The following is a 72,089-nucleotide window of genomic DNA, read 5'->3' on the forward strand; positions in this document are numbered from 1 at the left end:
ATATTTCCCTTTCATGTGACCTCTGCCTGGAATTAGGTTGTGACGGCTGGAGAGGCAGCAGGATTTTTGCAACCATGAGAAATAAGTCAGTAAAATTGCAAAGACATCTGCCTTGACTCACGGAGCTCCCAAATTAATATCACTGACTAGGTTTTTCTATAAGAGAGATGTAACCTCACTTTATTGAATCACGGCAGTGAATCCCTATTACTTAGACCAAATGCCGTCTCGATAAACAGGAGATCATACAATTAATCACGGTTTGCTGTGGATTACAGCTCCTGACACACATGCCTGTTTCTTCTGCTGGGCTCGAAGTGCGTGGCGATGAGGGGTCATGTTTAATTCACCTCTATATTCTGATCGTCTCTTGACTAAAGTACACTATTTTATATTGTTAATTTATGCTAATCAGCTGTTTTTTCTTAAATCAGCTTTCTTGAGGTACAATTTACATTTAGTACAATTCAAGTTATAAGTGTGTAATTCTCTAAGTTTTGACAAATGTAATCAGCCAGGTCCCAGCCACCACATGGAACGTGTCGCCACCCCCAAATGTCCCCTCCTGTGCCTCTGAGGTCACTGTCCACCCCACCCCCCAGCACAACCACTAATTTTCTATCCCCAGATGTGAGTTCTTACTAGAGTTCCACATACATGAACCCATCCATTATGTTGTCTTTGGTGTTTGCCCTCTTTCCCTTGGCACATGGCTTCGAGATCCACGCAGACATTTCTGGGTATGGGCGATTTGCTCTTTTCAATTACTACGTGGCATTCCATTGTCTGGATACATCACAGTTTGTTTATCCTTGTACCACAGATGGGTGTTTGGGTTCTTTTCAGGCTGGGGCTATTTTAAACAAAGCAGTTTTGTACATTAGAATCTCGGTGCAAACTCAAGTTTTCATTTCTTTTTGCGTAAACGCCCGGCGTGGAATCACTGGGACATATGGTAAGTGTTTGCGTAACATTCCTAGGGAACTGTCACACATTTCCAAAGTGGCCGTAACACTTTGTGTTCCCGCCAGAAATAGACCAACTCCCCAGCTTTTGGTAATTTCAGTCTTCAGTTTTAGGCATTTTGGTGAATGTGGAGTCATGTCGAATTTGCATCTACCGAATTGCTAATGCTGTGAAGTATCGTTTCTTGAGCTCATTATTCACCATTTATATATCTTTCTCGAAGTGTCTGTTAAGATCATTTGCACTTTTTTTAAATTGGGATGTCAATATGCTTAGCATTGAGCTGTAGGCGACCTTTCTGCATGCTGGGTAAAAGTCTTTTTATTACGTAGGTATATTTCAAAGATTTTCTCCCCCCACCTGGGTGGCTCAGTGGGATGGGCACCTGCCTTCAGCTCAGGTCATGATCCCAGGGCCCTGGGATCGAGTCCTGCATCAGGCTCTCTGCTCATCGTGGGGTCTGCTTCTCCCTCTCTCTGCTGCTCCCCCTGCTTGTGCTCTCTCGCTCTCTCTCTCTGTCAAATGGATAAATAAAATCTTTAAAACAAAAAACAATAAAAAGTGTTCTCCCAATGCATCAATTGCGTCCATAGTTTCTTAAAAGGTCTTCTGAAAAGAAGTTTTTAATTTTGAGTTTATCAAAATGAACATTTTTAATAGTTTATGCTCTTTTTTATCCTACTTGAAAACTCCTTGCGCAGTTGAAGGTCACTTACTCTTTTCTCCTCTGTTTTCCTCTAGAAGATACATATTTCTAACTCTTTTTTTTTTTTTTTTTTTCATATTTCTAACTCTTAAATTTAATCTATGATTCAGTGTGAATTAATTTTTGGAAAGGCAGTGACCTAAGGATCCAGGTTCTTTTTTTTTTATGTGTAAAGCCATCTAATTGTTTTCAACACTCTGTTGAAATTTTGCCATTGAATTGTCAGAGCATCACTGTCAACAATCAATGGAGTATGTGTAGGCATCACTCTGTTTTGAGACTCTAATCTGTTCCACAGATCTGCATGTCAATCTATGTGCCAATGCTAGACTGTTGTGAAGGTAGTTAGCTCTATATTAGATTGTGAAAAGAAATAATGGAAGTTCTCCAACTATGTTCCTCTTTATTTAAGTTGTTTTGTTTGAGTAGCAAAATGTGCCACTTTAGCAAGTGGATTATTTCAAATTGAAGATAATCGGGGACCAGTAGACCCAGGAAAGCTTTCAACCGCCTCCTGAATTGCCTAAATTTAGTTAGGAAACCTGTACCAAGTAGAGAGCTATTAGCAGAAATGACTTTTTTTTTTAAAGATTTTATTTATTTATTCATGAAAGACAGAGGCACAGGCAGAGGGAGAAGCAGGCTCCTCATAGGGTGCCTGATTCGGGACTCGATCCTGGAACCCGGATCACAACCTAAGCTGAAGGCAGACACTCAACCTCTGAGCCATCAAGGTGTCCCAACTTTTTTTTTTTTTTTTAGCTAATCTCCTACACCCAATGTGGGGCTCAATCTCACAACCCTGACATCAAGAGTTGTATGCTCTACAGACTGAGCCAGCCAGGTAACTTTTTATAACAAAGACTTCTCTGCATGGCATAGCAACACGTGGTTTACAAAACATCCACTCTTCCCATCTTCCTGTGAATTGTCTTCCTTCCCACCCAAACCCCAGGCACCTGGTCCCTTCTTAGCTCATGATGGTCTATAAATCTCAATTTCCTGATGTCAGGGAGTGTCATATTTTTAAGGGACTCCTGTACATAGGAAATATTTTTTCTCCTATTAATATATTATGTTAATTTAATTATTAGACCAGCCAAAGAAGGTTTTCTGGCCCTATATAGTCATTCTATGCCCTTTGCATTTGTATACGAATTTTAGACTCAGTGCATTACTTATTCATAGTTATAATATTCTCTTATCAGAAGCATGCAGCTTCAAACATTACATTTATTGTTTGGTTGTCAGGAATCTGGGCACAGCTTTACCGGATCCTCTGCTTAGGGTCTCATGGGAGCACAATTCAGGGGGCTGCCAGGGCTGGGTCCTCATCTGGAAGGCTGGCCAGGAAAGAATCCACCTCCAAAATCACTTGGGTTGTTGGTAGAATTCATTTCCTTGAAGCTGTAGGGATTCACAGAAACTTCCTACTAAACGCCAGCAAATGAGAGAGAGACAGAGACACAGAAAGATTTTTAGAGCAAACCCAACAGCAAGACAGTCATATATAATTCCAAGAGTGGCATCCCGTTACTTCACCATCCTCTGTATGTTAGAATCAAGTCACAGATTCTTCTCCACTCATTGGGAGGAGACTACACAGAGGTACAAATATCTGGGGACATGCCTTCCAATCTGCCCCACATTCAGCTTGTCAAAGAGCCTGGCAGGGCTGTGACGGATTTCATTGAATCTATAGATCAATGTGGGGGAAATTGGCGTCTCAAGAATATTGGGTGTTCTGCTCCCTGCTCATAGTATATTTCTATATCACTATGTTTATAGCTTCTCTAAGCAATATATTGAAGTTTTCCTTTGAGATTGTAAGCTATGAAGATGGCAGTAATGATGGTCTGTAACCAACAGCGCAGGACTTTTTTAGTTTAAGATTATAAGGTTTTTAATGCTCTTTTTTCCTTTTGGATCATAAACTATAAAGATGAAGTTTAGAATTCCCTGCAGATATCTCTGCTACCAATTTGAGGGAACTTCATAAATTTGAAGCCACCGTAGAGAAGAAGGCAGAACCAATGATAACATTTTGAATGCCCCCTACTCCACCCCCTGAATCTAACTTTGCCTGAAGCCTATGTTATACCTGGATTTTTTAAGTTGCGTAAAACAATGTACCTTTTGGGCTCTAAACCATAATAATATTATTTCAGCACCAAACAGAACCATCGATACCTCTCAGTTCATGTAAAAAGAAATGGATGTGCAAGTAGGTGAATCCACTTAGCTAGAAATTCCCTCAGGCCGTCCCTACCTTGCCGTCCAGTGTGATGCCCAGTACGTCAGGATATTCCTGAACTATTCTGACCAGAAATGGAGACATTCAGAGGTTAATTTAGCACTCCTTGCTTTGTGGTATTTGGCACTCCACTCAAAATGAATTTGAAATTCAGGGTCCTGACCATGACTGCTTCCCATAGCACCTGAGCCGTGCCCAGGAGGAGAGAAGAAATTTTACAAGGAGCTTCTGAAGCAAATTGCATTATTAACATCGTCACATTCTGACTCCACTTCCTAATGTGGAATTTCGACAGGCTCAGATTTCACTCTGTTTTAACCTAGAGTCTTTCTGGAACACAGGCACCTTATAATGCATGAGAATTTTCACAGAGTTTGAGGAAGGGGATAATGAGGCAAAAAGAACAGACTTACTTTGCTCAAGCTAAGAGTGAAAATATATTATTTTAGGCATTGAATCTCTAGGCTCTTCCCTGATGTCCAGAGTCCATGTTTTCATAGTGAGAGGATAGAAAGGAAGAAAGAAAAAAAGAAAGAAAGAAAGAAACAAAGAAAGAAACAAAGAAAGAAACAAAGAAAGAAAATGAAAGAGAGCAAGAAAAAAGAAAGAAAATAGTCCATTTATATCAAGACTTTGCAGAGAAGACATCAACCAGGGAAATGTTATGGTTGTCTCAATTTATTTTGCTAAAATGCACATGCAGATTTCACTTGCTTGTGTCCTGGGACCTGAAGAGGTTGCCATATTGCTGCCAGAGCTTGGACATGCTGGTTGGAAAATTAATCATCTCAGATTTAAACATGGCTAGTTCAAGAGCACTTTCTCCACCAACCTAAATCATCACCCTGTCCAATAGTCCTCCTGCTTCTGTCTAGCATTCCTTTTGATGCCATTCAAATGTACTTTGATCTCTACTATAACTATGTGTTTAATGCAAAGTCTCCAAAACTGAAGTGTTCTCTTTCCTTTTAAACTCATGATTGCAGGGCAGCCCCGGTGGCTCAGCGGTTTAGTGCCACCTGCAGCCCGGGGTATGATTCTGGGGACCCAGGATTGAGTCCTGTGTTGGCTCCCTGCATGGAGCCTACTTCTCCCTCTGCCTCTCTCTCTCTCTCTGTCTCTCTCTGTGTCTCTATGAATAAATAAATAAATAAATAAATCTTAAAAAAATTAAAAAATTAAAAAAAATAAACTCACGATTGCATCCTGAGTTCTGCCTTGGAATATGCAGTGAAAATTATCCTTCTGTCACTACCCATTTAATTTGTGTCTCCATGGATCTTGAGTTTTTCTACATTTCAAGTGACAATATCTGTGTGTGTACCTAGATGTGCACACATGTGTGCGCACACATATATGTAGATGTACACACATGCACGGACACATATAGAAAAAACTTGGAGAGGCAGGAGCTCAGAGTAGAAGGGTTTCAGCATGCTTGTACTGTTCTTTTCCTTCATTATCTAGCCGTGAATGGTGTTGGTTGCATGTATATTAGACAACATTCTCTATCACTCACTTCCCCATCTCCTTTACTTTCCCCTAACAACCTGGAGGCAAAATGAAAGCCTTATCTATTGCTTAATTTTTCAAAAGAATTTCTATGGTCACATGAAAAAATTGAAAAAAACATAGTCTTTTCATAAATATGTTGCTATTAAACACATAGTTTAAAGATTTAAAAATATTTTATATCTGCCCAAAGTGAAACTCTATAGTCCATTGCTTTCACAGTTTAAAAAATTAGAATTGATGTGTTTTTAAAAGTGTTTCAAAGGTTTCCAACTTGCATAGCAATAGCCAAGCAGTATCTGGTGTCCCACTTTCCCTAATTTTAAGCATAATGGACATAAAACAGAACAGTGATTAAAAGTGTTGAATGTTTATTTTGTGCCAAAATATTCACATGAATCATTTTATTAAATCTTGAAAATAATCTTAAGAGATGGATCTTTTATCTCTAATTTTAATTTTTAAAAAATGTTTAAAGACTTTATTTATTTACTCACGAGAGACACACAGAGAGAGAGGGAGAGGCAGAGACACAGGCAGAGGGAGAAGCAAGTGCCATGCAGGGAGCCCAATGTGGGACTCAATCCTGGGACCCCAGGATCATGCCCTGAGCCAAAGGCAGATGGTCAACCACTGAGCCACCCAGGTACCCCTAAAATCTGCTTTCAATAAATATTTCTTATATGCCTGTTTTTCATAGTTGTTAAGAAAATTAAATGACAAAAAATGTGGAGAATTTCTGACACAGACAATGTAATCAGATTTTTTTATTCTGTCCCTCAACTTCAAGATGTAGGAAACTAAAAAACTTTGATCTACCCAGTTGAAAAAGAAGTGCATGGAAAACATGGGTAAGTCTAGAACTTTGTGTGTAAATTTAATCTGCTATCCTATTGGCTATGAACACACACTTCATTAGTTCTTATGATATTTACATCATACACTCTTTGAAAACATGCTACATAAAATCTTTGTCAACATAATAGGAAGTTTCCAAGTGAAGGTGCTGATGGGACAATTAGACTTGCCAATTTTAGATCATCTGAATCAGTGTCAGAATTTTATCATATATAATGGTATTTACTGCCCTGGATAGTTCATTATAATAATTTTTAATTAGGATTTTAGGGTGCCTGGGTGGCTTAGTCAGTTGGGATTTGATTTTGGCTTAGGTCATGATCTCAGGGTCACAAGATCCAGCCCCATGTTGTGCTCCACACTCAGCGCAGAGCATGGTTGGGATTTTCTTTCTCTCCCTCTCCCTCTGGCCCTCTCTCTGCCCACACTATCTCTCTCTTACATATAAATAAATAAGCAAACAAACAAACAAAATAAAATTAGACTTTTAAAACTCTAAAAATTAGGGATAGGGTTGCCTGGGTCTACTTTACCTACAGGAAATACACACGTAAAATTAGTACACAGATAAGTTTAATGTCAAAGGATGAGAAAAGATATACCACACAATTAAATCTATAGCTATACTAACATCTGATCCAGTAGAATTTAAATTAAGAAATATTATAGTTAGAAAACGACTGCCCACAATCAGAAAAAGTTAATCCTCCAGGTAAGTAGAACTATTCTATATTTGTATGTATTAGTACTGTAGACTTTAACATAACAAAAGATAATGGAACTGAATAAGAAAAAGAGAAAAAAGAATCCTCCAGACACTTACAACCATTCTAAAATTGTATGAACCCAATAACATAGCCTTAAAATATATAAGGCAAAATTTAGCAGAACTAAAAGAAAATATGAAAAGTTGCACACTTGATGAAGATTTTAGCACTACTTTCTCTGCGATTAACTGAAGTCCCAACCCTCAAAGGTAAATGGTTTGGGATTTGAGATGAGTTTGACCAGAACCCAGACAAGTGTCCTAGCCACCTTTTGCCCCTGTATGCCCAGATCCACCATCCCTGACTTTTTAACCTATGCCTTACTCTAACTTATATTTAGTTTTCCCAGTGTTCAATATACGGTTTTGAGGGCAGAATCATCAGTGCTTTATCTTTATAATTCCTGGTGCATCACAGGTATTCAATAAATATTTGAACAAAGGAAACTAGTGCTCCATAATAATCAACTTTTTTTTTTTTAAATGTTTATTTATTTATGATAGTCACAGAGAGAGAGAGAGAGAGAGAGGCAGAGACACAGGCAGAGGGAGAAGCAGGCTCCATGCACCGGGAGCCCGACATGGGATTCGATCCCGGGTCTCCAGGATCACGCCCTGGGCCAAAGGCAGGCGCCAAACCGCTGCGCCACCCAGGGATCCCAATAATCAACTTTTATAGCAGAGGAGTCATAGCATTATAGTGGGAAGGATTTGGATATGTTCTTTAGGTGGGAATCTTCATCCTTTTACAATAGAGTATATAATATACCACCCTTGGGGAGAAGTGTTTAGTCATTCTGGACTATAGTCAGTACAAAGATTTGAACAGTTGGCTATTCCTGTTCACTCATTATTTTTCCAAATAAATACTCCTTTGACTTCAATGTCCCCTCGTCCTTCTTTTCCTGTAGCTCATTATTAAGAGAACCTTGAATGATTTTTAATGTATGTATAGCAAAAAGGAAAATTTCTGCTTTTAGAATCAGATCATGGTCCCAATTTCTTCTTCAATGAAGCACGTGTGTTTGTGTAAGAAATATATCTAGTTTCATAGACAAAATGTCAGTCTGAGTGTTGGTGTTTTTATCTATTCAGATGGTTGATAAATTCATAAATTATCAAGTAACTTTGCACCAGTTAAGTCAATCCTGATAATCAAGAGTTTCTTATAAGGAAACAACAAATCACAAACTACTTGGGCTGATCAACAGATTCTCTTATGTATCTTATTTGAATGACCGTGTTATGCAAATATATGTACTTATGTGGTCAGGCTATAGCATTTTGCAGTACCGAGGAGCCTACAGTAATCATTCGTGCTGAGATCATTTTCAATTGTTGCATGGAACTGAATGATACATTGAGGGGAGGGCATAATTGCCTTGAAAGTTGCTTGCCATTAACACATTCTGAAATCCTTCAAAAGAGCATAATAGATATTCGATCCTACACAAGGCAATCCATACATACAACAAAGCTATTTTCACACAGGTTGAAAGGACTTGCATTTGTATCAACAGAGAAAGACATAAAACAGAATGAGGGCTCATGGAAGGATTATTTGGTCCTGACAAAATGCAGGAGAATATAAGAAGAAACATGATGCCATTCCTTTAATGTATTTCAGATTTAAGTAAATTTTTGTAAAGAAGAGGGTCTTCAGATGATATAAATAAGTAGCTATAAATATGTTTTCACTTTTTTCCATATGGACTTCCAGAATGTGCCAGCAGGACATTTACAATAGTTATATTCAGATTTCATCCAAATGTGAAATTCTGGAAACAAACAAAATACATAAATATAGCAATGAAATGATTTGTCACAATATATGATATCATACAAGATGGCACTCTTGGGGAATAATTATAGACTTGAGCGCAATTCTTTTTTAAAAATGTTTTTTTAAAAAAATGTTTTTACGTTTGTTTAAGTAGTCTCTATGCCCACCATGGGACTTGAATTTATGACCCTGAGGTCAAGAACCACATGATCTTCTAACTGAGCCAGCCTGGCACCCTGAATTGAATACAATTCTATTATATGCAAAAGGGAAAGATTTGTAGTTTCTGAACATTCTTAAGAATCACAGTGCTCATTTATTGAGTAAATGTGGTGTACTAACATTATTTAGATATTTTACATGTAAGGTATTATTCAGTCTTGGTAGTAGCTTTATAAGAGACAGATATATTTTTTAAGATTTTATTTATTTATTTGGCAGAGAGAGAGAGGGAGAGCACGCACACGCAAGCAGGGGGAGCAGCAGAGGGATGGGGAGAAGCAGACTCCCTACTGAGCAGGGACCCTGGTAAGAGGCTCCATCCCAGGACCCTGAGATCATTACCTGAGCTGAAGTCAGACACTTCACCGACTGATCCACTCTGGTGCCCCAAGAGAGGTATATTTTTAATCCCTGATTGACTAATGTGAAAATTGAGTTTCAGAGAGACTGTCGCTTAGCCAAAGTTATGCAGGTAAAACTTTGAAAGGTCCTCATATTGACTAGAGTCTGCCCTGATCTGAAACAATTTCCCTCTCGAAATGCCCATCCTTACAGCTTCCTTCAGTTCCCTACTGAACTATCACTTAATGTGTGAAGACACTTTAAACACCCTGGAGAAATTTGCAACTATTTCTCAACCCCGTGGCACCCACGCCATGTGATGGAGGGGTGAGAACTTGGTGGATCTCCGTGTTTATTGTCTGTGTTCTGAACCTAATAGCTCTGTGGGGGACGGGGCTTTGTTTTATTCCCTACTGTGTCCCCAGCATGCAGAAGAGAACTAGACCATCATATAATCTCAGCCATAATCCTGTCTGCACCTGACTAAGGAGTTGGTGCACATCACAATTTCCCTGATTACCTACTGCTGTATGACGTAAGGTCCCTTTGAGGCTCCTGACTGACACATCCAATGTATAATGATGATTACAGCTAACACTTACGGATTACTTGCTTTATGCCATGCTGTTGTAAATACTTGGGGACTGTTGGTGTCATACCCATTTTATAGTGGAGGAAACTATGACATATAAACAGCAATCTGCCTAAAATCACACAGCAAGTAAGTAGTGTATCTGGGATTCAATCTGAGAAAACGTGGCTTCAGAAAAATAACAATTTTCTGTTTCCAAAATCTGAAATGAGCACTTCTCAGGATCATGATTTTTCTAATTACAATGTCAGTGCTGGAATTTATTACACAATTTACTTTTCATTAATCACCACTCACTCGGAGAACTCTGTTCAAAGTCATTTGCTGAGTCCTCCAATCACCCAGTGATACTTACAATGAATCCATTAGAAAAGCCTTCTCTGTGCCTCACCTAATCTGTGCTTATTAATGAATAATTAGTGTGCAGTGTCTAACTTTCTTTTATCCGGACAATGCCAAACCATGCAGAAGCAGGGATGATGCACACAAGATAGAAGAGGATAATGTAAAGCCCTTTACAAATTAATGGAGATAATAAAGAGATTTCATGGCCATTTTTATACCTAAGCCTTCCCAGTCCTCAACATAAAGGCAGCAGGATAAGCGTGGTGAGAGCAGTGTGCTGAGAGCAGATCCCGGCCAGCTCTCAAGAGCTGATTTCTAAGGATTTTGTGAGCTTGTTGTAAATACAACCACTTTTATCCACTTTAAAAACAAACCGTGTTCCAACCCCTGTAACTATTCCAAAAGTGAGAGAGGCCATCACCACTACCACAGCGAGCCATGCTGAGGCTGAAAGAGAGTTCAATCAAATAAATATAAATCAACGGGGAGGGTGAAAAATAATTTAAAAGTAGATCACGTATCAGATACAATGACAATAAACTCAGTGGGAAGAACAGACAGAGATGCAGTACTATGGGCAAGACTGCGGTTAAGCTATAGCCATGTTTTGTCTGCAGCCCCGTCGCCACCAAGATCCCTAATGTTGCCTTTCATACCTACATTGCTTCTGCTCCCACTACCCCTGGGATCCTCTAATCAGTTTCCAATCTCTGTAATTTTGTCATTTCAAGAGTGTTGAATAAATGGAAACGTAGAGCATAGCATCTTCTTTTAACAGACCAAAAAAAAAAAAAAAAAGAGAGAGATTTAGAAAACTTCATCATATCTAGAATTTTCAGTGGCAGTCAGCATATCACAGAGGCTTTTCCCTCGACAAGCCTTCACAATTAACCCTACAATACATAGGCTAAGACTTGTCTTGAAATGTGTTTTTATTTTATTTTTTTTAAGATTTTATTTATTTATTCACAAGAGACACAGAAAGAGAGGCAGGGATGTAGACAGAGGCAAAAGGAGCCTGATGTGAGACTCGATCCCAAGACCCTGGGATCATGCCCTGAGCTGAAGGCAGATGCTCAACCACTGAGCCACCCAGGTGCTACTCTGTTTTTATTTTAATCATGGTCACAAGATCACCTGCAATTCTATGGACAAGAGAAGCTTCAACCGTCAACATTATTTCTCTCAACTTAAAATATTCTGATTCAATTAGAAGGAAAAGCTGAATAAAGTAGCCCTTGTTCCTTCAGACCGTGTCACAAACTAGTGTTCACTCCACCAAGTGCAGTCTGCAAACATGTGCTGGTTTGACATGAATAATGTTTCAATAAAGCCCTTTATTTGTTTCTAACATGTCCAGTTTTGAAGATATAACATAAGCACCCACCTTTCTGAATTCTATTGGAACATTGGACATTTTGGAAATACTGGCGCTGTGTTCTCTTTGATATAAGCACTTCTGCACATAGTGTGACCGCACACCTTCGTTGGGGAGGCAGGGCTCCCACTGGCTGTGGCCCTCAGCCGGCCGATCTCACAACTCCTTTTCTCTTATCTGACACAGAGGAGGGCGGCAGTTTCAGCAGCCTTTGCTTTAGGAGCTGCTGCTTCTTACTATGGTGTGAAAGCTTCTCCAGTTAGCTGTCCAATACAGAGACTGCCCATCCTAGGAGTAGTGAGAAATACGTCTAGAAAAGATGTGTCAGAGCCATGCGAACTTTGATCCAGGTCAACCCCCATTCATAGACCAGCATTTGGAAAGCTTCATTACAAGATGGTGTTTCCTGAAGTGACCGATGGCATTAATTGACAATTACTACGTGCAAAGCGCTGTGCTAAGTGCTACTTTAACATTATTTTGTGTATTCCTCTCAATATAACACTTGGAAGAAGGTGCTATTATGATATATTTAAACACAAGAGTGTAAGGGTCACCCAGAGTACAGAAAAAAAATCAAGCTGAGACACAATTTTTCTCAATATATTATTTCTTGAATTTAGTCCATAGAAGAACCCAATGTCAAATGTGCCTGATTTAGCAGAGAACACTAACTTGGCTATTTTTTGTTAATACCATGGATCTTTATTTCATTTTTTGCAAAGAGTGCTGTGGTTCTTTGTCACTTGAATAGGTTTTATGATGAAGAGAGTGGGGTCACATTTTTAAAAAATGAACATTCGGAGAAATGAACATTCGTGAACAGAGGCCAAGCCTCTGACAAGATGACAGGAGGAAAACAAATTCCCTCCAGGTCATAAAAATCCAGCACTTACTGTTACTTAAAGAATGGCTTCTGAGTGTTGAATTTAAAACGATGTTGGGGATCCCTGGGTGGCTCAGCGGTTTGGTGCCTGCCTTTGGCCCACGACACGATCCTGGAGTCCCGGGATCGAGTCCCACATTAGGCTCCCTGCATGGAGCCTGCTTCTCCTTCTGCCTGTGTCTCTGCCTCTCTCTCCCTGTCTTTCATGAATAAATAAGTAAATTCTTTAAACAAAATAAAACTATGCTCATCTTTGATGGTTTCTGCCCTGAACAGGGTGGCATGAGGTGCATGTAATGAACTATGAGGAGCATCAACCACCCAGGCTGGTGGACATCAGGGGGAGAAGGCCAGGGCAGCCCAGCTTGCAGGCAGGTATGCTGAGGGAAGGTGGGGTATGTGGATGGGAAGATGACACAATGGCCTTCGTTTTTCCCTCTACTTAACCCCAGATCCCACGACCTATCAGATTGATTCTTTGATGGGGAAGACGTTTCCCTGCTTCCCATTGTTCTCCCAAGGGGGAGTTTAATGTGGCAGTAAAACAGTCTAGTTTCATCTTAAACACTGATTCTTTGCCCGAGGGTCTTGCTTCATGTGTGTCCCTTTGTTAAATTCCCACAGTGCGTCCATGAAGACAGGTCTACTGTTACAGCAGGAAATAAAACACATACCCTTCCACATTTGAAAGCGTGTGATGTACTTTCCACATGTTATCTCATGGGACCTTATAACAGTCCTTGCATTTAGACAAACGGGAAAATCCTTCTGTATATACAGCCCCACAGTTTCCAGAGACAAGGAATCAGGCTCAGGGCAGGGAATCAGGCTCAAGCCCCCACAATGCCTACTCCTAGTCAAGTGCTCTTCTCACCCTCCACCCCAGCACATGGTACCTCATGTCCCTGGGATGGGAGGAGTTTCCCATCATGCACCAGCACTGCTCTGGGTGTGACAGGGCCATGTGATGTGGTGACCTGGAGCTGGGGACTGGGTCTTCCTCTCTTGCAGGGAACAGCGCTTCCTCTGGGACTCCTAGCCGACATTGGCTGTGCCCCAGGAACAGAACTTCTGATTTTAGCTCTGACAACTATAGATTCATTATATTGACATAAAAAGTGCATCACCCACCCAGCCTCCCTTACAACCACCTCCAGCCAGGGTACCTGGTAACAGATACGTGGTATGTGGAAGTGTCCTGTGGCATTCCTTGGACAAAGCTGGCCCTGGACATTTACCTGCATACTTTCCTGTCCCTTCTTGTACCCTACACCTCAGAGGTGATTCCTGGAACTGACACTGCCACCAATGAGGTGACCTTGGCCAGAGAGGCTGCATACACAGCTGAGCAACCAGTTTTAAGAAGCCTGGATTCCCAAGCCCTGCATGAAGCAGAAGCTACCAGAACAGCTCCAGGCTGCTCCCTGTTGGATTTTGATATGACAGATCATTAAAATTCTCTATTTGAGCAACAGTTTGAGTCTTGTACTTGCAGCTAAACGCGTTGCAAATGAATGCATTGGCTGTAGCCAAACTGGAGACCTCACCATGCAGTACTAGGTGCTCTGAACAGAAGGATATGGAAGACATAATCCCTGTCCCGCAGCAAGACACAGCACCTGAATGAAAGCATACGCCTAAAAGCATGCTTTTAACCCCTTTTTCCAACCTTTATTCTAATACTGCTATTTATCAATGATTTATTGAAGCCTGAAACTAATTGAACATTTTTTAAAGTCAGATTCACATCAAAAACATCATCTCTGTGGGTGCTAATGCTGTGTTGATAAACTTGGTTGTATCGGAAGTAAAAGTGGCTTCCTAATGCTTTACCCTGCAAGTCCGGATCTTTGAGTTCATGGTCATGGAGGCGACGTGTGGTCAAGTCCACAGAGCCCCGGAACCTGCAGTGTGAGTTGCCACACACGGCAGCCTCTCACATATTAACACTGGTCCGTCGACAAAAGGAGACAGAGGATATGAGCATCCAGGCATCTCCCCAGTGGGACACATCCTTCGCCCTCCCACAGGATGGGCAAGTGCGTGCGTGAGTGGCGTGGAGGGAGGGCTGCATCCCTGCACTCCAGAGCGGTGGGGAGACAAGTCCTCCCTGCGCTTCTGGAGATGTCGCTCAGAACAAATGAGGAGCCAGAGGCCATTGAAGGAAAGATAAGCAGGAGCACGTACCTGGCTCAGTCAGAAGAGCAAGGGACTCTTGATCTCGGGGTCATGAATTCAAGCCCCACGTTAGGTGCAGAGATCACTTAAATAAATAAAAACTTAAAAAAGAAAGATAAGCAACACCAAGGATGGAATGCTTTAATTTGGTAGAAAAGAGTATGAAATCCCACGATTCTGAGGATGGTAAAGGCAAAACCAATTCATGGACAGGGCCCTCCTCCTGCCATTTGCACAGAGGATAGGAGAGTTGATGGTCTACTTCTTACACTTTTACATTTTTTTGTTCTTGTTGCTATTTCTACTGGGGACGATTTTACTTTGCCTATTTGGAGGAGCTATCTCAGCACTGAATCAAATACAGGTTTTACCATCACAATCTCTGTTTGCCACCCCTCGGATACAGTGTGACAATACCCTCCGTGCATACATCCGCTGCCTCAGGTCTATTTGGTGAAGCCCTGTTCTTATCACTAGTCTATGCTCCCAAGCATCTTTCTCTTTATAGGGTTGCCGATGACTCAGAGAAACTTCTATCAGAGACCCAGAGGAGCTGGGCTAATGATGGGGATGAAAAGCAGATGGTAATAGTGACTCCACCATAAATGCATGTCCATCGCATTGTCTGTGCCATTTAATGTGTCATGTGACACATCACCTTGCCATGTCGTCTATTCTCTTAGTCCTGGCAGAAAATGCTTCTTTAAGGAAGTCCTACTAGGGCCAGAGGAGCCCATTCCTGAGGCTTGTTGTACCTGGAATTTTGACCAAGCTGTGAGGTGATCCCCATTGCACGTGCAAACACAGAGCTCTGAACTGAATGTTGTCTGGTTCCTGTGGAAGGAAGAGTTAAAGGTTTAAAGACTATCAAAGTCGCTCTATAATTCCCGTTTGAGCTCCAGTATCCGAATAGTTAAGTCATCATTCTAATATGAAGAAGGAAGAACCTTGAAAGGAAAATATAACCAGAAGGCTTTTGCAAGCTTTGAAAATCCATCTCTGGGGGATCCCTGGGTGGCGCAGCGGTTTATCGCCTGCCTTTGGCCCAGGGCGCGATCCTGGAGACCCGGGATCGAATCCCACGACGGGCTCCCTGCATGGAGCCTGCTTCTCCCTCTGCCTATGTCTCTGCCTCTCTCTCTCTCTCTCTCTCTCTCTCTCTGTGTGTGACTATCATGAATAAATAAATAAAATCTTTAAAAAAAAAAAGAAAATCCATCTCTGATTTATTGTTGTCCATAGCACCCATGAATATGTAGTATTGCCAAATAAGTATTTTTAAGTAATCAAAATATGACTGTTCCACCTCAAGGTAATTAACAATTCTTTAGTATCATCAACTCTCCAGTAAACATTCAAATCCTCCCCATTATCGAAGGTTGTTTTAAAACCATGGCTGTGCTGTGGCTGGATTTAATTTTTGTTGCCGAGAAGCGTGTCAGCCTTTCGTCTCACTTTGTCCCCACTGTAAAATAAATCCTATTACTAGGTGTATCTTCAACTTAGTTTCCACGGCTGCCTTCTCTGACAGAGCTTGTTTTGTTGCAAAACACAGGCTATGAAGCTCAATTGCCCAGACAAACCAGGCTTAATGTGGCTTAACAGCTGAATATGTTAGCAGCTTCGAAAAAAAATGAAGGCTTTTCAGTGCAAGAACTAAAAGCAACATTTGCAAGGATGAAAATTATCCCAAACACCAACAAAGGTGAGAAAGACAAGCACTGAGGAGGGAACACAGTCGTTAGTAGCGTCTTAATTGTATAGACCATCCTGAGTGATGCCGGGCTTCGTTTTCATCTGATTACCCCGGATGCTAATAGAACAATTTCATATAAAATCATCAGTGGCTCCTGCCTCTTATAAAATAATCCCAGTTCTCTTGTGACTATCACAGAATGATTGGTTTGCATTCTGGTCGTTCTTGGTAGAAAAACGATTTGAGACAGAGTCTAGGCCGCTTCTGAGATGTATTTTAAGCCACCCAAGAAGCTCAGGAGGACATTCATATATTTCCGCAGTAATCCAGATAAAGTTTACTGGTGAAGAACTGTGAGCAGACCACATGCATCTCCATAGTCGGAGCACATGCTTTGGCTGCTTGGGAATTAAGCTGTCTCCGAGATTGCTTTGCGCTCATTCTCTGTGATATTTAGTGAGGCAGTAAAGAATCACTGTGGTCTACCCACCCAAGCTGTCCTCTGTTTAGTAGACAGTCCACGCCTGCTCCTGCCTCAGGACCTTGGATCTGGCTGCTTCTCTGCCAGGACTCTCTGCATGCAGTTTGGCTCGTTGTTAATCTTCCCTTCAGGTGCTGGGCTCCTCATGCCACCTCCTAGAGAACTTTCTCTTTTTGCCACTGTACGATGGGCTAACCTTTCTCCAACCAATCCACCGGGTCATTAATTACCTCCGCCGTATTTACAGTCGAGAACTACGGGGTTATTTGTTTCCTTGTTTCATTCTCTGAATTTCTGCACTGAAATGCGCAGGCTCCTCATAACTGCCACATCCATCCCCATAGCCCCAGGAACAAGTATGAAGCCAGGTTCATAATAGGTACCACGTTGGATGAATGAATGAATGAATGAATGAATGAATGAATGAATGAATGAATGAGTGAATGACCTGCAGATGGGGTCCAAGCCTGACTCACCTTATGCCAAATGCCTCTCTGGCAGAACCAATAGCACAGGGAGGTTCTGGTATAGCTGCCTTCGTGGATTTTTCCTAGAAGCGGGCATTAAAAATAGGGAAACATTTGTTTTTTGATTTCCAAATAAGGACACTTAAAACATAGCAGCAACTTTAAAAATTAGCCAGAGAGAGTTAAAATTGTTGTTGGGGGATAGCAAGGCAGCTGAAGGACCAAGTTCTGGGAAAACCACAAAGATACAGAGTCCGCATTTTGCCCTCAAGGTGCAAGAAGTCATGTCCATGTGGGTCCTGACACTGCTTTGGGAGGAAGGATGCACGTTCACCACGAAAAGCCACAGTCCATTTTTGGAAGTAAAACATTGCATTTAAACTTTCATATCTGGTCTCCTCTCCCCACTCCAAGTCAGGAACTACTCTTTCATAGAAGGGAAGTGGATTGAGTCCTCCAGAATCTAGATATTCATAATCTAGGTTTACCCAAGCCTGCTCTGCCCCCCAGAACAACCGCCCTCCTTCCAGGAACGTTTCCCTGCCCCTCCTCCAGATGCATGCACGCTGACTTCCTGCAGGGGCCTGGCTGGCACTGAGCGCTGGCTCCCACTCAGGACCCGAGTTAAAAACAGTGGGCAAAAATGAGCTACTATAGTTAGAAATGCTGCCTAACTACAAAAGGGGCATTTCCTTTGGAACGGTTCTCTATCTAATTCAATCCGATACCTTTGGGATCACCAAGGTCTCAGATAGTAACATAGTCACCAATATGTCCAGTATTTTTATAAGATTTTACAAGATGCGGGACTCCTGGGTGGCTCAGTGGTTGAGCATCTGCCTTCGGCTTAGGGCGTGATCCCAGGTCCTGGGATCGAGTCCCGCATCGGGCTCCCTGCATGGAGCCTGCTTCTCCCTCTGCCTGTGTCTCTGCCTCTCTCTGTGTGTCTCATGCATAAATAAGTAAAATCTTTTTTAAAAAAAGATTTTAAAAGACACTTGGAGGTCAACAGCTTTATGGAGCCTTTTGAAACATTTTGGTTTGAGGACAAAACTTGCTTACTGGAGGGAAAGCGCCTGCAAGCCGCCTTGCACACCCTTCCAGTGGCAGCAGGTGGCTGGCAGCCTCCATTCTCCCCATCGTGTGCATGGGGGTTTATCTTCCAGGTTCCTGACTTTCCTATTGTTAATGTGCAAACATCCTGAGCAAACAGAACTCTAGAATCTCTCCTTCCTGCTTGCCCCTGGTAAGGGGGATCTTAGACCTCAGTTCCCAGCATTAGTGTCACATCCTACAGGACCACAATTTTGAGAACCCAGGCTGTGAAGCTGGCACACACCCGGATGCCAGCACTGTGGTTTTGCTTTCCGGGCTGGCCTTGGATGCTGAAGTGTGACATGCCCCCTGTCCAGTGCGGACGCCCCCTCTGCCCAGAAGACAGTCTCCTCTGGCAGTTCCCGGGGTGGTGAATAACCACATGGGAGACGCCAGGAAACCAGAGGCTCCACTTCTTGTAAAGAGCTATAACTTACTCCAAATTGAGGAGGCAGTGGATTTCATGCTACATGAACATGACAATAGTGGCACAATCCCAGAGGATAGTGAAGGGCTCGATTTCAGCTGGGAGAGGCCGGGTGATAACCAGCTGCTGCACTTCTCTGGCCGAACTTCTGCAGCCCAGACATTTTTACACTAATTAACAATCCGGGGGCTGATCAGCCTCACGAAGCATGGGATATGCTGTATTACAGCAGGTGAGTATGCTAAAACTCCACCTGGATCCTAATTAAAATCTTTTGAATTTTATTTTTATTGGTTTGCTGCCAGCATGCTTTCTCTATAGCAGCAAGGCCTTTGCTCCTGGCTCTGAGTGGATAGTAGCCACTTCCAACTCTGCATTTAAGTCCTCAGCTCTGTCCTCAGGAGGAAAACAGAAAATGGGTCCTGATTGTGTATCACTCTGATTTAAATATGAATCATGACTGAAAAAAAAGACACCCAAATTAAGTATTATTTAAATCGCTTGCGATAGAATGTGGCGTGTGTGCATGTGTATATTTGGTGGAGTGGAGAGTTAGGAAGAAGAATGTGGTTAGAAGCATCTTCTTTATTGAAAGAATAGCCCAGGGGTGCCTGGGTGTGGCTCAGTGAGTTAAGCATCTGACTCTTGACTAAGCTCAGGTTTGTTTTTTTTTTTAAGATTTTTATTTATTTATTCATGAGAAACACACACAGAAAGAGAGAGAGAGAGAGAAAGAGAGAGGCAGAGACACAGGCAGAGGGAGAAGCAGGCTCCATGCAGGGAGCCTGACGTGGGACTCGATCCAGGGTCTCCAGGATCACACCCTGGGCTGAAGGCAGTGCTAAACCGCTGAGCCACCCAGGCTGCCCAGGTCTTTTTTTTTTTTTTTTTAAGATTTTATTTATTTATTCATGAGACACATGCAGAGAGAGAAGCAGGCTCCCTGTGGGGAGCCCGATGTGGGACTCTATCCTGGGACTCCAGAATCACGACCTAAGCCAAAGGCAGATGCTCAACCACTGAGCCCCCCAGGCACCCCTTAGCTTAGGTCTTGATCTTAGAGTTGAGAGTTCAAGCCCCCACAATGGGGTCCACATTGGGCATGGCATCTACTTTAAAAATAAAATAATAATAAAATAAATAAAAAAACAGTCCACTAGCTCAACCTACCTCTATAAACATACTTTATCGGCAGGTTGTATATCCATGAGACTTGGGAAAAACTTGTCCTTCACATCTGGAGGGTTTCTACTTTGTGATGTATACTTCTGTAAAAGAAGAGCTGCCTGCTAGAACATTCATTTTAGTCAGAAAAATCAATCACAGTAAGGTAGGGGAGGCCGACTAACGGTCTGTCCCCACCAAAGGTGTCTCTGGAAACTGCAGGTATGTTAGGTCATATGACAAAAAGGAATTAAACTGGATAATTAGCTGACCTTAAAGCAGAAAGGGCATTCTGGATTATCTGGATGGGCCCGTTGTACTAACTATAAAGACCCTTCAAATAAAAGAGGGCACAGAAGAGGGGTCACGTCACAGAGAGATGTGATGACACTATGGTTTTGGTTTTGTAACTGGAGGAAGGGCTGCCCACGAGGAATGTGGATGGCCTGGACCACCTGGAAAGATGAAACAGCAGATTCTCCCTTGGAGCCTCACCAACGTGTTGATTTTAGCCACAATAAGTCTCCTTCGTGTGAAAGTTTGTTGCAACAGTGCCACGAGACCAATACCCTGGGCACACAGGGACACTGGCAGGGAACTGGATTGGTCCAGTTTGCTCTGATTAGCTGTGGGCAGCCTTGGGCAAATCACTCACGTTCCCAGACTCACAGGCCCTAAACGCCAGAGGCTGACCTGGGGCTGCCACTGCTTCTGTGAAGCACATGTCAAAATTCCCTTTCCATTTTATTTTATTATGTTTTTAAAAGATTTATTCATTCATTTCATAGAGAGAGAGAGAGAGAGAGAGAGAGCACGTGTGCACAGGATGGGGGGAAGAGCAGAGAGAGAAGGAGAGGGAGAATCCCAAGCAGACTCTACACTGAGGCGGGAGACTGATGTGGGGCTCAACATTATGACCTGAGCCGAAACCAAGAGTTTGAGGACACTCAACAGACCGAGCCACCCAGGCACCCCTTGCTCTTTCTATTTTTAATAAATGTATTAAGGCTTACATAATATTCTGATTCTGCTTTTTGGCCCAGAAGGCCTAAGATGTTACCTTTTTGTCCATTGACAGGAAAAGCCTGCTGACCCTTAATCTAAAACAAACAAAACAACGACAACAAAACAAAAATAACTCATCCTTATAACCTCTTTGTATTTTTAACTGGTGGCAAAGCTGCACTAGAAAATAGGTCTTATAAAATTCCAACTTTTTCTTCATTATTCCTCCTAAAAACACTTATGGGTAGGAAAGATGACATGCTGTTTTCTAAAAACAATTTTTTTTTAATTTTTTAAGTTGGTTTATTTTTTTTTTTTACTAAGTTTGCACCCAACATGGGGCTTGAAGTCACCACCTTGAGACCAAGAGCCCATGCTCTTCCAACAGAGCCAGCCAGGTGCCCCATCCTGTAATTTAAATAATTGAATTTTTAAAAAATAAGAATAACAACTGAGAAAACACAGACACAGCATCATCTTGAAACTGTGTCACAATGTATCTCGAAACTGGCTGATGCAGTTAAAAATCCCTCAGCAGGCAGTGCAGCCATGAAGTTAGGGACATATTTTGCTCTCAAAATTTGCTTTCTGCTTCTCTAATACTTATAATTCGATTTTCACAGCCGATATGAATAATGACCCACCCCTGCCCATTTACTTTGGATGGAAAAGAATGATGATAACGTGAATTGATTTTCCTTCCTCTTTCTCCTTGCTCCAAGAGACTTAAGGAAAGATAGTCTTGTTTTTCTCTGACCCTGATGTGCTTGAGATGAAGTAACTAATGTGCATCTCCAAGGAAAAAGATATTCAGTCATTGAGTTCCAAATTTATTAAATACATTTGGGCAACAGATTACTGCTCTAGGTTTTTGTTTTTAAAGATTTATTCATTTATTTTTAGAGGGGAGGAGGGGCAGAGGGAGAGAGAATCTCAAGCAGACTCCCTGCTGAGTCCAGAGCCTGATACAGGGTTCTATCTCATGACTCGGAGATCATGACCTGAGCCAAAATCAAGAGACAGTTGCTCGACCAACTAAGCCACCCAGGTGCCCCACAGCTCTAGTTTTTTGGGAAACTTGGGAGTTTCCAGCTAACAACATGATGCTCAGACAATGGAAAGAATGTGACCCAGCATAGAAGCTTTGTATAACCCGGAGCTTGTTTAATTTAACTACTTGCCAAGAGAAGTATCTTTACATGTTTTCTCCATTACCTGTTTTCTAGTCAACTTTAGGGAGTATAATTTACATACAGTAAAATGGACCCATTTTAAGTACAGTTGGATGGGTTTTGATCCACCCGTGCCTGGGACTTGGGTTGTCAGTGCCCTGTCTGGATCACTGAAATTCCCTTCTGGTCTCACCTTCTCTCCTTCCCTCCCACTGTAGACAGTCCCTCTTCTGAGAGCATAGTCCCCAAGGACAGCAGAAACAACCAAAGTAACAGGTGATACTTGGTTTCTCTACTTGGCAGGCAGTCCTCGATTTAAACAGCTTGACTGCGAATCAGATAAAGCCTCATCCAGCTACAACAAACAGTACAAGATTTCTGAAGGAGGATATTGATAAATCCATTGCACTAACTAATCTTACCCTATCACTAATGAGTTTCAAACATCTTCCACTGGAGAGTATCACACAATGGACAGCCTAATTTATTTTTTCCATTGGTGAAGACTAAATTCAAATGTAGATTTTTGTTTGGTCTGGGGGCGAACGTTCATTGTGACTCATTGGGAAAAAATGGCCTGGAGAAGGCACAATGCATTCAGTTTTGATACTTGATTTCAATGAAAACAAACACTAAATATTTAGAGAGTTCTTCAATCCATCACCTAATTTCTGTTTTTGTCCTGGTAGTCAGAAAATTTTATTTTCAAAGCATTTCAGCTTTGACATAAACCAATCTAATGGCCCTTTATATTTTTAGTCAAATATTGATTAAATGAAATTATTTTTATCCATTACAATAATAAATTAAGAATATTATCAATGAATCATGATGATTTATCTCAAGCAAATTGGCTTGGGAAGGAGGCTTTGGTTCAGAAATTGGAGAAACATAAACTTCTCAAATTGCAAAGATGCTTGACTAATGATACTGATCTAGATAATTTAGGCATTGTACTTACAGTTTTCCAATACTTTCTTTAAAAAAAGTCATGTAATTTTTCTGAATACAAACAGCATCATATCCATTGTAGAAAATATAAAATAAGATAAAATAAAACTAAAATCCTACCAATCCCTTCTCCATCACATTATATTTTTACATACAGATCTGCTGAATTTATAAAAATATATACTTCTAAGTGAAACTATCCGTGACCTCTGGAGGTTTACAGGAGATCAAAAGTATCTCATGTAATTAAATAGTATTCCTACAACATAAATTTAATGCTTTCAATTATGTTCTCCCATATAGATAGATGCCAATTCATTCATCACTGAGATGAACATCCACTGGCATCTTTGAATATTTGCCCAATTATTTTTTTAAAAAATTGCTTAAAACAGAATGGCAAAACCAAAGTTTTTGCAAACACTAAGAGTTTCAAGCCAGCGGCACCTGAGTGGCGCAGTCAGTTAAGCGTTTGACTTCAGCTCAGGTCATGATTTCAGGGTCCTGGGATTGAGCCTCACATCGGGCTCCCTGCTCAACTGGGGAGTCTGATTCTCCCTCTTCCTCTGCCTCTCCCTGCTCTCCCCCACTCTCTCGCTCTCTCTCTCTTTCAAGTAAGTAAATAAAATCTTAAAAAAAAAAAAAAAAAAGAGTTTCAAGCTATAGTTAACATTTGTCCTGGGGAGGAATACAGACCTCATGCTCCCAGGCATGGTTTATAAGAGCCCATATTTCTTTATACCTCACCAATGTTGACCTGAGAAGCTCTCCTTACTTTTATGCTTCTTTGGTTGCTGGTGAATGCCACATGAAAATCCAAGGTCTTATAGTCCAAAGCCCAGATAGATTCTAGGCTCTGCAAGTGAAAAAGAGTCCTGTATTTTTTTAAGGAGTCCTGTATTATTAGGGCTCTCCAGAGTAACAAAATCAATAGGATAAAGAATTAACTAATGTTTCAGTGAGAGTCTTAAGACAGAAAAAAAGCTGACATCTCAGTTTTAAAAGCAAGAATAATTCTGTCTTACTTAGGGAAGGGGCAACCTTCAACTGAGTGGGTGAGGCCCACCAATCCTGGGAAAGCAATCTGCTTTGGTTACAAATTCATAGGTTAATCCCATCCAGAAGCACCACCACAGATATGCCCAGAATAGAGTTCAACCAAATATTGGGCTGAGCATCCTGTAACACATTTGAGTCAATACATAAAATTAACTATCAAGCATGAAGGGAGTGGGGCACATTGGTTCAATGATGGCTCAGTCCTCTGCTGCATACAAGGACCTGGGCTTTCTGCTATAGTGGAGGAGAATCAATTAGACATTTCATTCACTTAGATACCTGGGGTGGGGGGGGGGGCGGGGAGGGGGGGCTTTCACCCTTTCTTCCAACCAGCACTGTTTGATTTATTTTTTCTGGCCAACCTGAGTTCCTTTTACTAAAAGACCAAGAATAATTCCAATTAGATAATTGCTTTACCACCATAAGAACAAATTCCATTTTGAGGATTACCATAAGAAATAAATGAATCACAGCAAAGTTGCAGGATACAAAGTTAATGCAAAAAGTCAATCACTTTCTTATCTATTGGAAATGCACAAGCAGAACCTGAAATTAAAAACAAAATATCATTTGCACTGGCACACACAAAAATGAAATACTTAGGTCTAAATATAACAATATATGAACAAGATCTATATGAGGAAAATTATAAAACTCTGACAAATTAAATAAAAGAAGCACCAAATAAACAGAAGGATATTTCCGGTTCATGGAAAGAGAAAGACGTAATATTGTCAATTTGTCAATTATTCCCAACTTGATCTAGATTCAATGCAATCCTGATCAAAATCCCAGCAAGTTAATTCTGTGCATATTCACACATTAATTCTAAAGTTGATATAAAGAAAAAGACCCAGAAGAGCCCAAGCAATATTGGAGTTGAAGAACAAAGTTGGAAGACTAGTACTAGTAGAGTTTAAGACTTACTATAAAGCTACAGTAATCAAGACCATGCAGTATTGGCAAAACCAAAGATAAATAGATAATGAAACAGGATAGGGAGCCCAGAAAGAAACCCACATGAATATAGTCAACTGATCTTTGAGAAGAAAGGTAAAGGCAATACAAGGGAATAAAGATATCCTCTTCAAATAATGCTGGAACAACTAGACAACCACATACAAAACAACAAATCTAGACACAGATCTTACAGCCTTCAGGATGATGAACTCAAATGCATCATAGACCTACATGTAAAACACAAAACTGTAAAATTTCTGGAAGATATCATAGGAGAAAATCTAGATGACCTGGGGCACAATGATGACTTTTTAGATACAACCCCCAAGGCACGACCCATGAAACAAATAACTGGTAAATTCGACTCCATCAAAATTAAAAACTCCCACTCTGTGCAAGACAATGCCAAGAGAATGAGAAAACAAGCCACAAATTGGGAGAAAATGTTTGCAAAAGACTCACCTGACAAAGCACTGTTATCCAAGATATACAAAGGACTCTTAAATTCAGCAATAACAAACAAGCTGATTAAAAAAATGGGTCAAGATCTCAATGTGTCAAGACACCTCACTAAAGAAGAGATTCAGGTGGGAAATTAGCATTTGAGAACATGCTCCATCCACATCATATGTCATCAGGGAAATGCAAGTGAAAATGACCATGAGAGGCAACCACTACATACCCACTAGAGCAGCCAAAATCCAAAACACTGACAACACCCAATGCTGGCCAGGATGTGGAGCAACAGGAGCACTCATTCGGTGCTGGTAGAATGGTACTTTGGAAGACAGAAGACATTTTGGTGTTTTCTCCCAAAACTGAATATACTCTTACCAAACAATCCAGCAATTGTGTTCCTTGTTATTTACCCAGAGGTACTGAGAACTCATATCCGCACAAAACCTTGCACATATTGATGGTTACAGTGGCTTTATTCATAATTGCCAAAATTTGGAAATAAACCAGATTTCCTTTAGTAGGTGAATGAGGTATATCCAGACAATGGAATATTATTCAGCACTAAAAAGACATTGCGCAGCAAAGGATACAGTCAACAAAACTCAAAGACAACCTACAGAATGGGAGAGGATATTTGCAAATGACGTATCAGATAAAGGGCTAGTTTCCAAGATCTATAAAGAACTTATTAAACTCAACACCAAAGAAACAAACAATCCAATCATGAAATGGGCAAAAGACATGAAGAGAAATCTCACAGAGGAAGACATAGACATGGCCAATAAGCACATGAGAAAATGCTCCGCATCACTTGCCATCAGGGAAATACAAATCAAAACCACAATGAGATCCCACCTCACACCAGTGAGAATGGGGAAAATTAACAAGGCAGGAAACCACAAATGTTGGAGAGGATGTGGAGAAACGGGGACCCTCCTGCACTGTTGGTGGGAATGTGAACTGGTGCAGCCACTCTGGGAAACTGTGTGGAGGTTCCTCAAAGAGTTAAAAATAGACCTGCCCTACGACCCAGCAATTGCACTGTTGGGGATTTACCCCAAAGATTCAGACGCAGTGAAACACCGGGACACCTGCACCCCGATGTTTCTAGCAGCAATGTCCACAATAGCCAAACTGTGGGAGGAGCCTCGGTGTCCATCGAAAGATGAATGGATGAAGAAGATGTGGCTTATGTACACAGTGGAATATTAGCCATTAGAAAGGACGAATACCCACCATTTGTTTCAACGTAGGTGGAACTGGAGGGTATTATGCTGAGTGAAGTAAGTCAATCAGAGGACAATCATTATATGGTTTCACTCATACAGGGAATATAAAAATATAGTGAAAGGGATTAAAGGGGAAAGGAGAGAAAATGAGTGGGAAATATCAGTGATGGTGACAGGACATGAGAGACTCTTAACTCTGGGAAACGAACAAGGGGTAGAACAAGGGGGAAGGGGAGGTGGGTGGGGGGATGGGGTGACTGCGTGACAGGCACTGAGGAGGGCACTTGACGGGATGAGCACTGGGTGTTATGCTATATGTCGGCAAATCAAACTCCAATAAAAAAAATATACAAAAAAAAAAAAGACATGAAGGAACCTTAAATGTATTTTACTAAATGCAAGAAGCCCATCTGAAGAGGTTACATACTGTGTGATTCCAACTCTATGATATTCTGAAAAAGGCAGAACTGTGGAGACCGTGCAAAAATTAGTGGTTGCCAGGGTCAGGGAGGAGGGGATAGGCATGGTTTTGGGGACAGTAAGACCACTCGGAATGATGCTACAGTGATGGATCCCTGTCATTAGACATTTGCCCAAACCCATAGAATGTGTAACCCCAGGCGTGAACCCTAACGCAAACTACAGTCTCTGGGTTGATGATGTGTTGGTGTAGGTTAATCAATTGTAGCAAATGTGCCACCTTTCAGGGTGGGTGGGGGGCGTTGACAACAGGGGAGGCCATACGTGTGTGGGGACAGGGACCACAGGGGAAATCTCTGCTCCTCCCTCCGGGTTTGCTGTCAACCTAAAATCGCCATGAAAAAATAAAGCTTTGAAGAAATAAAGTAAATGAAAGGTAAACATTGAGGGCATTACAAAATTGCCAATAGGCAAAGAAAAATAAAGCACCAAAGAGAATTTCGGTTAATTTTCTAAGCCCTGGCAATGAAGACGTTCTGGAATCTCACTTAGCATTGTCTGACACACGCTGTCCGGGATCAGGTGAGATTCCTTCTCTGCTGCTCACTCTGGGTGTCTCACCTCTCCCAGCCTCCGTGCCCACATTAGCCACGAGGATGTAAAAATAGAAAGATGATCTCCCCAATTCAACCAGAGTCATAGGAGAAAGAGATAAATAGAAATAATCATAGAAATTTTGTCTAAAACATTTGTTTTACGGTGAGTATTTACTCATCATATCTCAGTTAGACTTTCTCCAAATGATTTTGTTTTCAGTTATCCCTTCTCTCCAGAGTCTGGGGTTCGCTTTGGAAGAAATGACCCATGTGTGCCTCCTCCACACCACGTCCAAAGGTGCTCGCTTCTTATTTGAAACTACCGAGCCCTTGCCTGTCCCCAGGCTCCCCGTCGAATTGCATTCCCTAATTTCTGCAATTGAGAACCTTGTGAAGTCACCCAGAGGCTATCCCCACGAGGTAAACTCTGAGGACTGATTAGTTATGAAATTGTTTCTCCAGCAAGCCACAGATCTACACTGAATAAGCATGATCATGCATCAGGAGGACACGATTCTGTAGCTCTATTACATGCAGCCTCAGGGCTTGACATTTGAGCGCCTGCTAGAAATACATATGTTTTCTGCTAGTACCTTTTAAGCGCTTCAAGCAAATGACAGCCCACCCTTACAGGAACACATATAGGAAAATGTTCACAAGAGAATTAGCTGTGAAATACCAGCCACACTTAAATAAATAGTCTCTCTCCTGGAAGTGCTGCAGGTTCCTCTCCCTGCGGGGCAGAGTCTGAGGGGCTTGCGTGCCAAGGTGAAGATTTCCCTGAAGGCTGCAGCATGAGTAAAGTGGCACAGCCCTTCTGGCAGAGAAATCAATTCCCGAGATTATGAAGGTGACCCCAGAAAAGCACTTGAGGCCAGCAGCCACAGAAGATCTTTCCCAGACTGGCTGATGGGGTTTCTGAATCTTTCAAGTTCATTTGCAAAGTGGATTTAATGCCAAACACACCTTTCTATTTTGAGAACATTTTTGCTTCCAAGGAGAATCTTTTGGTAATTAGGGACATCACAGACACTTGACCATTTTTCTAGTTTTGTCTAGTTTATTTCTGGATCCGTTGCTCTGATGCTGCTCTGATGGCGCATGTAAGTGGCAGAAGAATGACTGAAGTAATAAGCAGGGAGGTCACGTCTATTCCATGTCTACATTTATGCCCCTTTCATATGTGTATGTGCACCGGGTCTCCTCTACCACATTCACTCCTCTCTCTATGTGCTGCTCCACATACCTTTATTCTATATCTACACTCACACATATATTCTGTACTTATTCTATATTTTCATATATTCCATATCTATAACTACATAGATATCTGCCTTATATCTTTTCCACATCTGTCTCTAAGTCTCTTTCTGGCCATCTATATAAGTTTCTTTGGATTTCCACCTTACAAATCCTACTGTGGCCTCAAATGGGGAGCAAAACCAGAACAATCTTTTGGAGATACCCTGAGCATCTTTCCCAATGAGATTTGGCCGTGAAACTAGTAACAGTGGAAGTTCACCACTTTAAAAAATGGCCTCTGGAGTGCCTGGGTGGCTTCGTCGGTGAAGCATCTGCCTTTGGCTCAGGTCATAACCCCGGGACCCTAGGACTGAGCCCCACATCGGGGCCCCTGCTCAGCGGGAGCCTGCTTCTCCCTCTCCTCCTCTCCCTGCTTGTGCTCTCTCTCTCTCTCTCTCTCAAAGAAATAAAATCTTTAAAAAAAATAAAAGTAAAAATCACCCTCTGAACATTTCTTGCACCTCTGAGGAAGCAGGCTGGCAGCAAAATTGATTATGGTTGAAGAATTAAAAACATGCCCCAGAATTCTTCTGTTCAGAGATCCGAACTTAGATCCCACTGACTGATCAGTGTACTCACATGATTGGGTGGGAGAGCTTCGATCACACCCACGGCAGCAGCCCCCTGGTGTCAACTGTCCCAGAAGGGCAGTAGAAGCTGAGTTTATAGAGAATACCTGTCACCACTTGAGTTAAGGCCACATCTCTTAACCTGTCATTCAATGCTCTCCATCTGTTAACCCACTTGAATATTTCCAGAGAGAGAGACTATTAGCCACGTGTACAGCCACATCTACATTTCTCTATCTCTGCATATTTGTACAATCCCTTCTCCACAGGGCAGGCCAAGTGGTGGAGTAAAGCACAGATCACAGCATGCCACTGTCCTACTTTAAACATTCTGGCATCTTCCCATCTTGCTGAGAATTAAATCCAGACTCTTCACTATTGCCAGCCAAGCCCCACGTGACTGCATCCACTTTTCCTTGCCCTATTTTCCCCTCCTCCAGCCCATGCAGCCTCGCTGGCCCTCTCTGCCCACTGAGCACCAAGCAACGAGTAATATTAGGGCCGTCAGACAAGACATCTCTGAGCAGGTGCAAGTTTAGCGGAGAGCGCCCTGTGTGGAGAGATGAAGGTTTCCCAGTGGCCATGAGCAGCCGTGGGTAGAGCCTGCGTGGGGTCAAGTGCTTAGCTCAGCAGGAATTGCTCTGTCCAGCATGTCCCCAGAGTTTCTGTCTGTTGTTCTTCAAATACTCATCACTATTTGATGTCATCTTGATGATTTATATAATGTGTTATCTGCCTCACCAAGAGGGTAAGTTCCAAGAAGGAGGACAGGGACACTGTGCCTGCCCTGCTCTGCATCATCACCCCAGATCCTAAAAGATGACATGACACATACCCAGTGCTCAGCGAAGTTCTGGGGAATGAGCACTGAGTTTTCTCTATACTAGCTCTCCCAATCCCACCTAAATAAACTTCCTGCCGCTTCCCATCATCACCCCTACATGTCCGTGTTTCCCAACATCATGATTCCACAGATGCCCCTGATCTGGGAAGTTAGTATGATCCTTTGAATGTCTGCTTGGCGCCTCCATCATCAGCTTCTTGGATTTAAATTCTGGTTCTTTCCACTTTCTTCATGAATTTTGGCAAGGTCTTCTCCTCTCTCTGCGCCATACTTCGTCCATCTCTAAGACAGAGATCGTAATAGCACTTAACCTCGTGGTGCTATGCGGACGATTTCATGAGCTAATATGCATACAAAATAAGAATATTGTTTAACATAGAATCAGAGCTTTCTAGACATTAGCTTTCAAAGTTATGATCATGATGTTTCAAAGCATCAGCTCTCTGTGGGTTTTTTATTCTCTTCTACCAGACTAAAATCCATTTGAGTGTAGGCACAGTGTCTCATTTATTTCAGGATATTTTCAGAGAATTTTTCAGCAAAATGGAATCCTATATTACAGACAGATTTCATCATTTACAGTCAGCCCACAAGAGGAAAATTATTTGTGGTCAAAATTACTCTTGGAAATCCTTTAAATTAGCCATGAATTATATAGGTGCATGTGTTTGCATATATCACGCTTTTAAATAATGATTATGCCCCTTGAAGGATCGAGAGCCATTGAGCCAAAACAAAAATGTAACAAAAGCCAGAGTTGTATACAGATACTTGGGCACTGAAGCCATTCTTTTTCATTCTAAATATTAAATCTGGCGCTTTAATTATATTCTATCATGCTCTGTAAGTGTGTGAGATGGGAAGGTAGCATTTGGATTTTCTTTGAAGCCATTAAGAATTCCAAAATGAGGTACCACTCTCTGACAACTGATTCTGTGATGTTTGAAGTCACTTGCCCATTTCTAGAACACAGAAGGTCAAGAGGAATGAGCAAGAAAAACATTTTTTGGAGAGGACCTGGATTGCCTGCTAGTGGCAAGGTACAAGGTAGAGAGAGGTGTGGGCGTGGTGGTGATGTCCACACCTCATGACTAATGTAGAGGAGTCCCTTGCTCTACAACGAAGGGGTCTTGAAACTGATGGGCTCCATAGCTTGGGGCCTGAATGCTGCTAGGGATGTATGCAGGGTTGGGGAGGGCTGGTTCCCCACTGCAGCACCACTGCAACAGAGGCTCCTCATTCCGGACCCTTACCAAGTGTTGGACTCCGTACAGAGGACTGTGTATGCTCCACCCAGTGCGACAGACGTTCGTCTTGTCCCCACATTACGGGCAAGAAGTGGAGACTTGAGAGGGCTTATATCTTGTCCACAACCTCTCAGTCAGTGGCACATCTGGAAAGTCATTTAACAACTGTCCTATTCTGTCTCTTGAAAAAGGTCATGTGCGTGGGAAACCCAGGATACAGAGAAATATTGATGATGAGGCCTGATGGCTTCAAAGCCATTGCAGGAAACATTTCACACGATGGTGCTTTTAGAATATGTGGGCTCCCAAGTGTGGTTTTCATCCAAGTCATCTATAAATCACATTGTCCACGGCCTTTTCACCACACTTGCTCCAATGAAGGGTGAATGCCACCTTGGGAAGGAGTGTGATAGAGGGTAGGAGAAGTCCCCGTGGATAAGAAGAGGAAGTGCAAAGCCCTTTCCTGGCAGGGGAGCTTCGAGCAGAATATGCAGTTGGTTAAACGTCCGATTCTTGGTTTCAGCTCAGATCATGGTCTCAGGGTTATGAGATAGAGCCCTGCGTCGGGCTCCATGCTCAGGGGGAGAGTCTACTTAGGACACTGTCTCTCCCTCTGTCCCTCCCTCCCCTTGCTCTGTTTCAAATAAATACATAAAATCTTTTTAAAAATGTATATAACTTTTTAAGAAGCATGCACATAAATTATAATACCGACCAACATTCACTGGGCATCAAATTTTACAAGGAACTTTATGGGTGGTCTGCCTCTGGGTTCCAAGGACTTGGATGAGGCCTCACCCCTAAAGATGAACATACATGTGAGAAGCAGTTCCTCCTTACAATGAAGCCTGATACCAGCCCCAAAGAGCAGGGGAAGAGGAGACGAAATGAGAGGAGGGAGTACAGTAGGCTGGAGGAAGCCGCCTTCATCATCATCAGAAATTAACCTCTAGAACCCATTCACTTTTGATGTGAATTATTTATATTTGGGGCGGGTTGAATTTTATAGGCTCATTTAAGATGTTTGTTTAATTTTCACAACGATGGCAAAAGAGCAAAAATCTCTGAGAGCGTCCATGCAGCCACGGGGTCTGGCATCCAAATGTTAAATATTTATGGGGTTTTAATAATAAATCCTTCTCTGCTGTTGACATTAATGACAGTCCTAATGCACAGAATCCCCCTTGGCCTCAGGAACACCAAAGAAAAATCTCACTCCTACTCTGGAATAAGAGGCACAATTATTGGGGGTGGAAGGGGAGCTGTCTGACTACAAAAATTCTGTCCGTGGAGATATTTTTCTGATTAGATTTCTAAACAAGCATCACCGCTGACATGCTGTGCATCCCCAGCTCCATTTCTCTGTTTTCCTAGATCTGCCCACCTTCAGGACACAGCTCCTCCCTCCCTCCTCTTGGCGGCCTGACAGACAGCAGCACATGCACTTAGAAGAACCAGCTCGTAGAGTGGATGAATCCTGTTTGCTGGTGAAAGGAGGCCAGCTGGGGGCAGAGGGAGTCTGCAGGCTGCGCAGACTGAAGGGCACATCTATCTCAACTCTTGGCTTTATTCATAGATGGAGAAACCAGAGAAACTGAGGCCAGGCACTGTTTCCAGCTTTCTCCTATTCTCCCAGGTTCCTCTCCCTTTTTCTCCCAGTTCCTCAAAGAAGTGAGGGTCAGAGACAACATTTACATCATCTACTCAGGTGCCTCTGCGAAAAGAATTACAGCTTTCACCTCTGCCCACGGGACCAGCCTTCTTCGTGGGCACAGCATCAGGGCTAAGCTGCCTTGTACACCGACTTCCTTTAATACTTCCATCTCCACTGGAGATCCAATACTCCATTGACTCCAATACTCCATTGACTTCCATCTTTATTAAAATATCTCTTCTTTTGAATCTCAGGACTAATCCTCCCATTTTATTATGTTCCCGCAATGTTCAGGTGCACTTTTGTTCTAACCATCATGGGAGGGGGACAGGGGTGCTGTCAAAGTGAATGTCCTGTCACCCAGCAGCCCAGGGGACGGAGGAAGGATTCTGGCTCTCAGTGGTCCTCGTAGGAAAGCCATCCCTCCGCATTGACCTCCCTGGGCCCGGGGTTCCCCCGCAGAGATGGTCAGGTTCCCGCCTCTGGATTTGGCTCTGGCTTGTTGTCCATGGCCAGGTCCAGCTCCTGTGGATTCTCTCTCACCCAGAAAGAAGAAGACCAACCACCGGCTGCCTGTCCCTGCCTGATGTCCTGGCGCCCTACCTGGGACCCCCCCCAAGGGTGCATGCCACACCTGTGGGGGGGCTGCCTCTCTCCTGCTCCCCCATTCATGGGGAGCACCACGGTGAGTTCTGTGAGAATATCTGAAGAATCAATGCTCTTCTGGATGCAAGTTTATGGAAACCCCACACAAACCGGTTTCAACCAAAAGCAGGAATTTGTCTGTAAGACCCAAAAGTCCAAGAGTCCCCCTGACTCCGTGACTAGATTAAGAAGGTCAAACCCTGCATCAGGTTGCTCTTTCTCGTTCGCTGTGTCTTCCCTACCACTGGCTTTGTTTTCAGATTCAACACACTGGCTTAGGCTTCTCTGAGTCACATGTTGAGCCGCACCTGTATGAAAAAGTAGCTTTATCTTCTCAGATAACTTCTCAGGAGTCCCGGACCTCACACTTTCTCTAACACTCAGCTTCACCAGCCCAGCCTTGGACTGCGGCCACTGTGGTGGTTGGGGGTAGAGGGAGATAGGGACTGACCCAGCCCCCCAGTCATGTTGGGAAGTAGGTGGCGGTGCAATGCTCTAGTTGATCAGAAGGAAAGTCTCATTAAAATTCCCACATGCGGGATCCCTGGGTGGCGCAGCGGTTTGGCGCCTGCCTTTGGCCCAGGACGCGATCCTGGAGACCCGGGATCGAGTCCCACTTCAGGCTCCCGGTGCATGGAGCCTGCTTCTCCCTCTGCCTGTGTCTCTGCCTCTCTCTCTTTCTCTCTCTGTGACTATAATAAATAAATAAAAAATTTTAAAAAAATTAAAAATAAAATAAAATAAAATTCCCACATGCAAGGGTAGCTAACTCCAAATGGAATTTGATGCTGTTTGCTGAAGAAGCGGGTTGGAACACCACCACCAAGTGTACACCCCCAGTACCCACTACCTGTGTTTGGTGACGGTGCACTACTTTGTCAGAAGAGACTCTGATTCTTGCGGATGTGGGTGGTTCTGTGTTCTCATTACCAGCCCTTGAACGGTTTTCCCTTCTCCAGTAGCCCACTGTTTTTTGTTTTGTTTTGTTTTGTTTTGTTTTGTTTAAAGATTTTATTTATTCATGAGAGACACAGAGACAGAGGCAAAGAGACAGACAGAGGGAGAAGCAGGCTCCCTGAGGGGAGCCCGTTGTACAACTCAATCCCAGGACCCCAGGATCACACCCTGAACCAAAGACAGATGCTCAACTGCTGAGCCACCCACGTGTCCCAGCCCATCGTTTATGTTTACCAGTTTTACCCATGATGGAGAATGATGTCCCACCAGTGCTCCACATGCAGACTGACTGGAACTGCTTGATTTGATAGCAGCTCAGAGTGGTTAACAAATTCCTCAGGTCCATAACCCAGGTGAAGAGAGAGATTAAGGTGTTAGGCTCCTTCCCTAATTTGCAAAAGCAAAATTCTTTTTTTTTTTTTAAAGATTTTATTTATTTATTTGAAGAGGGAGGGGGCAGAGGTGGAGAAGGAGAAGTAGACTCCCCACTGACTGAGCAGGGAGCCCAATTCGGGACTCAATCCCAGGATCATGACCTGAGCCAAAGGCAGATGCTCAACCACTAAACCACCCAGGTGTCCTGTAAAAGCAAAATACTTGATCTTATTCATAGGAGATGGCCCACTCTCTTTGAGACTGTCAGGAACATTACAGCTAAGCAAGGATTGCTGGTTACCTGCCCTCAACAGAAGTGGAACGGGTGTCATTGCAATTGGATGGTGAGTTTGAAACATCATCTATGTTGTGTTTTCTTGAATTTCCTTTTGCTTAGCCCTGACGATGTAGCATGAAAGTAATCAGTTTTCATCTACATCCTAGGGCTGGTGGTTAATCAGATACTCACACCCCAACAGTGATTAGCTAACAGTTAATTAGAAAGTCTACATTCCAGAAGTTTCTACTAATATCTGTCAACGACATCTGTCTGTGTCTTGCTAGCTAGTATAACACGTATAGAAATGGATTTTCCTTGGAAATTGTATTGGCATGTTAATTAGCAAAATGGAAGTAAAAACGGGTTTTCCTTGATGAAGCAGGTGAATGGGCTAAAGTATATTACTCCCCACATGTGCAAAACTCTAGCCATGTGACCAGCCCTGCACTCTGTATAGTTGGGGGGAAATACGGAGCCAGCTCCTTGAACCATCCTTCCCACAAGGGGAAAGTCTTCCTGCCCATCAGTATATGGAGGGCTTACCCGACTTTTGCTCTGAGTTGGCAGCCCAGATCTCAGTTTTGGCCACTCTGCAGATACTGAACCTTCTCTCCTCTGGCCTTTTGCTCCTGCTCTGAAAGTGAGCAGCTGGAGCTCCTGGGCCGTGTCTGAAGTCAGAGCAGCATACCCTGACAGCGTGTTCCCCCTCCCCATGTTCCCACGCTGGATGAGTTGTTACAGAGCATTGCCTGCAGACTTGGAGACTGAAAGCAAGGGTGTCATCTTTCCGCTTGACAACACAGTTCCCACACCTATAGCAGGTGAGGCAGAGACTGGGGATCAAGAAGCAAAAGCACAAAGGCAGATAATTCCTTGAGTTTGCTGTGCATTCTCAGTAGATTTTCTGAAAATTTCATAGAATGATTCAGCTTCTGGATTCAATTTTCTTTAATGTGAATTCAATTGGTTGGTTAGTGAATGATCAGTTTTTCTTTTCAAAGGGGTAGTTGGCTACTCTCACTGTCTTCCTATACAGCCCCATTTCACTTAGCTCAAAAGCACATTACACTGTTATAAGACCACTCCCAAAAATATGTAGCATTTATTGAACATGTACTAATGACAGGTTTGTGTTATAAGTAAACATTATTATCATCACATGCTTTACAGCTTAGACAGGTATTTATCCAAATCTGTGTGGGAGAGGGTAGACCCAGGACTAGAACCCGGGGACCTCTGGTTCCCAAGAGCCACACTCCCATTTACTACACTTCCTGCCTTCCATCTTTCACGCCTATTTATTTCATGCCACCATGTAGGGGGACTGCTGCCAGGTGCTGAGCTCATCAGCACCACAAAAACAATTCCCAGGGAGACAATTCCCATTGCCTACCCAAGGAAAACAAACCTGTCCTCCCAACACCCCATGTTGCTACGTCTAGGAATTTATTCTTGGTTGGGATTATAGGGCAAGTTGCTCATTGCCCTATTATAGTTGCAAGTTGACATCACCAGCTGTCAGTGATGGTTGGGTTCTACTACATCCTCAGGTGCCATTTGGGCAGCTGGCTACACACCTGAGCCTGGGTGAGCAGGGTTGGGTCTGGCAACTGGGGTTGTCCACCAGCTAGAACCTAAAACCGGATCCTTACTGCCCACTCGCTTGTACTCACTAACTTTTGTTTTACATTATCCCTTTCCAGCTCTTGTGTGGCTTTCCTTTTAACTCAGGCAAATGAAACCCAAAACCTCCTCTCAGGTGGTGGTGACAGCCCTGACAAGAGCTGCCTCCACCATCCCAGACCACCCAGAACGTTTGACCTAAACGTCTGACTCCAGCCTGAGCAGATGCACCATGGAGGGAACTTTGGAATGACCAGCAATCCCTTTCATCTCATTATAATACTAAAATCTCCATGGGAGGAGGAGGCTCAGCCTCATTTACATAACATACAATATATGTATAGGCATATATCCTCAAGGCGCATGTGTGACTTTATGCCCACCTCTACAGAGGATGCCAAAGCTTCCCTCTCCAAATACTCATCTTAAGCCTAAACAAAAGGAACTCATCCTCTCTCTCTCTCTATCTCTCTCTCTCTCTCTCTGAGTCACAGCTTTGGAGGCCATTCCCTGTGACCTCTTTAGTTGCTGCAAATGAAAGTTTTCTTTGTTTCTTTCTACGTCTAATTAAGAGTTAATGTCTAGAATATGTAAAGAACTCCCACATCTCAACAACAAGAGAAACAATGATTCAAAAATGGGCAAAACACTTGAATAGATCATTTCTCTAAAGAAGATGGCCCATGAATAGATAGATATTCAACATCCTCAGTCACTAGAGAAATGTAAATCAAAAACAAAGTGAAAGACCACCGCATACCCATTAGGGTGGCTACTAGTGAAAAAAATCAAGAAACTAGCCATTGTTTGTGAGAATGTAGTGAAATTAGTTTGCACATTGCTAGTGTGAAATATAAGATGGTGCAGCCTTTGTGAAAACCAGTAGGATAGTCCCACAAAAAATGTAAAATAGAATAATACCACGTGATTTAACAATTCCATTTTGGGCATATCCCCAAAAGAATGGAAAGCAGAGACTCACCTCTGTGTCTGTAGCAGAGTAATCAGCAACAGCCAAGAGGTGGAGGCCACCCATGTTCATGGACAGCAGAGTGGATAGGCAAAATGTGATATTTATGTAAAATGGAATGCTATCCAGCTTCAAAAAGCAAGGAAATCCTGCCACATGGTACAGTATGGATGAACCTCGAGGATGTCGCAAGCAGTCAAATAAGCCAGACAGAAGAGGACAAACACTGTATGATTCCATGTACATTTGGTACCGAGAGTCATCAAGCTCCTAGAGACGGCAGGTGGGATAGAGGTGGTTTTGGGTGGAGGGAGGAGCAGAAAAGGCAGGCTTTTTTTTTTAATAGTTTTTTTTTAAGATTTTATTTATTTATTCATGAGAGACACACAGAGAAGAGAGAGAGGCAGAGACACAGGCAGAGGGAGAAGCAGGCTCCATGCAGGGAGCCCGACGTGGGACTCGATCCCGGGTCTCCAGGTTCATGCCCTGGGCTGAAGGCGGCACTAAACCGCTGAGCCACCCGGGCTGCCCAAGGTTTTTTTTTTTTTTTTTAATGACCCAGAGTTTCACTTTTGCAAGATGAAGAGTGATGCGGGCAGCTGGCGATGGGCGCACAGCAGTGTCAATGTCCTACCTGCGGCTGAGCCAGACACCGAAAAATGATTAAGAAGGCTGGTGGTAATCTTCTGGCTTATTCCTGATTGCCAAATAGAAACCCCCCAAAGCCTCAGGGACAAGTCATCTCTTTGGGGATTAAAAGGTTCAGTGGAAGTGGTCAGAATTTCCCATCTGAGAGGATGCCATCAATTGTGTAACAAGGGCAACCTCAATTTAATTTTTTCCAACACCACAGAATGTTCCAAGGCCATGAGGAACCCACGGAGAAGCTTTGCTCCTTTGGAGGAAGCCAGGAAGCACTGGGTCCATCACCATGGAGGGCACTTGAGGCCTAGGGGAGGCATGAGGATGAACTGAGTTCAGGGAAAAGCCTCGATAAAAGTCGTTAAGCTTTCCCTGTGGTTCTAAGTCAGTTCTTATACATGTCGGCCCCAGGACCCCTTCATACTATTAAACACTATTAATGTCACCAAAGAACTTCTGTTGACGTGGGCTCTAGCTCTCAATGTGAGCCCTGTTAGAAATGAAACCAGACATGCCTTAAATATATCTTTATAATCTCATTTTAAAAAATCCTGACCCCATGACGTAGTAACATAAAGGCCCAGCTTAAGAAATAAAAAACTATATTATTCCCAAAAAAAAGCAGTTAAGTAGAAGTATTTTGCATTTCTGTTAGCCTTGCCAACATCTAGCTGGGCAAGAAATGGCAGTGTCTGTGTTCATTCCTCAGTCTCTGGAAAAGTCCATAGTGCCTTTACGAGGGAAGGAGAGTTAGGAAGGCAAATCACATCTTAATGTGGCTGCCGACACGCCCGCTGCCCTCAGTCATCGGGGACAGAGTATTGGCTTGGGATCTCCTAGCCAGCAAACCTCCTGAATGCTCTACTCCTGTTCCCAAACTCAGTTCAGCTGTCCATCCATGCAAAGCCCCAAACTCCAGATGCGAGTCCTGATTGGAAAGGAATCTGGGCATCACTCAGGAGGCTGGCCACCGGGGAGAAGGGGGACGCCTGTCCAAAGGCCAGCTCTGCCTGAGGCCTCTGCCCAGCCCAGAGGATCTTAAAGGGGTTTAGGGCAGTTCGTCTGTTACAGAATAGAGGAGTTAGACTCTCCTGTGTCAGCCACAGATGTCACTGCAGTGCTGGGAGGTTGTGCAATGGGGTCTGGCTCCTTGGTGCCCAAGAGGGGTCTGAGCAAGAGTCTGGTTTCATGATATGCAGAAAAGGCTCTGTTCTTTTCTAGGTAAGAATGTATTGGGAAGAAGTGCCAGACTGGCTCAATAGGTGGAGCTCGTGACTCTTGATCTCGGGGTTATGAGTTCGAGCCCCACATTGAGGATAAAGATTACTTAAAAATAAAATCTTTAGGGGATCCCTGGGTGGCGCAGCGGTTTGGCGCCTGCCTTTGGCCCAGGGCGCGATCCTGGAGACCCGGGATTGAATCCCACGTCGGGCTCCCGGTGCATGGAGCCTGCTTCTCCCTTTGCCTGTGTCTCTGCCTCTCTCTCTATCTCTCTGTGACTATCATAAATAAATAAAAAAAATTAAAAATAAATAAATAAATAAAAAATAAAATAAAATCTTTAAAAAAAAAAAAAAAAGAATGTGTCAGGAAGGAAGACCTCTCTCTGCTCTGTGGTCCCCTTCTAAGCTGGACTGGGAATCAAACTGACATGAGACATTTAGCAGGAAAAAATCAAATTTAATAGATGCTCCTATGAGGAAATCCACACTCACAGGAAGCTCCTAAGACAATGAGGCAACAGGAAGCTTCTGTGATCTAAGGGAAAAGTAGGGGTCTGAGGATACCAAGATAAGAAATCTCATTGGCAAGAAGGTGAAAGCAGATGTTTGGGGAAAAAAAGGTTGTTCTATTATGCAGATGAGTTCCTTTGGGTTGTGGGGTCTCTGGGGCCTCCTGAAAGCTTGTCTTCCTGAGACAGACTCTCCTTTTCAAGGTCAACGTAGGCAGTTCTGGGGAAGGCAGAGAGACTTTCCTGCATATGCTGGGTTTTGATTACTTTTAATTCAAAATAATCTTTATGCTGAAGTGGCACATTTTGGGGTGTCTCATCCCACACCCCTTCAAACACATGATCTATAGATCTACAAGGAAAGGTTTAGTTAATGAACCACAGGCTTGGGAAAGCTTAAAGACTACTGGGTTGGCCAGAGGGGCCTGGGCTGGTTCACCTTGTGGGCGGGTTCACTCTGATTAAATCAACATAAAATCTTCTAATTTATTAGGGTCCCATGCTCAAAAGTCCACAGCCTCTAAGCGGATGACACTTAGTGAAAGGATGAGAGGCACAGCAACCGGGAGCCCTAGTGAACCCAGCAAGAATGTCACCTGAAGGTGTGGCTGCTTCGGACAAAGGCTCTTAACCCTAACTCTACACAGGCTCCAGAACCTTTTCTGAGGTACATCTGGGCACTTCCTTCTAATGAGCACCGGGCTAAGCCAGTCGAACCAGCACCCCCACCAGGTTTGATCTGGTTCCTCATCCTCCACCCCGGCCCAAAAGGTGATGTCTAACCACCTGGCCTATCTTTCTGTTAGATGGAGTTGGCGAGAACCACCCCGCACACCTTGTTGTGTCCTCTGGGTCACTCTCCACCCACTGCCCCAGACCCTGCTCTTGGCTCTCAACCCCCACCTGCCCATGCTGTGCTCAGGGTTGAGCCCCATCTCTCTCCCCAACTTAGCACTCTGTTGCAAGGGCCCTAAAGCCAGGGCAACAGCCCTTAGCCAAGTCACCTCTTCATCTTTAACAAGGGGCATTGCAAGTGGAACGCTGCTCAGCTCCAGCACATGCTTCTCTGCGCAAATGTGCGCTCAGCGTTGTGGTGTTGCGGAGTATCAAGAGAAGCCATACCGGTGTGGGGGGCAGGGGGAGACTTATTTTGAACAAATGAACTTCTTATTTTGGATAAATGAAAATCTTATTTTGAATAAATGAAAATCATGGGGCAAAAACTCATCAGACCACTATTTTTGGCCTCTTAGTGAGTTCACCCAGAATAAACCTTCACCTCTTCATCTTTTTCTAATTACAAAAGCATAGCATCTTCATCTGGCCAAAGGAATGCAGCCCTCAGGTCTGGGCCCAATATCTGCTCTGTGGGCTGAAGATCCAAAAACACACAATGAAACACTAGTATCTTCTCTCTTTTCAGTCCCGAAATTATTCGTCAAATGTTTGTTGACAGCCGGTGAGGCAGAAAACAAACGCAGGCCTGTTTGCAAGGAAGCTGGGATTAGCATAGGGGCAGCTGCTGCATTTGCTCACACACAGAACATAGGGCTGCCCCTGCTTCTGAGAAGGCAGAGGAAGACCTCCCTCCTTGGAGAAATGCTTTGTGGCCACAGGACCTTGCAGAAAGGCACTAATTGCTTCTTTTCTTTTTTTCTTTTCTTTTCTTTTCTTTTCTTTTCTTTCTTTTTTTTTTAAGCTTCTTTTCCAACACAAATATTCACGTACATTTTTGCAGGGCAGAGGGTATTGTTTTGAATTAAAGTGGAATTTTATGGTTTAAAAAAATGGTGCTGCAGTATTTAAAAATGTGTTCTTTACAAGGGAGTACATTTCCCTCATTTAAGTTTTTTTTTTTCTTGTGGTCCTAAATGTCACAGTGCATTTTCAGACCCCCTTATGGATTTGGGTCAGTAAAAGACTCTCCACTTTGAAAGTCCAGAGGCTCATCAGAATACAGACCGAAACACTGGGCAATGGGAGAACGAACACATTTTGTTTCTTTCAGGGCTACAAGCCCAGCATTGGATCATGTTTTCCAAAACCGGAGAGGGCAGGCTTATTGCCCACAATTGGAAATGGAATGTCAAGCTAGGGACTCTCCAGAGAGGGAGAGGCTGCAATTGCTTGCACACCTGGGACAGATGTGCACTCTCCCAGATGTGTGCACTCCTCCCAGGGGGCTGGGGACCATTCCCTGCAGATTTTTATCAATCAAATGTGTGTGCATCCCTGGGCAATGGAAGCAGTACTCTTGCCTCTCTCTTCACTCTTTCCCTGCTCCGTGTGCTAATAACACATTATTTCCTAATGAAGAATCTTGTTATGCATTTCCTATTTCCAAGTCTAATAGCGTATTATTAAGTTTTCACTATTTTCAAGTTAAAGTGAAGTCATGGGAACCCAGAGGGCTGACCTCCAAAGTGGTCAGCATGGCAGGTCCCCAAGTCCCTGCTCCTAGCCATTTGCAACTGTCAGAGTCAGACATAGGACATCAGAGGGCAAAAACAGCAACCAGAGAGAGCACCAGTCAGAGATGCAGGGCCTAGCATGCCAGGGCAGACCCAAGGCCTGAGGGGATGAGTATGTAGGAGGAAAACCAGGGCTGGGAGACCCTAGAGCGGTTAGTGGGCAAATGAGTTGGAACTGAGGGGTAGTAGGAGATGAGGGCTGAAGGGAGCATTATAATAAACTTGGAAAATGCAGATAAACACAAGAAAGGAGGTAAAAATGCCAAGCTATTTCAACACTAAGGCTGTTAAAATTTTGGTGCAGATCTTTCTAGTCTTTTGTTTTTTTGCAAAAATGCATTTTGGAGCCAAGAAAACAATCATATTGTAACTAATGATTTATAACATCCTTGACACTTCATTACATCATGTGTATCTTTCTCTGTTGGTATCATTTTTTATTGGCTGACTGATATTGTTTTATATGGATGAACTAGGTATTAGATAACCTAAAATCCATAAACTCAAATATTTACAGATTCCAGACAGGTGAGGGAATGACTGAAGTGATTAAGTGCAGATCAACAAGGAGTGGTGTGTACTGGACCAGTGGGATGAAGGCTGGTATGGCCTAAAGAAGGCAGACAACATTTAGCTACGGCCAATCTTTGTCACATTTAGAAAGCAGTGTTGACAGAGTTCTGTTGTCCAGATAGATCAACATCCCAGAGCCGATTTTAAAAACCTGCTTATCAATATTGGCAAATCATTACACTTTCGTTTAAATCATTGAGTTGAACAAAGAGAGAAGGTCTTCAGGCTACATCGTTCTCATGACCTCCAGTTTGCAATCTCTCTGTGGATTTAACCCATCCGTAATTTTTAGATATCTTAGTTCCCAATTTTTCATTATTTTAAGCAAGGGAGAAAGGAATTACATTTGAACTGAAATATGCCCACTATATGATTAAAACCTTAAGGTTAATGTTTTTAAAAAACAAGACAGCTAATTTAAAGGCTTTACATTTTTAAGGCTCTTGATACATTTTTGCAAAGTGTTCTACATAAAGTTGTATTAGTAAATCTCTCCGACAGTTTTTACTAATATTTGGTTTGTACTAAATGCAATCTTTCTTTCAACTATGGGCTATTAGCTTTTTGTGCATGTAATTTTATATATAATTCAAAACACTATCAGTATAAATGGTATATTTAGTGTGTTTTGTGATTGGAAAGGTTGAAGTTTATTTTTCAATTCAATTTTCTTCTTTGGCAAACTTCCCATTGCATTCTTCGTGTTTTTCTGTTGTTCATTTGGGAGAGTTCTTTATGTATTAAATATACCTACCAAGGGTTTATATTCTATACCAGATTTGAAAACACATAAAATTCCATATTAACACAGATGTAATGTTTAACCATATGGACATAATATTTCTTTTTTTTTTTGACATAATATTTCTTACAATGATTTTCTCTTATTAGAAATGTTCCAAGATTTAAAACACATGACATTCCGTTTCAAAACTCCAGAGCAATATTTGAGAACCGGGGTCATCTGCATATGATCAGAGATGTTCCTATTTACATATAATCTTGTTACTTGTGCAGGGTGGATATATCATGTCTCAATGATAAGAAAAAAACCAAGATTAGGCTCATAAAAACAAAGCCCTAGAGGAGGACAATCAGATTACCATCTTGCTTCCCTCATGGAGAAACTCATATTCTTCATCCTGAAATGAGGGTGTAAATCCTAGTGATGCACACACATTTCCAGTGTGTAGTGCCTGGTCTCAAACCAGCTGCTACCACAGGAGCTAGAGCATGGGGTACATTCCTCCACCAGGACTTCTCTGTGTGGCGGTGTCCGGGTTCTCTTCACCTGTTTCCTCGTATGTCCCTGCCCTTGGTCAGGATCTGACTCACCCTGTGAATTCAGGAGGCCGGATCCAACCAAAGCTCCCATTCTCGTGCTTCCCACAAAGGAGCCTGCAACACCAGGTGTCACTGTATTACCAATTTCTACTTACTTCATGTGCATTGGTTTGTTGCTGTTGTTGTTTTTTTAAAGATTTTATCTATTCATGAGAGAGAGAGAGAGAGAGAGGCAGAGGGAGAAGCATGCCCCATGCGGGAAGCCTGACGTGGGACTCGATCCCAGGTCTCCAGGACCATACCCTGGGCTGAAGGCAGCGGTAAAGCGCTGAGCCACCTGGGTGCCCTGTTTTTTATTTTGTTTTGATGCAAATTGACGTTGGCATGGGAGGAGTTCTTTTACAAGGGGCCAATCCAGAGAGACCCTTACATGCTAGTTCTGCTTTAGCCAAAACATCTTCACTCACTACTGTACACTCCAAGTACGTACTCAGATCCCTGAATTATGGTCATTAGCCTTCCCACAGATGCTTCTTTATTCCCTTGCCTGGGTTTTCGTACCAAGATATCTTCCCCTAAATCCACTGCTATAATACAATCTACTTACAATAACATCGTGCTTCCCATCGTATAGTATCAGACACCGGTGCTTTTTCAAGCACTTTAAACAAACTCATCACTTATTAATGACTTAACCTCAAATACACTTCATCTTCACTAAAATAGATTTCCTTCCCTATTGAAGCCCCAGCTTTGTAGGTTGCCAGTTCTCCGCCTCATCCTCCAGCGATGTCCAGCTCAAAGTGAGGGAGCTACAGATGCAAGGAATGTAGACCAGCCTCGGACACCTGGTAACCACCGTATTCGGGTGGTTACTTCCACACCAAGCTCTTTCACACTGTCGTACCTATGCTCACGTGATCCTCTCCCCTGGGATCGTTTTTGCTGGGTTTCTTGCCAAGCGTCCAACCAGGTCATCACCTCCAGCTAGGAGCTCTCTCCAGACTCCAGCCGCTGTGAAGTACCCGTGAACCAAGCCCCAAAGAACCTTTTATGTAAGTCTATTGTATGCATCTGATTATTTAGTTTCTGTGTTTTTTTTTTTCACTTAAAATATAAGCCCCTTGTAGAGTGGGGGACATATCTCATTTATTCTCGAATTCCCAGGGTCCATCAAGGTCCATGGAAAGTAATAAATGTTTGGTTTAAACTAAAGGGATCCATTAAGGTCATTTTTAAAAGCTCTTTCAGCTCTGATATTTTATTCCACCCACTGGGTAAATGATCAAAGAAGGACTCATTATTTTTAATTTAAAATGTATGAAATGTCAGACTTGGGGCCCCAGCTCTATTCACAGTACAGTCAGTAAAAATTTCTTAGGATTTATGGAATCTGCTTAGCCCATGTGATCATAATTCATCCCTACAAGCTCAGAGAGCTCCAACCCTCCACATGATTCCAAAGTCACGCTGCTGCACACACGCAAAGACTAGCTTAGAGTCCGGTGACTGACATTTCTCTACAGTGACTTCTGGTTGAAGCACAGAAACTCTTTTCCTGGGTCATGTTGACTAAAAACATAGGCATTCCAGTATTTGTTAAAGAGGGTTGGAGGGGGGACACCTGAGTGGCTCAGAGGTTGAGTTTCTCTGCCTTTGATTCAGGGTATGATCCTGGGATCTGGGATCGAGTCTCGCATTGGGCTTCCTTGCGGGGAGCCTGCCTCCCTCTCTTCCTGTGTCTCTGCCTCTTGTGTGCCTCATGAATAAATAAATAAATCTTAAAAAACAACAACAACAAGAGGGTTGGGGGAAAGCCTTGGGAAGAGGCATGCCAGAACAGCCTAGAATAGTCTAGAACAGTCGGGGTGTTTATCAACAGCTACCATGACACACTCCGGATCTTAGTAGCTTGACATTTTAAAGGTTTACTCCTCGTGCACATGAGACTTGGTTTTGGCATTTGATTTCCTGCAGCTGTATCACTGGAGCAAGTACCCCAGTTTTCACGCTACTCTTCCCGGAAGTGACACAGGACATTTGCCCTCACAGAACAAATCACAAGTCCCCAGAGTTTGTTTCAGGAAAGCTAAGAAACAGAGGGAAGCACACTGATAGGTGTAGGGAACTCCCCGTGTCTGCCACATGCCCCCCCCCCCCAGATATTTGAGATGTTACCCAATGCAGCCTAAATGCTCCTTTGAAATAGATTTTATATTTGGAGAACTCCCTTTCCAGCCATCCATGCTCTGGAATCTAGAATCTGGGAACTTAAATTTCCCTTCCCTGGACAGCAGACTCTGGCTTCCAGCACAGAAATTCTTGGACTTCAGGCTGTTCTATTATGTTAATTATTTTTGGCAGAGTCAAACAGAAGGGTGCTGTGTGACAAAATAGATTCCGACAGAACTGGTGGTGGACCAACTTTATCCTCTCTATTACCTTGTTCCACGTGGGTGGCCCCGATCCATTATTCTAATAAGCTTTTAATGAGTGCTCCCCCGGATATCAGGAAGTGAGCTGCTCTGCCCACAGCCTTCCTTTCCTAGAAGACAAATCAATTAAGCCCCAGGCATTCCTGCCCAGTCCTGTCTTCCTTCTCATCCTCCTCCCTCCCCAAAACTTTGTTTCTCCAGCTGTTTTGGTCTTTGTCAAATAAAATGCATTCTGCCTTCCGGCAGCCTGAGAGCTTCCCACCAGAAGCTGTGAAGTGGCTTTAGGATGTTAATGACCCCTTCCTGGGGGAAATCTGTGGCCAAATTTCCTAGGTGGGTAAGGGTCCAGGATCCTTAATGACCACAGGAAGCCTCCTTTCTTCCTTTGTGCTTCAGGCTCCAGGTGGGGTGCCATGACCCTAGGTACTGAGGGCAGGTGTGGTCAAGGGGGTGGGCTTGGGGGTAAGCCCACTCTGAGGGCCTTGAAGTGGCCCCTGCAGGTTAATGCTCTGGTGGTCTGTGCTAATGTCAAAAGACAGACAACCGCTCTCATTCCCTGCTCTACATCATTGACTTTGGGGCTCCTTTTTATAGCCCAGTTGTTGTGCCCAAGACTGCGAATCCGAGAAACCACCGAGGAGCTGACACCGATGCAAGCACACGAGGGTTTATTTACAAGCTCGAGCTTGGGTCCAAGTGTACCTGACACAGCGGAGCAGGGACTTGGACCCCAAGGTGGGTTACAGCTGGGTTTTTTATGGGCTGGTCTAAGGGGATCTTCAGAAGGGGTGGAGGAATTTTTTCCATTCCAATATGGGGGAAAGGGTGGGGGAGTTTCTTAAGATCCGATATGGGATTCTCTGCCGAGGGCGTTCTGAGCTTTATGGTCTTTCCGATATGGGATTCCCTGCCTAGGACATTCTGCAGTTTTTCCTGTAAAGTTCAGCTCTTATTCCCAGGGGCCTAAGATGGCTGTACTTGTGCTAATGCTAAACTTGAGGTGGAATGGCCTTAATTTTTCTCGGCCTCCACACCAATGAGTTCATTTTCTGTCCCGTGTGAAGTCATTTAGACACATGCACATATACACACACGTGTGCAGGTATGCTAACAAGCACACCAACGGAGGACAGAGATCATGTCTTTCATTCGCCTCGGCAGAGTGCCTGGCACACAGGACGAATTCAATAATCAGAGCTTGTGCATCAACAGCAATCCCTATGAGAAGAAGATAGAAGTATTATCTTGGTTCCATGTTTTACAACTTCTTAGATAATAATTTGAAATATGCATTAAGGACTTTTGATTGGAAAGTCAAGGCCTTACTGCCAGTGTTACCTTGTAAATGTGGAAACAGCTTTGTGTATCCTCCAGAGGTAGCTCAAAGGGCCTTGTGCATGGGTCCCAAATGAGGATTTTCTGATGTTCTAGAGGCTCCGCAACCCTATCAATGGAGGTCAGCAAGCTTGTTAAGAGCATTTCCTTTGGAGTCCAGTTGCCTGGGTTCTTAGGTGACCTTGAACCATCTAACCTCCCTGCTTCTTGGCTTACTCACACATGGAGTGGCAATCACGATATACTTACTTGTGGGGGGGGGGGCTGGTTGGGTGTGTTAACTCATGTGAAGGACTTAGAGGAACACCTAGCACATATAAGGGGCAACAGCAAACATCTGCTGTTTCATTATTAATTCATAATAAATCATTATTATGATTATTATTATGATCCTGCTCTATGATAAGCTGCAGGACAGATACTGGAGGTGAGTCCAAAGCAGAGTTCAGAGCTTGCAAATACTTCCCAAGTCCCATTTGACTTGAATCCAGAGCCTAATAATTCCTGGACACTATTATGCTTGCCAATCAGGGATAACTTAAAAGGATTGCTTAAAAGCCCAACAAGGGGGCACCTGGGTGGCTCAGTGGTTGAGCATCTGCCTTTGACTCAGGTCATGATCCCAGAGTCCTGGGATCAAGTCCCACATCATGCTCCCCACAAAGATCTTCCCTCTGCCTGTGTCTCTGCCTCTCTGTGTGTGTGTCTCTCATGAATAAATAAATAAATAAATAAATAAATAAATAAATAATCTTAAAAAAAAGTCTAACAGGATGAGGATAACAATATACAATTGGATACAAATGGTTTAATTTTAAAATAGTGTGCTTGCTCATATTCAAAGGCAAGGAAAACAAAAGTAAAAATGAACTTCATTTGGGACTTCATCAAGATAAAAAGCTCTTACACAGCAAAGGAAATAGTCAATAAAACCAAAGGAGAATCAACAGAATGGGAGAAGATATTTGTGAATATCTTACCAGATAAACTGCTAGTATCCAAAATCTATAAAGAACCTGCCAAACTCGATACCCCAACTCAAAAAAAAAAAAAAAATCTAGTCAAGAAATGGGCAGAAGACATGAACAGACATTTCTCCAAAGAGACATACAAGTGGCCAACAGACACATGAAAAAGTGCCCCACATCACAGCATCAGAGAAATACAAATCAAAACCACAAAGAGATCCCACCTCACACCAGTCAGAATGGCTAAAATTAACAAGTCACGAAACAACAGATGTTGGAGAGGATGTGGAGAAAGGGGAACCCTCTTGCGCCATTGGTGGGAATGCAAACTGGTACAGCCACTCTGGAAAACTGTGTGGAGGCTCCTCAAAAAGTGAAAAATGGAGCTACCTTACGCCCCGGCAATTGCACTACTGGGTATTTACCCCAAAGATACAAATGCAATGATCTGAAGGGGCACCTGCACTCCAGTGTTTATTAGCAACAATGTCCACAATAGCCAAACTATGGACAGAGCCCAGGTATCCATCAACAGACGAATGGATAAAGAAGATGTGGTGTGTATATAGTCACAATGGAATATGACTCAACCACCAAAAAGAATAATATCTTCCCATTTGCAATAATGTGCATAGAACTAGAGCATATTATGCCAACCAAAATAAGTCAGTCAGAGAAAGACAAATGCCATACGATTTCAGTCTTATGTGGAATTTAAGAAACAAAACAGAGGAGTATAGGGGAAGGGCAGAAAAAAAAATAAAATAGGACAAAATCAGAGAAAGAGACAAACCATAAAAAACTCTCAATCACAGGAAACAAACTGAGGGTCTCTGGAGGGGAGGGGGTGAGGGCCTGGAGTAAGTGGGTGATAGGCATTAAGGAGAGCACATGATGGAATGAGCACTGGGTGTGATGTGCAACTGATGAATCTGCCTCTGAAACTAACAGTACACTATATGTTAATTGAATTTAAATAAAAAATAAATAAAATACGTGTTTACTAGCATAGGAATATGCTCAGAATACATTGAGGTCATAAAGCAGGGATATAAGGACAATTTTAAAGCACTAAAATAAAATGTGAGTTAATTTTTTAAATGCACACATATTTATATTGGCTTATATATGACTGATGCAAAAATGAGAGGTAAATAAGGTCACGTTTGAACAGTGGCTATGTCTGTTGCTGGGATCTTTTTCATTTCAAATTTACCCCTCACTGTATTACAAAAATATTTCTACAATGAACATGCGCATGCTTCTACATTAAAAAAAGAATTGAAATTAAATAAATGCTTCGTTTATGGAGTCCGCGTCTTGGGGAAGGCAGAGAAGCAGTCCGTGCTGGGGATCAGCTCCCACTTACCCGCTGCACTTCAAGGGCAGGTGCGGCGGCGGGAGGAGGCCCTCTGAGAGGCCGAGAGCATCATTTTATTTCCAGGGGAGCGGACCTAGTATCACCACCTTCCGAAATATTTCCTTCAACTTCATCTTAGAGCAAGTTATCAGGACCAACTTATGAGCTGTAGGCATCATTTCCTGCTGCTGAGGGGGCCGGCAGCCGTAGGAGGAGCACAGACAGGTAAGAGGAGCACCGCGGGCCTTTCCTGGGAGCCTTCGGAGCTTGCAGCCGCGGCCTGTTCCTGTTCTTCCTTCATCAAATGCTTGCAGACTCTCTCTCTCTCACACACACACACACACACACACACACACACGGCGTGCTTTCTGCTCTCTCTCTTTTTTTTTTTTTTAATTTTTTTATTATTTATTTATGATAGTCATACAGAGAGAGAGAGAGGGAGAGGCAGAGACACAGGCAGAGGGAGAAGCAGGCTCCATGCACCGGGAGCCCGACGTGGGACTCGATCCCGGGTCTCCAGGATCGCGCCCTGGGCCAAAGGCAGGCGCCAAAGCGCTGCACCACCCAGGGATCCCTGCTTTCTGCTTTCTATTCCAAAGCTCCAGGATGTCGGGGGCTTAGCAGCACCTGTACCAGGCATCTCCAGCAGTGCTGGGAACTCCGTGGACGTCAAGCCACACGGCAGCCGCGCCAGCCTGGCTCAGGTAGGAGCAGGGCCACGGTGCCTGAGACCATGCGACCATGGGGAAGCGCGGTCTTGCATCGGGAGAGGAACTGAGGCAGGAGGCGCGTCTGGCTTGGTGATCCAGTAGCTGGGCGATGTCCGCCTCTCTGCTCCACTCTGCCTGGATGGCCACCCCTGGGATCTTGCTCCCCTTATGCTGAACGGAGCAGATCCAAACTCCACGCTCTTTTGATCCCCGAGAGATAAGGAAACCAACAACGCTCCCAGTCATGTAATCCCAAAGCCAACATTCGCACCATCGTGCTTGGGCCAACCAGGTCATCCGGTTATTTCTGGAGTAATGAAGATTGCCCTGGAGAACTCCTGGAGCTGATTAGCTTATGCAGCCCTGGAGCTGGCACCACTCCAGCCTGGCTGCGCCACGTGGCCGAGTGGACACAGGGGCATCCAAGCAAAATCAGATTCAACTAGATTCAACTTGATTCAACTAGAAATGAATTAGGGGCAGCCCTGGTGGCCCAGCGGTTTAGCGCCGCCTGCAACCCAGGGTGTGATCCTGGAGTCCCAGGATGGAGTCCCACATCAGGCTCCCTGCATGGAGCCCGCTTCTCCCTCTGCCTGTGTCTCTGCCTCTCTCTTTCTCTCTCTCTCTTTCTCTGTTTCTCATGAATAAATAAATAAATAAAATCAAGGAAAGGAAAGAAGGAAAGGGAAAGGAAAGGGAAGGGAAGGGAAAGGAAAGGAAAGGGAAAGGAAAGGAAAGGGAAGGAAAGGGAAAGGGAAGGAAAGGGAAAGGAAAGGGAAGGAAAGGAAAGGAAAGGAAAGGAAAGGAAAGGAAAGGAAAGGAAAGGAAAGGAAAGGAAAGGAAAGGGAAAGGAAAGGAAAGGAAAGGAAAGGAAAGGAAAGGGAAAGGAAAGGAAAGGGAAAGGAAAGGAAAGGAAAGGGAAAGGAAAGGGAAGGGAAGGGAAGGGAAAGGAAAGGAAAGGAAAGGAAAGGAAAGGAAAGGAAAGGAAAGGAAAGGAAAGGAAAGGAAAGGAAAGGAAAGGGAAGGGAAGGGAAGGGAAGGGAAGGGAAAGGAAAGGGAAAGGAAAGGAAAGGGAAGGGAAGGGAAAGGAAAGGGAAGGGAAGGGAAGGGAAAGGAAAGGGAAGGAAAGGGAAAGGGAAAGGGAAGGAAAGGAAAGGAAAGGAAAGGAAAGGAAAGGAAAGGAAAGGAAAGGAAAGGAAAGGAAAGGAAAGGAAAGTGAAAGGAAAGGGAAAGGAAAGGAAAGGGAAAGGAAAGGGAAGGGAAAGGAAAGGGAAGGGAAGGGAAGGGAAGGGAAGGGAAGGGAAAGGGAAGGGAAGGGAAAGGGAAGGGAAAGGGAAAGGGAAAGGGAAAGGGAAAGGGAAAGGGAAAGGAAGGGAAGGGAAGGGAAGGGAAGGAAAAAGGGGTTAGCATAGTAGTGTCCAAACCTGCCGCCCACTGAAGCCTGGCTCCCAGCACCTAGAAATCCTGGTGGTATTGGTACAGGGCGTCACCTTTGTATTTTTTTTAGGAAGCAGGGAACTTTTAAAAATCTCTCTGGGTGATGTTAATATGCAAGAAAGTTTGGAAACCACTGAGTTCATAGATTTGCTGGTCAAAGGGATGAATGAATGGTTAGTTTATATGACTTCTGAGCACCCTGTTCTCCCTGCTTCCATGCCTCCCACTGTGGGGGGGTTCATGCTTAGGACCCCACATTCACCTGCGTGCCCACTCATGTCACTGCGGTTCCATCTGCGAAGAGCCAGGTGCCTTGTTGAGAAGGAGGGAGGCAGAGCCTGAGTGAAGAGGAGGATGGTAGTAAGCTGGCCTGATGGTCCTGCTTGAAGGAGCACCCAGAGCAGTGGCCACGGGCCCCAATGGCACTGCCCTGCGTCTTTAGCCATGTGCCCCTCCACCTTCACTGATGCAGAAATACCCTCCAAGCAAAACAACTCTTACACATCCTAGTGTTCCTTGAAATTATTATTATAATATCACCGAGATTCTCAGACCCGGAAAGCATGGAATAGATACTCGCTCATGCTTATCGCCTTTATGGAAGTTTACAACTAAGATAAATTTTTTAATTAAATGCAAAACAAAACTACATGGCAATTACAATTCAATTGAAGAACACTAATATGATAATGATATTGGTTTGCCTGAAACCCGTCCACTGCTTGCAATGCGATTATGCTAATGGCCAGCCTGCGCCCTGCCTGCTGCTCTGAGCCGGATGGGTCAGTGGCTCCACCGTCCTGCAATCTCTCTCTGATTGAACCCAACGAAGTGAGTGGCTGTATGAGATGTCAGGAGGTCACCAGAATATTATTTGGCGCAAAAATGTCATTTTGTCTCATTTTCAATGTCATCATTGCTTAATTAGTCTAAAGCAGTTAGAGAAATCCTGCTTGGTAATGATTATAAAACCTAAGGCAGAGCCTCGTGCTGAAAATCGTGAGGCGGACTCGGCCTTGTGGTGGTCATCCAGGTGGCAGAGCATGGAGTCAGCTTTTCGTCCATCCTCAAAATCAAAGCTCCCAAACAAAACCATTCTTGTAGCGGATCTTTAAACTGCAGTTGGAAAATATACTGCTTTAGAAACATTTTCTCAAAACAAAGGGATTTTTCGACAAGAGCCCTGAGAAGCCTAGACACTTCTGAACCCCTGTCACGCTTTCCCAGATGCCCTCTATAATTAATGCTTGTCGTGTTTATCTTTATAGACTGAAAGTTCCCATAAAGACAAAAACCGGGCCCTATTGCCTGGTGGTTGGGAATGTGACCTGACACACTGTGAATCCCATCCTTGCCCAGCCACCTGCTCTCTGCATGCCCTTTTCCCAAGGACCCAGCCTAGCTCAGCCTCACGGTCCTCAAGTGTAAATTGGTGGTAAATAAGAGAATGTACCCTACAGCCTGGTGGAGAGATTAAATAAGATAAATCAAGCAGAGCACTTATCCCGGAGCCCGGTAGGTAGTGTTTGGTCTGTGTGTATTAGCAATTGTGAAGCATCATTTTGATCCCTCCCTGCTTCTAAGCATTATTACTATATTAGTTTTCTGATTACTGCATAGCAAAGTCCCACTACGGAGCTGTGAACTTTGGTGTTAAAAATAACACAGATTCATGATTGCACGATGCTGTAGGTCAGAAGTCCGAGCCGTCTTGACTGGGTGCTACACAGGGGGAAGCGGAAGGCCACCATTAAGATGTTGCTCAGCTGGATTCTCTTCTCCAAGCTCTGTGTTAGGATCTGCTTCTCATCACCTTTGCTTCTTGGTCCAAATCATATCCTGTGGTGGTAGGACTGTGGTCCCTGTTTCCCAGTAAGCTGTCAGCCAGGGGCCCTCTCCACTGTCAGGCCAGCACAATGTGTCTTGCACAATGTGTCTCTGTGCTTGCACTCTCTGACTTCCTCTTCTGCTGCCTTTGCCTCTTGTCCATGAGCAGAGAAAATTCTACTTTTAAAAGGTCCGTATGGGGCAGCCCGGGTGGCTCAGCGGTTTAGTGCCGCCTTCAGCCCAGGGCCTGATCCTGGAGACCCGGGATCGAGTCCCACGTTGGGCTCCCTGCATGGAGCCTGCTTCTCCCTCTGCCTGTGTCTCTGCCTCTCTCTCTCTCTCTCTGTCTCTCATGAATAAATAAATAAAATCTTTTAAAAAAATAAAATAAAATAAAAGGTCCGTATGGTTAGATTAGACCACAAGAGTAATCCCCATTTTTCCATACAAGATGCAAAAGCTACAGGAATGATAATGATGTACGAAAGAGGTTAGGGTACAAAGCCAATGACCAAGAAAGAATTCTTGAGATATCTTTGGTGCAAAGAGGTGATTTTATTACAGCACAGGACAGGACCCGTGGGCAGAAAGAGCTGCCCTGGGGTCATGAGGAGTGACTCCTGATATATTCTCAAGTTGTGTGGGGGTTAGGGAGAGTGTAAGTCTTTAAGGAATCTTGGAAGCAAGGTTTCCAGGACCCTGCGGGGGCTAGCTATTGTTGGGAAGGGGCCATTTATTACCGTCTAATAAAACCTGAGTCATGAGACCCTTCAGATACGTATCAGTGGGTCTTATGCTTGGGGATGATTGCCAACATGTATCTTGGCAGGTAGAGACAAAGGAAGCTTCCAAAGGACTTTTTATTCATTTATTTATTTTCATTGACCTGTTTTATGATTTTTTTAAGTTTCTGTATCACATAGTTCTGCTTTAATCTTTATTATTTCCTTCTTTTTGTTGCTTTGTGGTTTGTTCATTGTTCTTTTTTTTTCTTTTTTAGCTCCTTCAGTTTTTTTTTTGTATATTTTTTTATTGGAGTTCAATTTGCCAACATATGGCATAACACCCAGTGCTCATCCCTTCAAGTGCCCCCCTCAGTGCCTGTCACCCAGTCACCCCCACCCCCCGCCCACCTCACCTTCCACTACCCCTTGTTCATTTCCCAGAGTTAGGAGTCTCTCGTGTCCTGTCACCCTCTCTGATATTTCTGACTCGTTTTCTCTCCTTTCCCTTATAATCCCTTTCACTATTTTTTATATTCCCCAAATGAATGAGACCATATGTTTGTCCTTCTCCAATTGACCTATTTCACTCAGCATAATACCCTCCAGTTCTATCCACGTTGAAGCAAATGGTGGGTATTTGTGGTTTCTAATAGCTGAGTAATATTCCATTGTATATATGTATAGAAAGTCCTCCTCCAAAGGACTTTTTATATGTTAAAGTAGACTCGCAGGGTCCTGGGGTTTGGGCTAAGATTACCCGTTGCCTTTAGCAAAGTATGAACATCAAGGCAGCTGAGTCCCTAGAAGAAGGTCACTCACTCTGCCTGTTTCAAGGACTAGTCAGTGGGCTGGAGATAGTAAGGAAATTTAATAATTTCTCTTCTGCCTTTATTTCCCACATCGATATCCCTTCAAATTTTATCCATGCTTCAAGGGGAGGGGATATAGAAGGGTGGGGGGCACTGGAGTCATCCTTACAGCTTCATCTGCTACTACCCCCAACACCACAGTCATAACACAGATAGCTAATAATCCTATCACCATGCTATTGCTGTGTAATGAGTTTCCCCAGCACAAGGGCTGTGCCAGGAACTGTTCTAAGCACTTAAAATATATTAAAAATGTTTAATCCTCACAATAGTACAAAGAGGTAGATATTATTCCCAAAGTTTATGTGTAAGAAAACTGAAGTATAGAGAGGCCTAAGAGCTTGCCTAAGACCTTCTCATCTACAGTCTTGTGTTTGTGACTATCCTACCTGGGCTTGCTAAATTAATACTGTGATTCACTCACAATTTCATTGGCATACCTCCAGTGGTGATGATTTCTCAGAGTCCCACCAGCCATTAGAAAGTCTTACCTCGGGGCACCTGGGTGGCTCAGTTCATTAAGCATCTGCCTTCGGCTCAGGTCATGAACCCAGGATCCTGAGATCGAGCTCCATGTCAGGCTCCTTGCTTAGTGGGGAGTCTGCTTCCCCTGCTCCCCCTGCTTGTGCTCTCTCTCTGCCTCATAAATAAATAAATAAATAAATAAATAAATAAATAAATAAATCTTTTAAAAAAGAAAGAGAAAGAACTAAGGAAGGAAGCCAGGAAAGAAAGAAAGGAAGAAAGAAATTCCTACTCAAAATATCTGCTCATGGCAAGTTTATTGCCCTAAGCAACTCTCTTCCCATGGAAAATACTTGCATTGAGGAGCTCAGTGAGAACTTGATGTAGATTGTAGATTGCAATGTGAAACACTTATCAAAAACATTTGTTCACAGAATGATGAAGAGCTGGCTTCTTTTCTAACTCTGAAATGCATTACAGGCCACGAGCCCACCTTGAATTCACCTCCAGAGGGAATGGGCTTGCTTTGGTGCATCACAGCAGAAGGAATTGATCATTAATAACAGCAAAGCTGAATTATCTCCCTAATCCTTGCCGTTAATGGGAAAAAAAACAGAAAATATAGATGTACTTTTCTTAATAATGAGCAGTTAAGTAAAAAATAAGTAAAATTAAAAATTGTAGAAATGCACGTAATGAGTTAATATGATCAGAATTGATATTGTGTCTGATTTAACTCATTGGGAGGCTTGGGGATATAAATTAGATCTGCGGTAAATGATAATATTTATAAATGACAATATCCTTACTAAAAGCTAATATTCTAAATAGTTAATGGTTAAAATTTATCAGTGAAAGTTTTGACCAAAACGCACGCGCGCGCGCGCACACACACACACACACCCATAAGACTCTTTCTTGCCCTTTTAAACTCTTAATACTTTCCACCAAGGTAGGTATGTTTCCTGCCATGGTTCAATTGTATCTGTTTTTAAACCTCTTATAAATAGAATAACACAGATTCTGGATTCAGGTCTTCAGACTGGCTTCTTTTGTTCAACACTATTTCTATGAGTTTCAAGTTGCTGTGTGTGTAGCAATCATTCTTTCTTTTTCCTTTTTTAATTGTAGCACAATATTCTATTGTACAAATAAGCCACAATATTTTTATCCATTCAGTTATTAATAATCATTTAGATTATTTTTGGATTTTAGATATTATGAACAAAGTGGCTATCGGCCACTTGTACACCTTTTTTTGATAAGATTTTATTTTAAGTAATCTCTATACCCAGCGTGGGGCTCGAACTCACAACCCTGAGATCAAGAGTCATACATTCTACTGACTGAGCCAGCTAGGTGCCTTGTACTCCTGTTTTGATGGACATGTGCACTCCTTCCCTTGAGTGGATAATGAGGAATTACAACTTCTGGGTAATAATTGCAGGTAGCTTTTTAGTATTAGCTGATGGGGCCACACAGTTATCTAGTTAATAGTGCCACACGGTCAATTAGCTAACAGTTATTAGCTAGTGCCCCATGGCTAACTAGTTAATGGCCACATAGTTAAATAGCCAACGGTGCCACACAGTTTTCCAAAGTCGTAAAGCCTCAACCATGGACCTCAGCTCATGTCAGAGTATTTGTCACTGAGCTCATTCTCCTGACTTTAAATTGCAGAGACCTTTATACCTGGTCTAACATCGCCTCTCTCATCTCTTCACTGTCCTCACTGACTGCCAAGTACAACCTGGACTCTGTCCATCTCTGACAGGGGTTCAAGGGAGAGACAGTCCCATCCATCCACCCAGCTTTCTGTCATTGAGAACCCTGGCTGTCAGGCTACAGGGTTCCATCCTTTCCCCCATCACTTCACTCTGAACTCCTCCCTCACTGCTGCAGCTCCATGATGGCCATGATGTCTTCGTAGGCTTTTCCTCAGAGAACCAAATCCAAACAAATACAAGGAAAGGAAAAGTCAAAGAAACGAGCATGTCCCTAGTTTCAAATATTCAGCTGTTTCTTCACCTTGACAATTTTTTTTTAAAGATTTTAATTTATTTATTCATGAGAGACACAGGGAGAGAGGCAGAGACACAGGCAGAGAGAGAAGCAGGCTCTCTGGGGGGAACCCAATGCAGGACTCGATCCCAGGATCCCAGGATCACAACCTGAGCCAAAGGCAGACACTCAACCACTGAGCCACCCAGGCATCCCTCTGCCTTGACAATTTTTTACATGAGAACCCAAAAGACACGTAGTAGGATCATTCTGAGTCTACTGCACAGGGAGCACTCCCAGCGCCCCTCCCCTAGTAGGCCTGCACTGTGAGTGGCCACTGCAGCCTCCACAGTCATGTCCCTGATGGAGCAGAGCCAAGCTCACAGCTGGAGCTGAGACAGTGCCCTCAGTTTGCTCTGAGACAGTCCAGAGATCAATCTAAACACTTCCACAGGAACATGGGAATGCAGCGTGAGCGCAAGATGCACGTCAATGGAAAGCAAAAGCACACGTTCCAGGAGCTCATCACTGCCTTTGTTCCTAATGCTCCAAACAGGAGCAGAGGCTAAGGCATGCTCAGACACGCCATTCATGTGAGCTCAGAGAGAAAGAACAGAAAACTGAGCTAACAGAAGCTTCATATAGCCATTTGCTTTCAAAAATGAACATCTCTAATTGGATATATTAGTTTTCTGCTGCTGTTATAATAAGTTATATTTAGTGGCTCAAAACAACACAAATCTTATGGTTCTGGAAGTCAAAAGTCTGAAATGGGCCTCATGGGGCTCCAGCCACATGTCTACAGGGATGCATTCTTCTCTGCAGGACCTAGGGGAAAACCCAATTCTCTGTATTTTCCGGCTTCTAGATGCTGCCTGGATACCTTGGCTCTTGGGCCCTTCCTCTGTCTCCAAAACCAGAAACGGCCAGAATAGTCTTTCTCATGTTGCACCACTGTGACAATGACCCTTCTGCCAGTATTTTCCCATTTAAGGACCCTGTGGTGATGCTGAACACCCCCCCCACCCCCGCAATGCAGGATAGTCTTCCATTTATTCTCGCTCACCATGCACACGATGTCCCATATTCTCAGGCTCTGGGAATGAGGACAGGCACCTCTTCGCTATTACTCTGCTGCCTACCATGATGGGCACTCTTGGGGCAGTTGCCCCCTTGTCTCACTCTACATTCCTGGCACATCGCCTGTTTTCCAAAGGGCTAGACCTCCATGACCCCAACGTGGCTGCCTCAGACCCACATGTCAAGTCCTCTAGAACAGCATACAGAACAGGGAGGAAGACGAGGATGGCAAAAAGATCTTTACCTTGTGTAAAAATTTTCTATTTATTTTTTTTAAGTTTGTTTACTTATCTAAGCATGCTCTACCTAAGGCTCAAATTCACCACCAGGAGATCAAGAGTCCTGTGCTCCTCCTGCTGAGCCAGCCAGGGGCCCTGATTTTCTATTTATTAAAGAGGAAAGTTATTTCCCAGGGCCCCGGCATGCCCTCCTCATGTGTCATTAGCCATGAGTGGGTCACCTGCTCGTGTCTAGACCAATCACAAAGGAGCGCCAAGTGGGCATGCCTGGCTCAGACTAGATTTCATCTCCCCGAGTGGGATGGGGTGGCCAGACCAGATCAGGTCCCTGCAGCCAAAAGAAGGGAGAGGGTGGCAGCTGAAGAGGCAGTAAATAGTGATAGCCACAGCAGGCTAACAGATCTGAGGATTTTTCAGCACTAGTAGGAGAAGGGAAGATACAGGAACACCACTCTTCTATCTTTGGCTTTGTTGTATTTTTTTTTATTGCATCTTTAAAAGAAAATAAATACCACTTAAATTCAAAATTGACCTTGCTCTCAAGGAGAAAGAAGTTAGGAAGAACTGCTTTTTAAATTTTTTTTGAAACTGTACCCTATTTTCCCCAGAGGTCGATCTTCTCCATTTTATCCAACCAGAAGGACATAGCTCTTTGTCTCCATTAGCCATGACATCCCAGAGGCACATCGATTCATTAGAAGCAGAGGTAGTGTTTGAAGAGTCGAATGATAGGAATAGATTTGGTAAATTTTGATTCCAAGGTGCAAAGATAGAATTCTTTCAAGGTCAGCTAAGAAATCTGAGACCCTTCAAAGTGGTTAAGGAAAAAATTCAGTTAATGTTAAAAATGCTTATTTTGCAGTCTTCTCTTTTGAGTATTCTGTGTCTTCTTAAATCTGCTCTTGTATCGACAAGTCATGTTTCAGAAATGAAAGAAGTTTCCAGCATTCCTTTCAGACTGGCAAAACAGCCACAAGTATACATTCGGCAATTTAACCGCTATAACAGAACAGAATTAACTAACCAACAGAATCAAAGGTGTATGTGCCTTGGCGGTAATAACATGGTAAACACATCTGTGTATCATGCATGCCCACTGCAAAGTGACAGGCCCTGTAATTCATTCTGCATGGATGTTGCTCAAGTCCCTATGAATTCATCGTGGGCAGATTGATGGCTGAGTCTCCAACTAGGTTCATAAGTAAATGGCCACCACACTCATTCATGCATTTCTGCCACAAACATACCCTGAATCATGGAGGCACTCAGCAATGATTCATGCAGTCGGTGCTTTTAAGGGGAAAAAATGTGTCTCTGTAAGTCATGAGTCTGAGCAAGGATGAATATAAATTAACATGAAATAATCACAGCAGTGGAGAGCATCATTTTTCCATCAGACTGAATTACAATAATAAGCAGGCAGATAAGGGAATACGTCCCTGAAAGAAGACTAACCCACAGTCTCATTTTCAGACTAATAACGCTTGCCTTTTAAAACCATCGTCCTGGTTTTCTTGTAAATACACTGAATTACATGAAATGCAATCACTTTAGAATAATCAGAACATGCAGATTACTTTGAAAAGAAATAAAATGTAAAATCACCAATATCCTACCAACCGATAGGCTAAAACAGAGGATATTTGGTAATTTTTCCCAAACACAAAACTAACTATAGAGCATTATATTTAGCTTCTTTTTTTTCCAGTAACAATGCCTCATGTTTCTAAGTAAATTCAATTTTAAATAACATATCCGAGATCCAGAAACATGCACTTTCCACTGAAATATAATATGGAAGAGCTGCAGGTCAGACAATGTTTCTCTGATGGAGTGGACACATTCCCAAGACTCGCCTCTGCGCAGACCTGTTCAGACCTTCTGTGTCTGAGCGCAGCCACATCCCGGCCGAAGCAGTATCTAGCTTGCACCCCTGTGTGGTGCTGTTTCACTCACACGCAGCCTTACAAACCCTCCAGAAGCCCAACCTCTACCTTCTAAATGTGTCTCCTCCCTTGAGATCGATAATCCATTAGCCCATGGGACGGCCAGCAGCTTTCAATCTGGACAGGGCACTGTCATCTTAAGACTCGATGCGTCCTCATTCGTCCACAGAGGGCCCCTGCGGGTCGGCCTCCTGCTGATTAGCCGGGCATGTGGGCCAGGCAGGCTGGCTTCACGGGGCATCAGTGAAATCTGAAACAACTGAGAGTACAAAGCCACCCCCCTCACCTGGCCTTGTAGACATTTAAACCTCTCTTCTTCCTTTGGAGGAGGCAAGGGTCTTGGGCAAGAAGCTGACTGTGCCTTATCAGTTGAATGGTGAGCCTTTTGGATCCGGTGTTTGTTCCTTCCTTGCATCCACCCTGCCTTAATTAGGATTGTTTTAAGCAAATTTGATTATGTATGGGTATTTATAAAGTTTACCTTTTCTTTGTCTTTTGTCTTTCTCATAAGAATCTAAAATGAGAAATATAAACTAGAGTGTAAATACTTTAAATCTTCTGCATATTATGGTATTTTGCATCTTCAGAAACATTTTGGGCTGGCAAGAGACTACCCCTCCTGGAGTTAGCCAAGTCTTGGAGATAGCAAAATGCCCAGCCAGGAACATGCCTTTGATGGACACACTAACCAAGCCAGAGTCACCTCCCTCTCTGGCCCCAAACCCCGGGAGACATTATCCTCTGCCTTAATTATCCCAGGGGCCAAGCCAGGCAAGCCAGGGGGGCTCCTGCAGCACAAACCCCACCCAAATTACCCAAATTATCCAAGCCTGTGTACCCTGCTCTGCCTTGACCTTCCCTAGGAAACCCCCATAAAGGTCAGGGCCTGAGCCCTCCCTCCCCCCTCCACCCACTACAACCCTCGCTGCCACCCACACCCCCCCACCCACCACACTAGTGTCTCTGCATGTGGCACTACATCACATGCTGGGTACCCGGGACCCGTAAGCATCATGAACTCTGTTTTTGCTCAGCCTCTCCTGAGTCTCTTCCTGTGGCTGCACTTGACTGACCATCTCATAACATTTACAAAATATAAATATTACCGGAAGCCTAATGAGCAGGGGCAAAAAAACTTGTTGTTGTTGTTGTCTTTTAATGAACAAAACCAAAAAGGTTTTAATGAACTTTCAATAGTAGAGCCCTACTAAGAACTATGCACTGAGGACAATCATGATTTTATATTGTAGGCTTGTGTGATTTTCTTCTTCTAGGACACAAGTAATCAGAATTTTTCCCCTGAAAAACTAGAGACAAAATCTAAAGCTTCCAGAGAGAAGGAAAGGGAGCCAGAGGCAAGAAGCTCCCAGACTCAATGACTGAGACCACTAAGATCATGTCAGAAATGTACAGAGTCTAGTGTTTCAGTAAACATTTGTTCTCCTGTCCTCAGAGATTCTTCCAATGACCCAGGTGCATCTACAACTTTTCAGCCAGTGGACATTTGTAGATGTTGCTATGAAAACAGAGAAATGGAACGAGTAGCTCTGCCTGTGGTCCCGTGGACATCAAGGACTCATTTTCCCTCTCCTGAGTAACACAACGTTCTGCACCTGAATCTGCCACGGGCTTCAAGGCAGAACATGAGCATGCACACCACTGCCACGGCCACCACTGCCATCCCCACCACCCACCCCTTGTCACCAAGGCCCCGACGGCAGGACTGGGCCCTCAGGCCTTCCAACAGAGCACCTACTCTACCACAGGTGCCTCCCGCCAGGTAGGGAGCTCTGCTCATAGAACCCAGGGAGGTCACACTGTCCTCCACCCTCGGAGTCTCCTACCTGCGCCAGGCTCTGGGTCTGAGACTGGCCCACTGCTGATAGCGCCATGACCTCAGGCATGTCCCCAATCCTTTCTTGGACTCGGTCTCCTCACCTCTAAATTCAGGCTCAGCCAGCTGGCAATACTTCAGATTCCAGCTGGAAATCATCTGGACAAGTAATTTTAGTAAGGCAATAGCTGTAAAAAACCAATCGGCAAAGTGAGTGAGTGTTCTAACAATGTGATTGTTAATTTTATGTGTCTGAATGGACGGGCCAGGGAGCACCCAGATCAGCATTATTCTGGGTGCATCTGTAAGGGTGTTTACCTGTGAGATTAACATTTGAATGGGTTGGCTCAGCAGATGACCCTCCCCTGTGTGGGTGGCATCATCCAGTCTGTTGAGGGCCTAATAGATAAAAGGCCGCAGGAAAGAAAGATCATCCCCTTCCCCTGCCTGCCTGCCTGGTCCAGCCCCGACATGTGTCCTGCCCTTGGACTGGGATTCACACCGTAAGCTCCCCTGGTTCTCACACCTTTGGACTCAGACTGAATGACACCATGGGCTCTCCTGGGTCTCCAGCTTGCAGATCATGGGACTTTCCAGCCTCCATAACTACAGAGCCAATTCTTCACAATTAATCTCGGTGTGTGTGTTGGGGGTATCTCCTTTTGGGTGTTTCTCTGGAGAAGTCTAATACTAATAGGAAGAATTGAACTTCCTTAATGTGTACCAGAGGGACACAAATATGTATAACATCCACGTTGCTTTATATGTATAAAAATAAATATACATACACAGATGTCTAGTTTGTTGCAAGTTCTGAGACCATGACTCATTCATTGCTTCCGCAATTTACTGGATATGCCAATTAGTTTTTCCTGCGTAATAAACTATCTGCAAGTAGCTTTAAATAGAACTACAGTCATCCATCCTTACCCTTATGTTCTTAAGACCTCAGTGGATACCTGAAAGTATGAATAGTACCATATCCTGTATACACTGTTTGTACCCGGGCCAACACACCTGTGAAAAGTTTAATTTATAAATTCTGAGGAGTAAGAGATTAACAATAGTACAGTGGAACAATTATAGCAACATATGGTAATAAAAGTTACAGGAACGTGGTCTCTCTCTCTCTCTCTCTCTCTCAAAATATCTCATAGTACTGCACTCCCCTTCTTCTTGAGACAGCGTAAAATACCCATGTGATGATGCATGGAGTGAGATGCATGATGCAGGCATTGGGAAGTGGCATCAGGCTACTACTGACCTTAGGATAGTAAGTCAGGAGGATCATCTGCTTCCCAGCTGCAATTGGCCTCGGATAAAGGGCCCCAACTGCATTTGTTTACTCATGATGCTCTGGATGAGAGGTGTGCTCTGCCCTCAGCTGAGTTGGGCTTACCCTGCATGGGCAGTCACCAGGGTCCAGCAGCTGGTGTTCACCTTCAACAGAGGTGGTGGAGGCCATAGGCCACCTGTTGTTCATCTTGCCCAGGCTAGTTCAGGCTTATGCAGGGGTGGCAGTCACAGGACTTTCAGAGCAAGAGGGAATAAGGTTCAAAGGCAAGGACTTCTCAATCCTCTGTTTAAGCGATATTTACTAATTTACCATTGATCAGAGCAATCCCCAAGGCCATGTCCAGCTACAAGAGGTGAGGGAACAGATCCCACTTTTGTGGGGAGCATTGGAAATGTCATTTGCAAAGGAGTGTGAATGAGTGAAGGTAACACGTATGGCCACTTTAGCTGCCTGCTTCAAAGGACTCCTACTCGGTGCTCAGCATTATATGATCTGATGATAGATGACTCCAACCCTCCAAAGTGAAAAGTAAGGAAAAATTAAAAAGAAAAAAAAGGACAAAGTTACCCCAGCCCTCACATCCTGGAGAGGCAGAGCTTAAGCAAATAAACCTACACATAAATAGGTACGGAGTGTAGGAAGAAGAGCTATAAAGGCCATGGTGGTGCCAGGAGAGAAGACTGGACCCCTGATCCATGGTCCTGAGGCATGTGGGGAAGTGGGACTGATGTGACCTCAGTGCTGGTGCCACAGCGGGGCACTTTCTGACCCTCAGAGCAGACACAGCCAGCAGAGTGTGACACTCAGCTTCCTCTGAGGTCTCTGAAGGACTTGCTCTCAGGTGGAGAGCAGGGGGTTTCTTCCAGTGCAAAGCAGGTAGGAGCTAAATAAATAAAATCTTTAAAAAAAAAAAAACCTTAAAGAAGAAAATTACTCATTTTCGTTGCTACTGTTTGTTTTATTAAAAAGAAAGAAATTTCTCGTGGTGAATGTTGCTCCTTATCTATAACCGTATGTCACGTATTTCCAGGCAAGGACTCTGGTACGTGGCCGGCCTGAGGCAGCCAGCACTTCATCCCACGTGTGAAGCCAGCCTGCCAGCCTCCCGCTTGCTTCCTTCCATCCCCCCTTCCACGCAGAGTCACATGCACAGGGTCAGGGCATCCACCTCTCCCTCTCCTCGGCCTGCAGGATTCTGAAAAAGCATCTTAAATCAAATGATATATGAAAATACCAAGAAAGCAAAGGCCCTGAAAGAAGCTTATAATTAGGATGGTGAAATAATTTATTGCCTGCACTGGGACATTTCTGGGAGTGGAAAAGGGACGCTATAAATAATAAGCTAGGACAATACACATAAATAGGGCCGCATCACACGTGGCTGACAGGTGAGCAGTTACCTAGTTACGGATACTTTTGTGAACAGGAATCATTTCATGCCTGTTTAAGCAGTGTTATCTTACTCGAGATATTATCTCTTATTTAAAAAAAAATAATTTATCTGAATTTAGGGAGCAACTACTAACAAAGAAAATTGTGCATTAATAAAAAAAAATAAAACATGCTGTGAATCATAGAAGAGCATGGACTTCTTTGCAGAAGCCACATTTTTCTCTCCCACATTTTCTGGTCATTTAAGAAAGCGGAGTTGATGATAAAGTTGGCAAGGGAGCCCAGGCTCGGAATGCTCCTTCTGTTCTGCTGTGCATCGTCCTTCTCCAGGATCGGGCTGAATAGTACTTAGCTAGTTCCCTAAACTGCACTGCTTTGGAGCTGACGAAAAGCGCCCAGCGGTCGGCAGGTTGATAGTGTGTGGAAGGGATTGGAAGCTGGGGATACAGTGACACACAACTGGGGGCAAGTACTTCAGGTTCTCCGCTGTCCTGGCAGCATGGTGCTCTTGACTAGGATATCTAGGAGTGGTGTCGCTCACCTTTTTTTAAAAAAGGATGAGCAGAAGAGAATTCTAGAATGGCTATGCTTGCCATGTTCCCAGGCTGTGAGGTGCTCATGTGTTCAGCAGGATGAGAAAGAAAAAGTCCACAGGTTGGCTGAAAACAAGTCTCTGGAGCTATTTCGAGAGCTATTGAGATTTGTTCTTTAGAATCGGCATTCTGAGAATTTGAAAAGATAATGGGGTACCTGGGATTTCTAATAGGATTTGATTATTTGGAGTGACAGGAGCTCTCCCTTATAATCCCACATGTATGGAAATATTTAGAGGAGGTGAAGAGGCTCACGTAGAATGATGCTCAGTGACCTTGCTTGGTGAGTTAATAGGTATCTAGATCAGCGAGTCCTTCATAAAAGGAATTCCCCGACCATTTCTTGCCTGGCAATGAATATCTGGCTACAGGGCCAAAAAAACAGCATGAACATAGCAGTGAATACCCAAAGCACCATTTATTTTCAGGGAAAGAGTTAGCACACTGAACACTTAGGCGTTGTCCCTTGGCTCTTATGGGGGAAAAAAGAATTGCTCAGCTAACTACCGTCAGCACTGGAAAGGATCTCAACATCGAGTTCGCGTACTTACTCTGGTACTAAGGGAGGTACTGAGATACCTACTGGTAGCCTGAAATATAAAAGATCAATGTAAACAGTATCAAGCCCAAATTCTGGATAATTCAAATAGTTTGTAATACCATTTTTAGAAAAGCTCTATTCTTGTGGCCCTGAAGGGGATTCTATTCTCAAGCCAAAAAAGTCATTAAGGCAGAGACTCGGGAATTATTTTCCTTTAATTAGGAATTTTTAATGGGTTAAATCACCCATTTCTTCCAGGAGTTTTTAATCTATTGGTTCCAGATTTGAGATATTCAGCTTATACTAAAGACATGTTTCAGATAAGTTTCACCCCCATAACTAATTATTTTGTCTCCCTTTATAAGTTACTCCCATATATAAAATGTAATCTACTTGGAAATGCAAAAAAATATGTCCCAGAAACATTTAAAACTGCCTCCCACGTTAACATTTGCACGATATCTATATGTGTTTTTAGATATTTTATTGAAGATGCTGTATCTATCACATTCCATTTCCCGCCATATTGTTAACATGGATTGCAGAGAATTAGAAACTTAAACCTGTATTTGACTAGACACAAACCAAATGTTCATGAACTGATGAATGGGTGAGCAAAATGTGGTGTATTCATGCCATAGAATATTACTCAGCCATTAGAAGGATATACCATGAAGACACACCACATGAAATGACCCAGGCTCAAAAGACACATTATCTCGCATTCCCACTTTATGAGACATCTCGAAAGGTCAAAATCCATAGAAATGGTAGACGGGTGGTTGCCCAGGGTTTGGGGCAGGGGCGGTGGAGAGGACCACAAATGGGTACACAGTCTCTTTCCAGACCGATGAAAGAGTTTTAAAATTAGGTTTTGGCGATGGTTGCCCAACTCTGTGAATATACTAAGAGCCATTGAATTGAGTCTTGTGTTTTATTTTTAATAAGATTTTAATTCCAGTGTAGTCAACATACAGTGCTATCCCAGTGTCAGGTGTACAATATAGTGACTCAGTACTTCCACACATCACCCAGTGCTCATCACAACAGATGCCCTCCTTCATCTCCATCACCCACTGCCCCCTCCCTCCACCCCCTCCCCCCTCTGGGGACCATCAGTGCATTCTCCAGAATTAAGAGTCTGTTTCTTGGATTGCCTCTCAGAGCTGTATACTTTAAAGAGGTGGATTTCATGATGTGTGTATCACATCTCAATAAAGACTTGGGTTAGCCCCTGGGAGGCACTGATGGACAGAGGATAGACTGAGAGAGGGGAGAAAGAGTCGAAGTATGTCCTGCTTTGCTCTCTTCGCCAGGTCTGGTTTTCAGCAAGTGGCTGATTCCTACCCCAAGCTCTATCTTCCACTTGACAGGCCTTTTGTGGTTCTAGTCCCCCTGGATGGTCCTGGAACTTCACTCCTTCCTATGTGCCTCCAACCGGAGAACACGCTGGGAGCTGGAGATCTAACAGTAGAAACACAGGCATCACCCTACCCACCTTACCCACATGAGACCCACAGTCTCATGGATCAATGTCATTACACTTAAACCCTAGCAGATGAGCAGCTCACCTGGTGCCTGCGGTCATGCCATCCTCTGCCATGAAAATTCTTCTCTGGGATGACTAACCCTAACCCTAACCCTAACCCTCCTGAGGTGTTTACAAAATCCTAGTGAGTTTGTGCCTGCATGGTTTCTTCTACCATCAAGCTCTAGAAGCCGGAGTCTCCACTGTCTCATGTATCTGAGCCCCAGGGCTATCTTCTTACTTTTGTTCCTCTCTAGATCAGGATCCAGCAACATTTCCATCATCCCTCGCCCTCCACCCCGAATTCACCTGAGTCATGCCCACGTGAAGCAGACTTGAGAAGAGCTGAGAGGAGCCGGCCCCACTGCCTGCAGCTCACGTTAAAACTCTCCCCAAAGCAACTCCTCTTCCACCCAAAGCTCAGAACACTTCATCTCCACTGCTGTCACATCCTGGTGATGTGCTGGTGCATGGGCGGCAGCACCTCCCTTTGGCAAGTGGGACCGCTGCTCTACCCAGAACGAGCCCCCATAGAACACAGGGACAGAACAAGGAATAATGCAACCAATGCCCAGCTTCACATGGTAGAATTTAGTTAAAACACTGGGAACCTTGTTGAAGCCTCTTGGGTGCTTTCTTCCAATTTTAGTCTCTCTTTCTTTCCCTCAGTATAACCACTGTCCTCACTGTGGCGATGATCATCCTCTGGGGCTCCTGGGATTGGGCGTCTGTGGTGCTCCCTGGCATGAGTGCAAGAACACACCGTCCACAACACTGCATGAGATTATTCATAAAGGAGTGTAGACTGGGAGTTCTCAGGCCGAACGGATACTCATATTTCAAAAACAAGTAATCTCATTACCTTTTGCATTACTTAGTCCAATAAATCATTTGCCACCAACAGCACTAACAAAGGAAGATACTTAAAAAAAAAATCTGCTGTGAACTCACTCTAACCTAGATAGAAGTCCATAATCTACTTTTGTGTTGTTTCCTTGCAAATAATCCATTATTCATAAATGACATTGACTTAAAATGTGACGGGGTGCTTGTGTCTGTCAAGGGGAACAGTTGGTCAGAGTACAAAGTGAGTATATATGTGTTTTTCTCTAATTACAGATTTCGATCCTGCTAATTCCTGGGCACTGTTTTCCAGAGCCGTAGAATTGCTGATAGCACATTTGATACGGGAAAAGAATTAAAAACACCCCATGGTGGGTGGAGGATGGAGCTTGGAGAAGTAAGTAAAATGTGTGATGGAGCTGCGGAAAGCTACAGGGAGAATTCACGGCGCTTAATTCAGCAGAAAATATTAGCTCCTGTTCTGTGGTGGTTGGTGGCAATGTAAATATAAGAAATAACAAAAAAAACTATATATTTATTTTGTACCCACCAGCAGGTTAACTGGAAGCTCTGGGAAATATATAAGTTCCTCAGTTTTTTGTAGCTATCTTTTTTAAAAAGATTTAATTTATTTATTCATGAGAGACAGAGAGAGAGGCAGAGACACAGGCAGAGGGAGAAGCAGGCTCCATGCTGGGAGCCTGATGTGGGACTCGATCCCGGGACTCCAAGATCACGACCTGAGCCAAAGGCAGATGCTCAACCACTGAGTCACCCAGATGCCCCTTTTTGTGGCTATCTTGAGTATAAATGGGGTACACTGGCTTCCACCCCTCCTTTCCAATGCATTGCCATCTGGTGATGGGCAGGGACACTGTGCAGGTGCCATGCTGTGGGGACCCAACATGCTGCTCTGGGAGGGGACACTTCACGTCCTTAAAGAGAAGTGGGAACATCTATCAAGCACTTGACTATCCAAGGCAAACATTTATTTAAGCCTCAGAGAAGGTAGCGAGCATTACAGAAACAGTTGACCCTGAAACTAATATTCCACTTTAGAAAACAGAATATCGACTACTAACATTTTGTTTAAAGAAACACAGTTATTCAAGAGTTGAGATCTAGAGAATTTCAGGAGAAAATGCTTTCATTTTTCAATAACTGCATCTAACACTGTTTCCTATTAGGAAGCCATGGGACGCGCTAGGCAATTAATTCTTTAGACTTGGGACATAATACAATTTTAAAACACATAAAAGTGCTATCACCACTCCACAGTCCATTTTTCAGCCATCCGTGGAAGCTACTGTGGTCAGTATTTTATGTCTTTAAAAATGGCACCAAAACAAGAGGCTCAGCCCTCCCTCTAATTAAAATGTGTTAGTTCTTGAAAGGAGTTGTAGCATTTGCTGGAATAAATGTGAGGCTGGGATCAGCCCTGATTTCCAAGGTCACCGGTTACTGTGAGCTGCGAGCTGGGGCAGCGGGCAGGTGCCCGGCACGTGTCTCCAGCACCAACCCTGT

The sequence above is a fragment of the Vulpes vulpes genome, chromosome 10 (assembly GCF_048418805.1).
Source record: "Vulpes vulpes isolate BD-2025 chromosome 10, VulVul3, whole genome shotgun sequence".
Lineage (NCBI taxonomy): Eukaryota > Metazoa > Chordata > Mammalia > Carnivora > Canidae > Vulpes > Vulpes vulpes.